The following is a 60,948-nucleotide window of genomic DNA, read 5'->3' as shown; positions in this document are numbered from 1 at the left end:
CCCGTTCCGATTCGATCACGGTGGAGTGGAGATGCACTTATTTCCCATCAAAAAGAATTTTGCGCAAAGAGAAACGTCAAACACGTCCCATTTTGTTCGCACGAAATTTACAATCCTAGCCTTTGTTTACATCAGCAGTTTTACTTCACCACCAGTCCGAATCCACACCATTCGCGTTCGCTTCTTCTAGCCTAGCAGCAGTACTACGAGTCTAGTAATTACGCTACATTTTTTCCCATAATCGCGTAATCAGTGGGGTGAAGTATAGTGCTCGCATCGACACTCTCTCTTCCTTGTCGAAAGTTCGTACGTGGTGTTAGCGCTGTAGGCCCGGGTAGTAAGAAGCTCTAGTGCTACGATTACGATCTAACTTCGGATTGGTTGCTGAATAAACAGTGTCGTTTTATAGTGCAAAAGTTCACTTGATTCGATCGTAATTGAGCTACCTGCCAGCCACAGAAGAACAATGCAGCGTAGAAGAGTTCTGGGAAAGCGACTCTATGGTGAATTTACTGCCAATGGATTCAGTGCCAAGCGGAATCGTTCCGATCAGGAAGTGCCGACGATGGAGGATGCTGCTGCTTCTTCGTCGTCCCCGGTGGTGCCGATCCCGGGCAGCGGAATTCGACGACCCAGCAAGGAGATTCTGGCGAAAGTTCCTCGCTACGGTACCCCGGTCGAGCGAAAAAATCGAGTCCGTATGGCCGGACCGTACGTGATCGGTCACGAGCTGGGTACCAGTCCGGGCGTTCCGCAGACCCAGTACCTGGCCAGAATGGAAAACACCAACGAGTTTTACTTGCTTAAGGTTAGTTCTTTTTTTGTGTCGAATGTCGATGCTGCGAATCACACCATTTTTAGCAGCAAGCAAACGCAAACATATTGCTTGTAATGGCTGCCCCTTCGAATGACGACGTTTTTTTTGTGTGTTGTTTACAGATCCTTAGTTACGACTTCGAAACCGAACTGACCAGCAAAGAAACGCAGCAGGGGAAAACGCTGCTGCATACCGAGTATACGCTGCTTTCGCTGCTGGCCGATCTCGACGGGGTCATTCACCATCACGGATTATTTTGTGTGAGTGTTTTTGTGTTAGTTAAAATAAGTGAGGAAGTGTAAATCAGTCAAGAAAGTTCTGTTGAAACCTATTATGTGGTTTGCTAAACTATTGCATCACTTGTCCTCGACTGCCTGCTGCTGCTGCGGCTGTAATGTGTAATGTGATTGTTACGGTTCCATTGTGTGATATTTAGATTGCACGTAGTCAATGCGATTCGAAACTACGCCGCAGGCGGCAATGTTATGCAAAGTTGCACCATATGACGGAACGGAAAAAAAATTTAAAATTATGAACTGTGTATTTTTAGGATTACGCTCTAGAGGAAAAGCAACTCGAGACGGCAGATCGCACCGCCCAATGGATCTACACCGGAAAGGTGAAGCGTCGATTGATTCTGGTGCTGGACTGCGTGCATGCGCACGAGTTCTGTGAGCGTTCGGCCGCGTACGTGAATCTCCAGAAGTACGTCCAGACGCACAAGTTCTCCGAACTGGAAGCATTGATGGTGTTCTACGAAATCGTCAAGGTCGTCGAGCAACTGCATGAGCGCAACGTCATCCATCGGGATCTGAAGCTGAATAACATCGTGCTGAACAGACGCACCAATAAAATTGTGATAACGAACTTCTTCCTGGCGAAACACCTGAACAGCGAGGATGACAACCTGTTCGATCAGCGAGGAAGTCCGGCCTACATTTCACCCGATGTGCTGGGCGGGAAACCGTACAAGGGTAAACCGTCCGACGTGTGGGCACTCGGGGTCATTCTGTACACCATTATCTACGGGAAATTTCCGTTTCTGGATACCACCCCTTCGGCTTTGTTCAAAAAGATTCGCCAAGCGGATTACGTGATTCCAATGTAAGTACGATTGGGTAGTAAATGGTGTGCGTTGAACTTGAACCAAATCGATTGTGCGTTGGTGATGAATGATGAAGGCCATCAAAGTGCGACGTAAAAAAGGCTGTACACGGCAATCGACAAGCAACGTGCATCTGTATTATCTACCAACTTTTCGTTTGGATGTTAATTTCTGCTCGTTTTTTTTAGTGACATCAAAACCAGTTCGCTGACGATTCAGCTGATCAAATCGATGCTAACGTTGAACCCGAGCGAACGTTTCACTGCCACCGAAGTACGCCTCGAGCTCGAACGAACCATCGCTAGCCTGCGCGGTCCGAGGATCGAAATCGATCAGATCGTTCCGGAGGTGGACGACTTCGAGCAGACGGCCGAAGAACGGAACAGCAAAAACACTCGCCAAAACGCCGATGGCAAACCGACCTATCCGAGTCACGAGTTGTCGCGGGAATCGTTCACGCGACTGCTCGAATCGGGCGTCCATCGAAGGGAGAACGAGAGTTTCCTGCGACCGCGGTCGCTAGGAACACGAGTCGGTTCGATGCGAAACAATTCGACCATCATCCGTAGTTTCACTGCCGGAAACCATCGCTTGCCCTTGTTCGGCAATGCTTCCAGAGCAACGACCTCAACTCCAACCCCTATTAGCAGAAATCGTTCAACAAGTTCAAACGAATCGTTCGTTGTCCGGTCTCCAAATAGCAGGCCCGAACTGGTACAGGTCCGCCTGGCTCCAATAAGTTCCCCAACCTATGCTCAAATGCTAGCCGATAACCAACAATTTCAACCACAATTACCGCCGAGCACACTCCAACCTCCGCAGCGATCCGTTCTAGTACAGGTGGACGCGCAAGCATTGAATCAAATCATCAACTTCCAGGATTCGGGCCGACTTCCTTATCCGCTTCTTCCGCCACATCCGCCTTCACCACCGACCGCTGCAGCAACGGCACCGGTTGTCACTGCCCAACCATCACCGGCATCATCATCAGCACCATCATCATCATCACCATCATCGTCAACATCATTCCAAAGCCCAGGTATTCAAAATCTCTTCTCAGCGATGAATGACATGTTTGCGCGGGGCCGTATGCCGCCGCCGAGCCGGGACGATTCACCGGACTTTCAGGGTGTCATCACGCTGGATATGGCCAGCAAAATCGTAACTTGGCTGCTCGCCAACTTCCGAAACCACGCGGTGATTCGGGAAATTTTCGGCAGCACTTCCGGTAATAAGGTCAACAATGTGCTCGAACTGCTGCGCCGGTTCGGCGTACAGATGGAATCCCGAAGCGGAAATGCCGTCATCAAGGTGGAGCAAACGCTCGATATCCTCATGTTTATGACCTATTTGCTGCAGGTTGCCGGAATGAATAATAATTACTTTCTGAACTCGTACTGATTGGGGCCTGGCAGCCGGTCGGTAGTGGTCGGTGTCGTTTGGCGAAGGAGTTCAGAACCAAGTCTAACAGTAAGCACGGTTCAAACGTAAATATTCGATATTCTCGAAGAGACATGAATAATGCTTAGGGCATTTTCCAGTGGAAAGAATTTACTTTGAAATAAAGAACATTAACTTATATCGTAAATGGTGAGCAACGTTCAGTATAATATCACTGTCAAAGCATTTGATTCGCGATGCTCAAATCAGCTGTTCTTGTTCTGGAATGAACATCGAACGACACAGGTGATATCGAGAGATATCAGGTTCGACCTTGCGAATAAGTGTAGTCTATCTTTATCTGAGACGGCAGCTCCGTCACGAAACTAGATACCGCCGATCTGATAAGGCAGTATACTTAAAATAATACACCTGTAACGAACAATTTGGAGAATAATATAGAGAATAACAACCGGTACAGACCTAGGCAAGGCAAACAAAAAATCACAGTGATTATTGAAAATTCTACCTAAATCAACATGTGAATGTCTGGTTTTATCAACAACTTTGGCCGTAGTTTAATTTGAAAGTGGTAAAAGCTTAAATCCAATTCGTAGAGTTTCAAAAACTCTAATAGATATGCAGGCAACTGACCGTCTGAAGGATTCGTCTGTGAACTAGTTTTTGAAGACGTGTTGTGCGAGTTCTTGCATGGTCAACAATCAAGCCGATCGCCCTTTTTTGTGAATAGGAGAAACCACTCTTTCTGTCCATAGATAGATATAGAAATGCTCCACTTGGTATGTATACATATTGGAGCAGCTAAGTTAGGATATGCAAACTTGTCTCGGAGCGAACGGAGGAATATGTAGGCGATGTATCCCGCAAATTATACCTGAAATGGTAGACCCATCGGCAGGATGTAGGTATCGCAACCCCGGTAAGGTAGTATACAGAAACTCTTACGTACCGCGAACATTGAAAATGGAAATACGGAAAGGATCAATCGGTATTGGAAATGGTAAAGAACAAGGAAACGATTGAAAACTTGGTACCTGGAATGTCCGAGCTCTCCATGAACCGGCACGAGCTGGCTTGCTTGCACGAGAGCCACATCGTCTCGGAGTGGAGATCGCTGCTACTCAGGAAGTTCGGTGACCAAATTCCGAAGAAAAGAAGTTCCGTGCACTAGACCCTATTGCCAGGCACTTCTTTCAAGTATGTACCACACATCCACTACAGTGAGGTAGAAAGGCAGAACATGGAATCGGTTTCGTAGTGCTGGAAAAGTAAAAGCAACGAGTTATCTGATGGTTAATATATGTTAAGAATTAAGGGCAAATTCTTCAACTACAGCCTAATCAAATGTGATAAATTCGATGAAGACTAAAGACGAGTTCTACTACAGGCTCGAAAGGACCTATGGAGAGTGCCCAAAACGTAACGCGAACATCATCATCGTCGTATGTAAGATTTGGGCAAGGTTGTCGAACGCGCATTGAAAGGACCCTGCGTTTCAACATCCAGCGGTTGACGGTAGCTGACGTAACAGCAAAACGCGTTAGAAAGCTTGATCAACGAATCGCTGAAAAACTGCCGAATGCCAGGGAGGGACAGATTAGAAAAACCAGCTGTGAACAACAGTCGGGGAACTCGCAAGGAGCTGTGCGAACCCAGTATCCAAAAGGTGACTAAAGTAGGACAAATACGATGGGCAGGACATGTTGGAAACATGCCAGAAAACTACCCTGCAAAGATGGTGTACAGATGGCAGCACCGTCAGCGGGATTGGGACCTTAGGTTAACAACTTACTGTACCCAAAAACAAAAAAAAGCTAATAAAAATGAAAGAAGAAATCGATCTAGATTATTGGCAACGACCTTTAGCATGAAAACACGAATCAAGTCCGCAAGGCGGCTCAACTTGCAAGGGAAGCTGGACGTCAGAAGCTTGAAATCCTGGGGCTGAGCGAGGTCCGCTGGCTGGGTTCTGGCGAACACTGGCAAACGAGATAAAAATGCTGCTCGAGAAAGAGCAGTTGGATTTCAACTGAGCTCAGGGGACCATGCGGCCCTGATGAAATGGGAACCAATAAACGAAAGAATAATTGTTACCAGATTCAGAGCACGGGTTAGAAACCTTACAGCAATCCAGTGCCATATGCGCCAACAGATGCTGCCGACCTGCAGAAGAAAGACAGTTTCTACAGCCAACTCAACAGCGTGGATGAGAAAATTCCGAAGGGAGACATTCGGAACGACTTGGGCGAATTCAACGCGAATATTGGCTCAAAGAATGCAGACCTTGAACGCGTCATGGGACGCCAAGACCTAGGAGGAGACATGAGCGAAAACGGAGAGTCATTTACAGACTTTTGTATTCCTCCATAGACCAGCACATAAGGTCACGTGGGTTTCCTGCGACGGTCGAACAGAAAACCAAATTGACGACAACTGCATCAGCTGAAAGTGAAGAAGCAGTCTTTTTGATGTATGCACCTACTGCAGCGTCGCACGTGTCCAGGACAACGGGAGGAGAAATTTGCGTTTACGATGTCCGCCGTTTGGAGAATCCCGAGATGAAAAGTGCGTTAGTCGAACAACTTGAAACCCTAGTCTCGGAGTTGCCATCTGGAGGAACCATCGAAGAGCAATGGACCGGCATCAAGAACGTCTTCATCACGTCCAGTGATGAAGCCCTCGGCAAAGTGCGAAGCGGATGGAGGGCGTGAAACTTCGGAGTATGATCGACGAACCTCTTTTCGTTATATTGCCATTGGGATGTTCATCGAAGAACTGCTTGCTTTTACTAGCCGACTACCTCACCCTTGTTGGTTTCCCTTTTTGTCCCTACACTACACATGTCAGTTTTTGGGGTGTTGCCCTTATTTACGGGATTGGCTCATTTTTTGACTCCTCACGATCTCTGTTCTCCTGATTATTGTATTTGAATAATTTTGCAGGCCGTTGCTTTTTACTTTCCACCGCTTGCCGGTATACCCTGTCAAATTAACCATTTTGTGCACTCGGGTTTTACCGCGTTTATGATCTGTTTGCAACCAATTGTATCCGCCCATCTTCGAAGGTCGAAACACCTAACCCCAAAGAGGAAGTTAGAGCGTTCCGTAGGGGAAGTTTTTTTCCATGTGTGGACTCATTACTGCGACCAGTATAGTTGATCTATTGTAATATCGCCCGGGTGTTTGCTGTATCAGAGTGGCAACTAGATACGAAAAACCAAATTCCCTGATTTTTCCAGGTTTTTCCCGGTGTTTAATAAAATTCTAGGTTTCATATTGCGATAGAAATTTTAACTGAAAATGTGTTTCGATCATTGGTATTTGAATTGTTTATCAATCTACGAGGTATTGAGAATAATTTCCCCACCTACTCTATTTCCCTAGGCGAATTCTTCAATCACTTTCTCTTATTCTGCCTACCAGCAAATTATACTCCTCCCGTAAGTTCCTTATCTGTTCTTTTTCCCGCGCAAGTTTATTCGCAAATTCAGGCGCAAGCGGAGTTTTAGTGCCCATTGCAGCTAGCTCTCGAACCCGCCGTGGCGCTTTTCCTGCCAGCCACGCGGAAATGTTCATATGTTTAATTTTTGTTCTCCGAGCCATAAGCCATGCAAAAAAGCAGTTTAATTGAGCTAATTTTTAATTTTACTTTACCACTGGTGGCTGTTCTACTTTCTGACCAACGCAGCTTATTTCACTTTGTATGGATTGATCGGGATTTACTCTTCCGGGTCCAAGCTAGAGCCAAAAATTCGTAATGTGGCAGGTAGGGTCGCTACACCCGTATTGCGGTTACAACTTCTAACATTCAACTGTATGGCAAGTTTAAGCACTGCTGTGAGTCAGTGGAATTTCTCCAACATTTTTCTCGAAAGCCAAATTTCGCTGCGGTGCCACTGGCATTTACTTCGATGTTCTGCGAATTATGTCACATGCCGCAAAATGTCCGTCCTGAAACTTCAATGTCATTCGATTCGACATTGACTAACGCCAAACGAAACGCGCAAAGTGAGTGCAAACTAAATTTGTTATATCACTTCACTTGCCTCGCAGAATAAGGCCCTTTGCAAAACACTGAGCTAATTATCGATAACCCAATCTATCGCTTGTGTACCGTACTTATTTATCTATTTCTAAGTGTTCTTGACTACTCAATGAATCGATCATTGGGGTTGTTTGAAAAATTCCCTGATTTTGTTAAAAATTCCCTGATTATTCCAGGTTTTTCCAGGTAATTTCAAATTCCCTGACAATTCCAGGTTTTCCAGGTTTTTCCAGGTAGTTGCCACCCTGTGTATGACCTGCACTGCATTTCTTTTTGCTATAATCGCTATTGAGTGAGCGATGTGCTTATTAAATGTTTATGCGTGCTTGTGTGTATTGGGTTTTACCCTTCCTTCAAATCAAAGCTTGATCTACTTTACCCACTTATTCCTCGCTGCCAGTACTATCCCATATTATAGCCGTACATGGCGAGGACTCATTCGTTCCTCTGACCAGTACACTTAACTATAGGAGGGACTTTAGCACTGTCAAGAGGCTTCTGTGGGTAAATATATAGAATTCAGTATAAAGAAAGGGTGAATGAGTGGCCTGAGAATAAACCCATGCTAAAGCCACTTGACATCGAATGGCATGATTCTACTAAGATTCTAACCCACGACCACTCACTTGTCAAAGCAGACTTGGTAACTTTGGTGATACGGAGCCCCCTAGGGGAAGTTAGAAGGCGCGCGTGCCGTATGGAAGTCGTAGAAAGTCGAACCCCACAGTGAAGAACTTTTATCGCTACACCTTCGTGATATCGCCGGAATATGAACAATCTTAGTGGGGATCGGATAACCTACCCCGGTGGAAATTAAGTTCGTACACGGACAGGGAAAAAGGGACTCATGCGAGTGCTGAGTGCAAGCACGAGGAGTAGTCTTATCCAGCCATAAGCCAGAGTGACCCGAGCGCTTGCCGGTCCGATGTTCCTCTACCTAGTCACCGCCTGCAATCCAGGTTAGGAGCGACTCATGATTATAACGAATTATGTAAGGACGCGGACGGGTCACTAGAACACAAACGCTGACGACTGGATGGAGCCAGAGTGAGATGTCGGCAAGAAAAGGACGGATGAACTTAGGAAAAGCACTCAAGCAAAGATGGCAGCTCCACCACGAGACTCGGTAGCGTGACCCCAGTAAGGCAATCTACCTAAACATACATTAGGACGAACAAGCAAGGACATTCGATTCGGAACATTCGACATGGACAAATGAGGCGAAATAAGAACATGGAATGAATGCCTAATCCCAGGAACTGCAGATCGCTGAATTTCGTGGGTGGTGGGAGGGTACTGCTCGGATGATAAATGGTTGAATAATGCGCTCCAGAACCACCATGAGGTTCCACAGCCTTTTATTCAGCAACTCCTTTCTCAACCTCCTCGTGGTACCATCCGGGATACGTTCCTTAGTGGAAATCGGACAACCGGTGGAAACTAAGGTCGTATGCGGACAGAGAACTTCTCTGAGAGAAGGGGGCACTCATGCGAAGGCTGAAGTGTAAACCCTCCGCCTGCAGGACGGGTCTTCTTGACTCCCAAGAACCAAAGTAGAGGGCCCAAAGCCCCTAAAGGAGGATAGTTTTAATAGCTGTTATCCATGGCTATTATGTAAAAACTTGAATGGATAAACCCCTAATCCAAGGTGTGACGCGACCTGTAAATTCTCTCGCCGCAACGGGGCCTGTGGAGTACCAGCGCGCCCTCCACAGTAATTTGCCCTTGCTGCATCAAGCCGGTCACTGATGCAGTGGACGATTTCTTACCGTGGATGCTCTCTCTGCCGAAAACAAAGAAACGAATGAGGTGGAGAGGAGAGTAGGCGAGGAACAGGACTTGAACGATGCGCTAGCTGAGGTTCAGTCCTTATCCTCGCCTATCCTCAACACGCCGACTCGTTGTGAGTCGACAAACGAAGATGTGGCTCCAACTCGCTACTCACGGGTCGATCTGCCTGATCTCTGACTGTGTGCTGGAGGGTGGGCTGAAACAAAAGGAGAGCCGAATAGTTATGGCCAGTGGGATGGCTGTACAATCGCTCAAACAATATAAAAATATATAACGTCGAGTATCCACCACTGGGTTACTCAAAAGTTGCTGAGTCTCAATAAGAGAGATCTCAGCTAGCTTACCGGTCTTGCGACAGGACATTGTCCGAGTAAATATCATTTACGGAATCTCTGTTTCGTACAAGATGATATTTAACCTCGGAACACTTGCTCTGCAATCGTGGAGCACAAATAGTACGCAGACCGCGGTATCTCAAAAAGGGGAGATCTGGTTGGCGTCGCCGATTAGGGTACGAGGTTCATAAACCTAGTCATTCCTGTAAAATAATAAAACGGGGCATACCACAATAGTTCAAAATACTGAACGCAGTGGTATGAGTCCCCAGCAGAAGAGGGAAGAGGGATCACCATCAATGATGAAACCCTCGGCAAAGTGCATAGCGGGCGGAGGGAGTGGATTTCGAATGAAACTTAGAGGAAGATGGACGAGTAGAGAAAGCGGCTAGGAAAGCTGCCCGTCCGCGATACGCCGAACTAAAGAAGGCTGTTAAACGAGTTTGAAAGCGGGACAAGAGAGCCTTGACTAGCTCCATAGCCGAACAAGGGGAAACCGCCGTTTTAGTGGCGCCAGGATGAATACAAAAATGCCGCGAAAGGACAAAGCTGGTCAGCTACTGACTGACCGCACAGAACAGCTTAAGCGATGAACTGAACATATTGAACAACTCTTTCGAGTTTCAGAGACCAACAAAACCAGCAGCGTATGACGCCTACAGTTCGTCGAAATAATCGCGTCACTCAGAGGCGCCATCACTAGATGAAATTGAAGCAGCCATCAAAAGTACGAAATCCATTAGAGCACCAGGGATAGACTGTATTTCAACCGAGATGTTCAAAACTGACCCATCTTTGTCAGCCCGGATGATGCATCAGCTTTTCAGCAATACTTGGGAAACCGTAATTTTTCCGGTGAACTGGATGCAGGGTATATTGGTCAAAGTCCCTGAAAAGGTGACCTAACTGAATGCGGTAACTGAGTGGGCATCACGTTGCTCTGTATTACCCCAATTTTCAATTAAAACGTTAAATTCGTACTGCTGTATGCCTGCGAAACGTGATGCGTCTCAGTGGAGACAACGTAAAAACTGCAGGTATTTTTTAACGGGTGCCTGCGATATATCATTCGTGCCTGGTGGCCTGACAACTGAATATCCAATGAAGAACTCCATCGTCGATGTCATCAACGGCCGATAGCAACAGAATTTCGTGAACGTAGGTGGAAGTGGATCGCTCACACCTTGAGGAAAGAAGCGATCGAGATCTGCAGAGAAGCACTCGACTGGAATCCACTGGGACAGCGTAGAAAAGGCAGACCCTGATGCTCATGGCGACGGAAATTAGCCGAGGACAACCAGACTGTATTAATTCCAGGATCGAGGTTGTAGACGAGAGTAAAAGCCAAGGCGGGTAACCGTCAGCAGTGGAGATCTCTTGTTTCATCCCTTTGTTCTGCCAGACCGGCGGACATGGACACATAAGTAAGTAGTTTCCTTTGTCGTAAAAGTCTACCAAAAATATTGGATGATGTGATCCGTGTTGTCAGAGCCTCGCATGCCTGGAATAAAAGAGCTCCATAGCCGTTCACTTCAGCCTCTTATCCAACAACTTCTATCCCTTCCTCTGCTTGTGGTGAGCAAACTTAGTGGGGATCGGGTAACCCACCGCGGTGAAAATTAAGGTCGCATACCGACAGGAAAAAAGGCATTCATGCGAATGCAGTCCCACGTCAAATTGCATCACGAAAAAAACGCTGTAGAAAATTACCTAGTTGACCGATTCTTTCAGACAATAAAATATAACCCATTAGTAAGCTTTAGGCATATATATTTGATTTAACTTTAATACCATAACCGTATGCTCGTAGCCTACGCTTAACTTCACTCATAAGGTTCTGTACAACGTGTGGTTGCAGCTTCTTCTGTAGGACGGAAGCTCACATTTTCTTCACGTCTTCCTTAGAATTGACCTCCTTGGGATGCTTCCGTAGTGCCTGCTTTATAATAGCCCAGTATTTTTAATGAGCCTTAGTTCTGGTGCGTTGGGGGGGGGGGGGGGGGGGAAGTAGCTGTTGCGGTCTACTGTAAACTGTTGATTCTATCGCCTGCCGTGTCTGTGATGTCGATCAATGACCAAGGTGACGTCAGCCGCAGTCCCGTTTTAATGGAACTGTTGTTTGCCGTGCTGATTGGACTTTCGAGGTGGAAAATGCCGAGTCGCTGTTGAAACTTCAAGAACCAATGTTCACTTTAGTTTGACGAAACCAATCACTGTGTAACGTCTAGTCCAAGCGAAAGCGAAAGAAACTCTCTACACAACCGACTTCCTAACTCAAACAGACAGTTCAGTAGGGACGGCGGAGGCAACCCAAGAATCAATAAGGGTTTTATTGCACTCTTATCATGATATTTATGACCAATCAAACTAAAAATGTTACTTAGAAATCTTCGCCAGACTATAAACGGAGGCTAGGAAGATTGGGTTATAAATCAATGCGTCTAAAACCAAATTTATGAATTTAATAAGGCAGTTGTGGAGTCTTGTTTTATACAGCCCGCTGTGGTTCAAAGGTTAACCAGTACATGCAATCCACAAGGGCCTCCCCAACCTAAAAAAATACTACCCCCAAAGCCATGTTTAATATTAGGCGCCAATGTTATCATCGATCCACGTGTTAAATGATAGGACTGCAAGGTACTAATTTTTCGATATTTAACTCGCCTCGTTTAACTGTTTAGTTGACCTACCCATGATCTGCCATATCTAATTTCGCATTGTTTTAGAATAAACAAGTTTAAAACTCCAGATATTTTTTGTGCTTACTGTTATATGTTAAAGCGTACATTTTGCAACCTAACATTTTTCGAGTTTTTTGTTGTTGTTACGAGAATAAATAATGCCCCACGATCCAATACTGAGTATTCTACTAACAATACTAAAATGAAATCAAAACTAACTTTAAACAATAGATTGATTAAGCGAGTCCCTTCTCCAATCATTTCGAGCCATCGACTGAGTACTTTCGCTTACCTGCAAGTCGTCATTCGAGCATTCTAAACTTCACTCCCTCACCGCCCAATGTAGTTTCAATGCACTGAAAGCCGGCCTCCCGTAGATCGTTTGTTAGCTCGGTAAATTTCGGTTCGGTTTGGTAGCTGTCCGGTAGAAACACAAGCGCACAGCCACCACCACCAGCCCCAGTCAGCTTGACGTGGAATCCTGCGGATTCGGCAAGCTGAAAAACCTTCTCCAGCGCTGGATGACTGACACCGATAGCTCGCAATAGATTGTTGTTGGTCGAGACGAGTGTACAAAGTTCTTTGAACCGATCGGTTTCGTCTTCCAGAATGGAGACTGCATCGTTGACGAGATGTCCCATAGCGTCGAAAATAGATTCCATCATTTGCGGGTGTTTTTCTTTCATCGCAAAAACGTTTGCTACCATTTTTGAGGTCGATCGGTTAACCATTGTGTCCACAATCAGCAGGCGGATGCGCTGTCTAAGCGTAACCGTTTCGTAAGGCACACCACGCGTGAACTTGATCAGATTACCGTAGGTGCATATGGTGTTGTCAACTCCCGACGGCCGCTCGTGCATTACGATCTCCGAATCGAATCCCCATTGGGAGATTTTTCCCATTATCACCGGATCGTTCTGCAACGAGAAACCGCCGACATTGGCAGCATTGAGCTCTTGTTTAACAATTTGCGACAGCACAAAGGTGCCGGCTGAAAGGCAAACACCATAACCGGCGGAACTGCCGAGTCCGGCACCGATACTAATGACCGATTTGATCGTGAATCGAAACCCAAACGGTAGAGAATTGATCCCTTCCGCTTGCAGTACACGGTTCAGCATGTAGAGAGCTGTACCGAGAGCGAAACGTTCTTTAGTGGAATCAGCTGCCGGTTGGGTGGTTACGTATTGTTGGAAGACAAACGTTTCGGTGCATTTCATTTTCTGAAGAAAATCCAACGGTGCAAGGTTTGCTCCACAATCATATTCGCTTAGGAAACGATTGAATGATTCTAACGATAGCGACGAAGTGAAGGGTATGGAAGCGAACTCGAGTATTATTTCCGGTTGTTTTAATTTCTGAAATGTTGAAAAAAATATAAATAAACTAAGTGGAGACTGAGGGGAATAGTTCGAACCGTAAATGTGAGGTAGGTTCTGAGTCCAATAGGACCGGCAATTGCTGGTTTGCCGTAGACAACGGAGTGCTCCCCGTGGAGGATAACCTTCCCCGGGGCTGATATTTCAAAGGCATCTAGTGAGGACATGACCTGGAAATGTTAGGCTGCAAAATGACACCGAACACCGGTTGAAAGTAGTTGGACGTTAGTGACCTTCCGAAGCCCACTGTTCCGGTGTGTACGTTTTCTGCGAGAATGCGTGAATGGTTTTCAGTTCTTCAGCCAGGGCAGCGTTTACGAGTCTGAAAAGCGAAAAAAATATGGAAGCATGAGTGAGTGCCTGAAATGGTTGATGAACCATGATTCTTACCGGTGTCGTTGGAGAAGCGCTTTTCCTTGAAACTGTGGTGACACGATAACAGCACTAAATTTTCCTCCACAACCATCAGATTCATCTGTTATTTCCTACAAAAAAAAAAAACAAGATACCTAAGTCACAAATGTTTGGTTAAAAAAATATCCGATGTCAAATTGAGTTGTTTTCGTACTGTTGTCCATAGAGACGGCTACTCGCAGCCTACTGCATATTGTTGGAATTCTTCAATAGAATAGATTAACATAATAAAAAGTACGAAACCTTACGAAACAATGTAATCAACGCTCTCAGTTTATTTCCGTTTTCTTTTGTCTGACTTCTTATGGCTAGTCACATTTGAATTATCGTTCGTCACGAACTGTAGATAATTGTAGTAGATAAAAAACAGTACGAAGTGTGCACAGCTGTACGCCGAGATGAGAAGCGGCCACAGAAAAGGCAAATGCCGGGGAGGTTGAACGTAAACGAAACAAATCAGAAGTATCACTTGTCCTACTGTGAAAGTGTAGAACCCGTGTAATAAAGCCGTGTTGACAAGTGATTTTTTGCCAGGACGATTTTGAAGCAATGAATTTAAGTTAAAACAATCCAACAGGAAGCTCTTTTTGGAAGACTGAAAATTATTCAGTGCAAACAGAGATACTTTAAGTACTCCAAAAGATAGAATTGTTAACGCAACATAAGCACTTAATAAACTGTCTTTGTGTAAGAGAGGTACCATGCTGAAAGTGGCCACCTGCAGAAACCAAAAACACTGAAGAGGGCATAGCTGAAACAGCAGCATCACCGGTAGGGAAACTAGCAGAATAGACTTTTCGTGAACTTGAAAACTAAGCAGAAAGAAACCAAGTGACGAATTCACTAGAGCCAGTAAAAAATTTCGCTTCGATGGTCTGAAAAGCAGAGCTAAGCTGCTTGGCAAAACAGCGCACAACGTGCAGCACAGACAAATCAAAGCCATCCGGGCGTTTTCGAAATTTCTGAAACAAAAAAAAAATGTTGCAATTAGGATCATAACCGAAAATAACATAGTTTTAAATTAACTTACTTTAATTTTATGAAAACATTAACAATGCACCAGATATTCGCAACTTTATCTTCAAAAACACCCCTCGCAATCGGAAACACTCGATGAATGACCTGAACGGTCGAATCAATCGAACCCAACCAAGGGCTCCATATGGCGGCAAATGTTAGCAGAACTACCGTGCCTAGCACGGTGAGATTTAGCACGCCTTTCTTAAAATCGAATCCTTTCGAATGTTGAAAACACCATCCCAGCAAATAGAAAAAGAACGGCAGCGCATGATACAACTCCATCTGCTTATAGTTGAGGGCGGCCACAAACAGCGCCGACCCTAGGAGGTTCCTATCCGCGAGCAATGCTGCAATCGCCAACGCAGCCAAACCGAGTGACACGTTGTTGTACTGAAAGTGTCCATTATCGATCAGGATTTGACCAGGATATAGGAGCGCCACGGCCATGCCAAGCAGATCACTGCCGGTGGTTTCACCACCGAAAATTTTACGACGAACCACATAGCAAGCCAACACGAGAGCCGGTATGTACAACAAACCATCCACTAGCAGGACGGTGTTCCTCATGAAATTTTTGTGTACCCCCGTAGTGATACCGCGCGATTCATGCAACCTCACGAAAGAAGGATCCTGTGCCATGGCCCATTTTCCGAGCAGAAAACTATGGTAAGCCGTCAGCGGGGGATAGTCCAGTCCCCAGTACAGGAGATCATTGTCGGTGCTGTTCTCGTACCACTGTCTCACTGGAAGGTTTACGGTAACTTCCTGCCAATGTCGTTGAGCTTCGAAATCGCCATACATTGGCGGTTTGCTTTCACCCGAGTAGGAATGCAACGAAATGACGGCACGCAGGAGTATCCCGGTGGCCACTAAAGTGATTAAACTGACGCTGCTTATGGCCATCGTCGAAAACTGGTGCCGGCCTGCCGGCAAAACTGTTTAAAAATGTTCCACGTAGCGCAACTGCGAGGTAACTAGTTTAATATTTCTGTTGTTTATAGGCACGGTGTTTTTTCATTGAAATTTTTGTTTGAAAATAACATTTTATTTCAATTTTTACATGGACAAAAATGTTTATTCATGAGTAAAAGGAAACAGATGGAATTCAAAAATTTGTTTTTCTATAGTTTGATATACTTTATCGAAAATGTTTAAAAATATTACTGTAATTCTTTTAGATTGAGCCACCGACTATTACATTTTGACAGTCGAAGCAGTGGCTAAAGCGCATTGTTCACCACAAACCGCATTATGTTACAGACAAAATATGTATACGTGTCCGATTAACTTACCACATGAGTAGCTTGCAGTTTCTCGGTCAACTTTTGCCTCAAATACTCCTCTGTGTATCCAGACATTTCGGAAATAGATTCAATGTAAGCACGAAGAGAAAAATGGTATTGTTAATAGTCACGTTTTTAGGATGCGCTTACCGCAGCTACTGTGTTTACCTTTATCACTGACAAACCAGAACCCGACAAAAGTGAAGCAAAAAATGTCCTGCAAACAGAGAACGAGAACAAAACGCGTTTTGTTCTCACCTCTCTCGTTTTCGTTGCGCAAAGATAATTTTTTGTCTTTCAAACCCTTGTTTTTTGTCACGCAATGAAACTCCGACAAAATTTGTTCGTGTTGCCAAACGATTTAAAAAAGCAACATTATAAAGGTGCATTTTTTTAATTTTTGAAACTTGTGAGATTGTTTTTCAATCATTTCATTGAATATATTCGATATTACCATGAACTCGCGCTGGCTGGTATGACTTCCTTAATTTTGAACATTTTCAAACTGAACCCATAATATGACGAGGTGACGATTATCCAGAGAACATAAAATTCCCTGACTTTTCCAGAATTAACCAGAAATAATTTCTCCTTAATTTCTCTTTGATTGATTGTTTTACAGTTTTTGCGTTGTCTCCGCTGAGACGCATCACGTTTCGCAGGCATACAGCAGTACGGATTTAACGTTTGAATTAAAGATTCGGGTTTTCGTACGTAGAGTGATCTGGTTTGAGCGCCAAATGTTTCGCAGACCTGCAAAGGCACCCCTGGCCTTCCTGATCCGTGTGGCTATATCAGTCTTGGTACCACCATCTGGCGTTGTTTGGCTACCAAGATATTGAAAGGCGTCTGCCTGCTCAACTTGTTGTCCCGCTTCTGTGAAGTTGGTGGAATTGTCAGTGTTCACTACCATTAACTTAGTTTTCGCTACATTGACTGTGAGACCTGCTGCCTGGGAGCTCTCGGAGAGGTCGTCTAACTTGCTCTGCATATCGTTTCGGCGTTGTGTGAGCAAGACAATGTCGTCGGCTAGGTCGCGGTCATTTAGCTGCTCTATCGTTAGAGGATTCCAAGGCAATCCTTGGTTTGGTCAAGTGTCAATTGATTGCTCCTTCTCATTCAAAACGATGAGAAACAGAAGCGGTGATAACATGCAGCCATGTCTCACGCCAGTAGTGACCAGTACCCAGGTAACCAATAAGCATTTCCAATGCAATTTAAATGTTAGCCAATAAGCATTTAAGTTGCCTTAAATGCTACTTAAATGCTATTTTGGCAAAATATGCGGCTACTTTACGGCTAGCCCTCCTATAGTGCTGGCAATGCTTATTTGCAGCTAGTTACTGACAAGAAGAATTTAAATAGAATTGTGGATGCGAATTTACAACAGTTATGCAGTCAAAATGCTGATAAACAGCAACCTGCAGTATAACACGCCAGGGATGCTAATAAACGATTGATTTACTGCTTATACTAATGCTTATTGGTTACCTGGGTAGTATAGGGTCGGACAAGACGCCGTTCGTTGTGCAAAACCTTGCACGAAAACACCTCGTTCCTAGTCTCGATGAGATGAGCCAGCTTATCTGGAACTTCTCTACGCCTAAGTGCGCCCCAGATTTTTTTTGTGGTTGAGTCGGTCAAATGCTTTTTTGAAGTCAACGAATACCAGCAGAAGAGAGTCCTGGAATTCGTTGATCTGCTCTAATATAATATAGAGCGTTATGATATGGTCTACACATGATCGACAGCACCGAATCCAGCTTGCTGTCGTCGGAGAATATCGTCAATCTTCTCCTGGATTTGGTTGAGAATTACCTTACAGAGTACGTTGAGAGTAATACAGAGTAACGTGAAGCCACGCCTGTTACCGCATTTAGCTAGGTCTTCTTTTGACGTAGGACTACGTCTTACGGCAAGTTTTGAGATAGGGTGTCATTCCAAAAAATGAAAAAATGCGGGCGTCACGAAAAATGAAAGGTTTTGAGCGCTAATAGCTCAGCGGTTTTCCGATCGATTTTCAATATTCTTACGCCAATCGATCGGAAAATCTTCTAAGAATTGACCCAAATGAAGAAAAGTATGGATTCTTGATGTTGAACTATTGAAAAATTGTAAATAATGAACCTATGTTTTAACAGAATTCTCGCTTCGTGATTGGTTGGAAGATTCTTTACGATGATCTAAACCTATACCAATTTGATATCTGTGCTTGGGAAGTAAGGCAAAACAAGTGACAAAGCTTCCTCATTTCAACAAGATTTCTTAAAACCGCGGTACAACCTAGACCATTTTGATGTCCTTGCTTGGGAAGTACGCCAGAGAGAGTGACAAAGCCCCATCGTGCCAACAGATTTCTTACGAACGCGATTAAACCTAGTCTAATCTGATGTCTGTGTTAGGGAAGAGTTCCAGAAAAAATGACACAAGTTCGTTGTCCCAACAGATCGCAAATTCTTTACTGCGTGACGATTAAACCTCGGCGAATATGATATCTGGGTTGGAAAAATGTGCTACAGCTGTAGTGTTCGGTTATAATATGACTCTGTACTGCCACAAAAGACGATCATTAAGACTGTCGCAGTGGCCTTTTAAACCAATGCCCTTCTGGCATACAAAAAAAAATATCACTCTGTATGAATACGCAGGCTTGCCGTTTCATTAGAAGTGTAGTGAAAAGATGTGCTGTTGATAAAATAGGATTGAATTGGTAAAATCCTTTCAACGTGGGAAACCATGGATAATAAAAACAATCTTTAATTTCAGTAAGGTAGCAGGAAAGTAATAGTTTGTGTTCTTGATTTTGTTCAATTGTTTCCAAATGCACATAGAAATAACTCTGAAATATTTGAGAATTGAACGTATGCAATGTTACTACTTTGATAAATGTTACATACATAGCATGTATATATGTTGCATATAGCATGTATACATGCAGAATCGAATGATTACAAGCATGAATAAATGCTGCTACTACAAAGAGACTTACGTAGTCCTGCGTCACCTATATATGCGGTCGTGTCTTGTACACAACCCGTCTGATTTTTAGGGACTTTCTGGGCTGTGCTGGGCTGACAAAGATGCGTCAGCTTTGAGCTCGTCTTTTGAGCATCTCGACTGAAATACAGTCTATCCCTGACACTCCATTGGATTTCATGCTCTTGATGGCTGCTTTACTTCATCCTTCAGGAGATGGACTGTCCTGTATATTATTTAAATCGACTAAAACTGAAATGTATGATGGGAAGTGGTTCTAGAGAAAACAACGTTCGTCTCCTTCAGACAAGGATTATTTATAGCAATGAACTGAATGTGGTTGATGAGTTCATATATAGGGGATCTCTGGTCAACGCCGGTAAGAAGATTCAACGGCGCATTCAAGCTGGAGGTCAGGCTTACTTTTCCCTCTACAAAACGCCCAAAGCTGACGATGTACAAAACGCTAATCAGATTGGTAGTCTTCTATGGGTTTGAGATTGTGACTTTGCTTACGGAAGACATACGTGCACTTGTCGTATTTGAACAAAAGGTGCTGCGGACTATTTTTGGTGGAATACAAACGAAAAGCGGACAGTGGCTCAGTCATATTAATCACAAATTGTAGGCACTACATGGAGAGATTCCCATTGTACACCTGATGAAAGACTGTGGCAGTGAAATTTGTTCTTTTCCCAACGCGCTCGATGGCTCGACCAGGTTGAAGCCGACTTACCTGTGTCCAGGCCAGGGCCTTTAATTATCACCGAATTTCAAACAAAACAGAAAATCTTTTTTCTCAGCATACATTGTTTTTTATGCCTCTGAGTTTCGTATGTACATCTCCACAGCGATTTTCATCGTAGCATACAAGTTCAATATATCGTGAAAATAGAACAGGAGAAAGTGATTTTCAAATCCACAAGGTGATATTCACTTCAGGAAAAAAAAAATTTTAAATGCAGTAAATGAAAAGAAAAATCTTATGTCCAACAGCTGAACGCAATAGATGCTAAATAACAACATAAATTTTTTTTATTGATTTTCACTGCTCAAACGTGAATATCAGTTTGTTACAATATCACAGGGCGCTGATATTATATATTCTCGTGCATGAAGTTCATGCTTGCTGTATATAGTTATTATGTACGTTTGATCAAAGCAAGCAGATTTTCAATGCAAGGTAGACTGATAATCCAGAAGTTTGGACGTTATGCTGATGAATATTAACAGCACTGGTCCAGGCGCTCAACGAATTGACGGAGCACAGTGGAGCAAAATTAATGATACAGTCTGTCCAACAGAGAACAGGTGGGCTCGGGCGAAAAGGGGCTGCGCGTATAACTACAGTAAGAAATGTCGCGTCGCGTCGCGACCTTCACTGAAACAAGAACCATGGTATTTCGCACCATTTTACAGAAAACGTAAATCATTTCGGCGTAAATCGTTTGTAAGTACCATGAAAAAACTATTCAAAGTTACAATGATTCTTGTACAAGTAACATGTTTTCAGATGATTTTGCCACCTTTCATGTAATGTCTAGTAATTTTGACTACGACTTTGTTTTGACCAGAACACTGCTTAAGTTAAACAGAAATCTTTTTTGAAAATATTGGTAACAATTACCATGATCCTTGTTTCAATGTTTGACCTAATGATCTGATGTAGTCCTATACGCCACCCATTTGTACAACCCTTAGGGCTGTATACCTTGTAGTTTTTTGAAATGACACCCAGCCAAACCTTGCCGTAAGACGTAGTCCTACGTCAAAAGAATGTTTTTTTCGTTGTACATTTCTGTTCAGGGTGGGTTCATATATCGAAAATAAAAGTTGTCGGCAAGGTTGTCGGATTCCATTATCGCATTTGCTTTTCACCTAACAACTAGAGTCAAACTGTGAGTGCACACAAATTGGAACTGTCAAAGAGAACAAAACAAAAAAGATAACATGCTTGTTGCTAGCTCTTCTGCGCTTACCACTGCTTCAGACCGATTTCGCTTCGTTCGACGTTTTGTGTCTTGAGTGTCGAACAGATTCGTCCGCCCCGCCGTCAGTAAACTTTCGTAACTTCGGGGTACATATAGAAAGCGTGTTTAGATTTCTACTCTGAGCGCCATGAAGTGCCACTACGAGGTGCTAGGAGTTGGACGTACGGCCGACGATGACGAAATCAAGAAGGCCTATCGAAAGCTGGCGCTACGCTGGCATCCCGACAAAAATCTGGACAACCCGGAAGAAGCCAACCAGCAGTTTTTGCTAGTACAGGCCGCTTACGATGTGTTGTCCGATTTACAGGAACGTGCCTGGTACGATAACCACCGCGAGCAGATTCTACGAGGTGGACACACGAATTACGAGGATAATTCGTTGGATTTGTTCCAGTACTTTACTACGGCTTGCTACAAAGGATTCGGTGATGATATGGGAGGATTTTATGCCGTTTATGGTGAGGTGTTTCATACCATCGCGTCGGAGGAAATTGAATTTCTTGATGATGAGGAAGATTTTGATGCGATACCAAAGTTTGGTAACTCCCAGAGTGATTACGAAACGGAAGTCCGACAGTTCTACGGGTATTGGGAAGGGTTTTGTACGAAGAAAAGCTACGCTTGGCTGAATCCACACAACATAAGCGAGATTCGCGATCGAAGAGTTTTGAAGGTAATTGAAAAGGAAAACAAGAAAATTCAACAGAAAGCTAGAAAGGAAAGAAATGAAGAGATACGATCGCTTGTACTGTTTGTTAAGAAGCGAGATAAGCGCGTACAAGCGTACAAGAAACTGTTGGAAGAACGGGCTGAACAGAATAGGATAAAATCCCAACAGAATCGATTAGAGCAAATCCGGAGAAAACAGAAAGAGATTGAGGAACAACAGAAAAACTCATCCAATGTGTTCAATGAGGCATACGAAGAACAATTGAGGCATGTTTTAAATGGAATAAAGAGAACTGGTTTGTTAAAAAATGATTAATTTTACATTTTGCAGGAAATTGGAAGCTTCCTATGCGGACATATCGGATCAATCGCATGACGAAGGGGATCAAACAATGCAATCCGTCGGAGACGCAATGGCCGGACTAATAGTAAGCCAAAACGAAAATGGAGAAGAAAACTTTTATGTTGACGACCTCTATTGCGTAGCGTGTGACAAAATGTTCAACAATAGGAAATCTTTCGAAAACCATGAATCTTCTAAAAAACATAAACAAAACATACAACTTCTTAGGGAACAAATGAGAAAGGAAGACGATGAGTTGGCATCCGAGATGCCAACAGAAGAAAAAAGCGATCCAGAAGTGAGCGATGAAGAAACCCAAGAAGTGGAATCCAAACGAAAGAAGCCAAAAAACAAGAAAAGGCTTCCGAAAAATGTACAAATTTCTGAAGACCACGATGAACAGCCGCATGATCTCCATTTACCAGGTGCAATGAAAGAACCTGACAGCGGCGATGATTGGTCTGATATGAAAAAAGGCAATAAAAAAGGAAAGTCCAAGGCTAAGGACAGTGGCCAAAGTAAAACCAAGGTGAGCAGCGCGGCGGCTGAGAAAGCTCCAGATGAGCAGCCAAAAGAACAGGATGAAAAAACGGAAGAAAAACCTGCTGACGATGGGCGACCATCAGAGCATAAATGCGTTACATGCAATGAGAAGTTTGGATCCAAAAATAAACTTTTTAACCACTTAAAGCAAACCGGCCACAGCGTATATATCGACAAACTAAAGGCTCAAAAAGCCGAAGTGGACAAGAGCAAAAGTGGTAAAAAGCGGAAGTAGTGATAGTATTTTAAAGTAATTTGTACATAAATCAAAGGCTGTTTGTTTTAATTTCATCCTGCGATGAAACAATATACCTAAACTACTATTCAAAAAGAGGGTTTGCACCGTAAACGTTTTAGAAAGCACCAGTAAGAAATGCTAAGTTACATACGACATTTTGTGATCCACTTATCCTAACTGTATTGTAATGTTTCAACAAGACAACACGCAAAAATTGGACTTTCCTTGTATATTATTTATTGAATTGAGAAATTACCTTTTATAAATCTTCCACTCAAGCCTTGACAAAAACCGACGGACCAGCTTGCACCGCAGCGATGTTTTCCGCTTCTCTGGGTGCGAAAAACACCTGCCGTTCGACACCATCCTTGTTGATAATACCGATACGGCAGACGCCTCCAGAGCTGCCATCATGGTACATTGCGTGATAGATTGCTTTCTTCACAAACTCCACGCATTCCTCCTTGGCCATACCCTCGCGGTAGTGCTCCTTGACGAAGCCATAGATGAACGAGCTTCCAGATCCGCCGATGGTGACGCTCTGTCGAATGTGCATTCCTCCCAGCGGAATGGAATAAACTTGTCCGCCCAGCTTTTTGTCCCAACCAGCCACGATAATACCGGCAACTAGCGAGTCCCGATAGTTATAGCAATACTGGCGGAACTCATTAGCAGCGTCTGCCACCAAAGACTGCTCTCCGGTTTGATTCCTGAAGAAAATAAAATCTTATATCTGAAAACATCTGAAGTTAAGTTTAAACATACTCATGATAGTAGAGAGAATATGCCACAATGTCAGCAATCGCTTGCGTATCAGCAGCAGATCCGGAACGGCAACAGTAAATATTATTAGTCAACTTGGTTAGCTTGTCCGTTACACGGTTCGCAACGTAGGTTCCAGTGCTGGTACGAGAATCGGCCCCAATAACGACACCACCATCAAATTCCACGGCCATAATTGTGGTCTGAAAGGAAAGCAGGGTGCCATGAGACGGCAGTTTCCGATAGTTAACCTATCATGCAAGCGGAATGAGTCCGGCGAACTTACACCAGTACTGTGGGGAGCATCTCTCCAGTCGTTAGCACAGTCCATTTTTATTTTGTCTTTAGGAGCACGTTTATTACTAAAAAGCTACTAAATTTACGCTGTTTTGAGCAGAAAACACAACTCAATACCGAAAATGTTTACAGAATCGACTGCACACGGGAAAATAATGACAAAGCGAGTTCGAATTGAAACTTGAAACCTCTGTCATAACGCACCGTAACGCATCATAACGCTTTAAGTTTGACTTTGACAGCAAATGAATGATGTACTATGTACAAGAGGAAGGGTAAGGCGAAAGATCCAAATTCTTAAGAGGATAATATTTATAAACGACTAAAATTTTAGAAAAATTAGTTATATTTTTCATTTCAGATTTTAATTCTGCAGTCTTTTCCGCTTATTTTGATATTAATTTTGAAATGATCCGACCACGGGAAGTGCCCGAAAAGCGATCATACACATACGCATTCCAGTACGGTGTGAAACAACCTCGACGGAATAGAACGCCGCTCCTGAAAAACCACGATTTTCAAACTTTATGTACTTTTTACTCAGAAACTACACAACGTATTGGAACAAACTTTTTTTTTTGTTTTGTTGGTAGGAACTGGACAGACTTTCATAACTTTTGCACTTTGTCAACAAAATACAGCTTGAGAATAACGAAAAAGAAGGAAAGATGGCCAAAATATAAAGTTCTGCTTCTTTTTTCTCTGGTTGTGTTTCGTTTACAAAGCTCAAAAGTTATAAAAATTGTTGTCAAGCTATTACCAACAAAACAAAATAAAAAGTTTGTTTTAATACGTTGTGTAGTTTCTGAGAAAAAAGTACATAAAGTTTGAAAATCGTGGTTTTTCAGGAGCGGCGTTTTATTCCGTCGAGGTTGTTCCATACCGCACTGGAATGCTTATGTGTACACTCAAAATAATTTTCACGTCGAAATTACGTGAAAAGTTATGTGATTATTTTCCATCTACTTACTTACTTAATTGGCCTAACGTCTTATGACAAGGCCTGCGCAGTATAATTTCTCCATCTGTTTCGGTCCATGGCAACTGATCTCCAATTCCGCGGGCACCCAGTGCTCGCCAGATCTCGCTCCACCTGGTCTTGCCACCTCGCTCGCTGTGCCCCTCTTCGTCTTGTTCCTACCGGATTTGATGCGAAAACCATTTTTGCAGGATAGTTGTCCGGCATTCTAGCAACATGTCCTGCCCAACGTATCCGTCCAGCTTTAACCACTTTCTGAATACTTGGTTCGCCGTAGAGACGCGCGAGCTCGTGATTCATTCTTCGCCTCCATACACCGTTCTCTTGCACTCCGCCAAAGATGGTTCTTAGCACCCGCCGTTCGAAAACTCCGAGCGCTCGTAGGTCCTCTTCTAGCAATGTCCACGTTTCGTGCCCGTAGAGGACAACCGGTCTAATTAGCGTTTTGTACAGTGTGCACTTTGTACGGGGGCTCAGATTGTTCGATCGCAAGTGTTTGTGGAGTCTGTAGTAGGCCCGACTTCCGCTGATAATACGTCTTTTAATCTCACGGCTGGTATTGTTGTCCTCTGTTGCCAGCGAGCCAAGGTATACGAACTCGTCGACTACCTCGAACTCATCCCCGTCGATTACCACGGTGCTGCCCAAGCGAGCCCTGTCGCGCTCGGTCCCGCCCGCCAGCATATACTTCGTTTTAGACGTATTTATCTGCAATCCAATCTTCTCTGCTTCGCGTTTCAGTCTGGTGTACTGATCTTCCACCGCCTCAAATGTTCTGCCGACAGCATCCACGTCGTCAGCAAAGCAGATAAATTGACTGGATTTATTGAAAATCGTGCCCCGCATTTCGATCGCCGCTCGCCTTATAACACCTTCAAGCGCAATGTTGAATAGCAGGCAGGAAAGACCATCTCCTTGTCGAAGTCCCCTGCGAGATTCGAATGGGTCCGACAATCCACCCGAGATTCTCACACAGCACTGGATCCCATCCATCGTAGCCATGATAAGTCTAGTAAGCTGACCCGGAAAGCCGTTTTCGTCCAAAATTTATTTATATTTTCCATCTAACTTTTCCCGTACTATTTACGTGAATTTAACGTAGTTTGCATTAGTATGCGTGCATTTACGTAGAAATTAGATAGATGTTATTGTATTTTCCTATTCTCCAATAATGTTCAACTGAAAGTCACGTAACTTCCTGTTGTAGAGAAATTTACGTGATTTTTCACGTGTAAAGAACGTGTGGATTATTTTGCGTGTATGATCGCTTTTCGGGTACTTCCCGTGGTCGGATCATTTCAAAATTAGTATCAAAATAAGCGGCAAAGACTGCAGCATCAACATCTGAAATAAAAAAAGAACGAAATTTTCAAAATTTTTAGTTGTTTATGTCCCCTCAAAGATCGATCTTGTCAGAAGTTTAAAAAATTGAGTGCGTTTTAAAATTTTAGTGGTAAATTGTTAATAACCCCGTTAGGTTGTTAGTTGGTAGTAGGGACTGATGTGTTAGTGCGCCAGCCGCACATATTAAAAAGGATTTTTCGGAAATTCATGAGCAATAAGAATAGGGGAGTATTGTCGTGGTTGGGCCACGTTTTGGAAATCGCCCATAACTTTCGTGCCAAAAGGAATTTTGGAAATCTAAATACATCGTTGCAAAGGTCTAAGAATAAGGTAAATTTTCGGAAAGTTTTGAACCGATTGCTTGAAAAATAAAAAAGTTATAAGCACTTACGTGAAGACAAAAAATGTTGTCATAGTCGGGCCAGGTTGTACAGGTTGGGCCACCGCAGAAAATCTAAGACATACGTATTGAAATTCTATATAAAGACATGAATAGAATGAATTTCGTGAACAACGGCTTATATAGGTACAAATACCCTATTTTAAATTGCATTTTTGCGAATTTTTGGCGATATTGCGTGCGAATATTGCATTTTGCGATCGGATTTCTATCTTATTCGTTAGGAAAACGAAATGTGAAACCGATTATGTGCATTGTCTGCATAAACAAATGATGTCATGTTGAGAATGACATTTGAACCATTTTTAATTTGCACGTCGTGCAAACCAGCGGGGTTCAAATTAAAAAGTGTTCAGATTAAAAATGGTCAAACGAACGGGGGTCCACGGTATTTATAGGTTTCTGACAACGAATATCAACTTCACCTTCCATCAGGACTTCCCAGTAAACCATTTGGTTTATTTATCTCGATTGCAACTGAGATATACGAAATCATATCTGAACGAAAAAGTTATATTTCACGCCATATAAGAACATATATGTACTTGATATGTACCAAAGTGGAGGCGATATACGTGCGAAAATTTTGGCAATTATTTGTAATTCTATTTTGCGTAGTTTTTATAACACGCAACTAAATACTCCTGAATATATGATTAAGATGTAATCAAATATTGCAATCGTCTACAGCCTGAATTCGTTAATTGGGCCACGACTGCACTCCAGCTGATTCGCTAATTAGGCCGACTGACAGTTGTTAGAAATTTCTAAACTCGCAAATTCCATACAATTTTGACATTCAAGTTGTCACATAGCCCAATTAGCGAACACCCAATTAACGAACCGCCCAATTAACGAACCGCCCAATTAACGAACCACCAATTAACGAAACTTTGCTGCTTTATAATTCACAGTCATGAATTATACAATTCCAATGTGAAATTGACATGAAAATGATTTAATGTGAACTTTCTATTACGATTTTGTGTTATCTGGGTTTTCCCTCCAAAAATACAATACTGATGCATGATGACTCCGGATTTATCGAGGGATTTATGCAAAATTCAGTTTGTTTCAACGGAAATCTGTATGAATATCGAAAAAAACCGGTAATTCTTTGTGTATTGCAAAAGCAAAGGTTAAAGTAGTTTTTACAAAGGGCTTTATGCATTCATTTGTGATCCTAGTGTTTTTTTATTTTTCGTGTCAGTCACACATATGTATTTCGTTTGAAGCAGAAATAAAACACTTGTTAAGTAATTATATCGCCCTTTGTGTAACTTTTGTGCACCTTGTTTTCAGCTTTGTGCAAATTGGTTATTTAAAAACGCGCAAAAACCTCTATTAAACTCCATTACAGCTTTGAAAGCAGCTATTAGCAAGCCCGCAGGTTGATAAAATCACCAGATTTAGATGCTTAAGAGCTGAAAAAAGGTTTTTATTTCTAAAACTAAACCATCATAGTTCAATCACACGTTGAATAAATTCAGCTATAAAAGCGTTTGATCAACCTGAAATTGGTACTGGGGTAGCTGCTTGCAAAGCTGCAATGGAGCTTAATGGAGGCTTTTGTGTGTTTTTAAATAACCAATTTGCGCATTGCTGTCAGTTCTATTTTTAGAACGAGAAATAATTTTGCAATGCTCTTTCAATCGCATGTTAATACGCATGTTTTGAGCTGTTCCACTTTAAGTTAGCTAAATTTTTTAAGCGTATAGAGCGTGCACACGACTACTAACCAAAACATGATATCCAGATCGTCATCGAGGATTTCAATTCCCAGGTCGTTAGGAGGAGGAATACAAACCGATGACTGTAGAGTTCAGCGTATACCAATGCGGCATGGATGCACAGTATCAGTGGGCGGAACATGGAAAGACACAGATAGAGAAAACCCCAACGAATATAAATCAAAAGTTCTACCAGAAATAACGCATCCCGCGAACAATAAACCATATGAGCAGGACGCACCGATTCATTTTAGGAATTTGGTCAGATTTGTGGAAAGCAATCATGCCGGTTTCGTTGAAGAACGGTCAACGATCAAAAATCTTTACGCTGTGGCACGACAGGTTTTCCAAAAAATTCAGAGTACTCACGCACCATCTGTTTACCGATTTCAAAGCAAGCTACATATGATACCATCGACCGCAAAGAACCATGGAAATAACGGTTGAGAAAAGCTTTGCAAGAAAGCTGCAAGTGCAACCCAGTATTCAGTGAAGTTGTGCGAATAGGAAGGACAGGGCGTGTTGACCGGATGGAATTAGACGAGCTTGAAACCCAGCGGTTAGCAACGGCTAGATCCAGGAGCGAAATCTGGCGATTAGTACAAGATGTCCGAGGAGCCAATAACCGAGCTTAACTGAAAATTATGCTTATCAAGCCATATTGTACGAAGGAAAACCAATTGAATAAATAATATATAAAAAGAAGACGTGCGACTATTTACTATATTAATAAACTAATATAGTATAACTCAGGAACAAACGTATTTTTTCAAGTTTTTCTTTGCAATTATTATCTACAGTAAACATTTTGGTATTAAACTTTAAAAACAATTTATTTATCGTATCAGAGTTTCGTTTGATAATTCGTCAAATTTGAAATTTACACCGATTTTAGTAAATCTGCTTTGCTTGTATCAACAATTCAGCATGGTGTAAAATCAATCAAATTGACACCATCAAACATTTATTATATCTGTTCGTTTGTGCTATTGCAATCCTTCCCATTATTGGAAACATAATTGTTAGGCTGCGCTTCTATCTATTTATTTGATGACCAACAGTCAGTTATGGAAGGAATTGTCACAGAACAAACAACTGTGACAGTAACGTGGAGAGAAAATCCTTTTTCATTCTCGTCTCACTCTCTGTTGATGTTCTCCCGGGAAAATCTCAACTATACATGTATCCTTTACCACCATCGGAATGTCACTTTTCCGACCTTACCCAAAGCAAATTTGCTGAGTTTGCTTTCATTATCTCAACTCAAGGCAGAGCTGAAACGCTGCTACCCGGTCACTGCACTTGTTGTCTCTCGCGAATTTTCCAGCGAATCCACTCACGTGCGCTAGCATATTGGCAGCAACCGACCGACCAGTGCAGGCACTGTGAATGAAAATCGCGAGAATGAAAGAGACGGAGCGCGAATTATGCTGCAAATGTTGTTGTTCTTTCCCGTTTTCTCCAACGGGGAAATTCTGGGAAAATCATGCGTTTTCACACCAACACCAGCGAGCAATAATGTGACCGAGGCGAATCACAGCCGTTTTCGCCTGCTGGTGCTACTACTCGAGCGACATTGGTGCTGTGCTGTGCGAATATACATGCTAGTGGAGCCAACAACAGCCAGAAGTTCCTCTCTTTGCTGCGGCTAGAGCTGATGGTGGCTCGTTGCTCTTAGTTGTGATGCGGGTTGCAAAGGCAATAGGCGCGTGGATAGTTCGTTCACGTTGTAGAGTGGTAAATATTTTCAGGATGTGTTTCCTTTTCCTTGCTGGGGTTTGGGGTTCTATTTCTCTGTGTGCGTTTAGATGATGGCTATTTCCGAATATTTCTAAAATATTTGCATTTTAAGACGTTGATTACGGGATTGGGTTAAAGTTTTACCTAATATTGAACCGGTGTTATATCGAGATAAGCCTTAAGTTGTGCTGTGAAAACCAGATTCAGAGTAAAGAAGCTTACACAAAGTGTGTATGTGAATATCCTGACGAGTGCGAAAATTCAATGAAGAGTGAATGGTAGAACCATGTGATTGCCCTTAAGAGCAGAGGTTTGCAGTTTTATTCGGAATGCCTGCAGGCTGGAGCTTTTGTGGGAATATTATTTTCCGGCGGTGTGTGCTGTTTTCCGTACGCACATCTCGTGAGCTCTCTTCCGGTACAGGCCAAGTTGTTGCGACGCAAGAGTGACGCAGTGAAGTGAGATTTTTTTTCGCACATCTGTGATGGCGTGTGATGGTGTGTGAGCGCAAAAACCATCGATTGTGCAGCGAGGATAGCGAAACACACGCGTTGAAATGACCTGAATGATTGGTGGGTACGTACGCGGTACGGCCAAGCGCAGGGGCTCGCTGGAGGCTTGCCAGGACCAGCTTCCCAAAACTGGAGCGATCTCTAATTGGAATGGAATTCGTTATGCTAAAATTGCGACAAAAATCGATTAATGGATTAAAAATCTCTGTGCTGCTGTGCTGCACATTCGAGTGGGTATTCAGTGCCATATCAAACAAAGCTGATACACCTAATGCTGCAATGAATGGGCTGGTTTGCATTTGCAGACTGAAGGATTTGTGGTTTCTGTGGTTCTCGTTTTATCGTCGTCGGGTGACAGAAACTAAATGCTGAACTGCTGAGTGAAACGTGCTATGAGGATTTTAAAAATGTTTTCCGAAGCCCGGTTCAGAAAAAGATGTGCCTTTTATTAGAAAAATTTATATCTATTGGTAAAAGCAATCGATAATTTCAGTAGTGATTGTTCTTGAAATTGGTTCAGGACGGATGATGACACTTTTTATTACGAGTTTTATGGTATTTTTATTTCACGGGATTGTTTCCAATTTTGTTATTTTTTTTTTTTATTCTATATTAGAGAGGTTTTCAGCCTGCGGCTGGTTCGCCTCTTTTTGTTATTTTTGTTATTGGATACTGTGGGTTATAAATAGACGAGAAGCTGAAGCAAAATAAAAAATTTCCCAAGCAACAATGTGAGTTTTATTGTACTTTTATGGCGGTTTTCATGACCAATTTTGGGCTTAAATGCCATCATAAGAGTGTAGTAAAACCCAAATTGTTACACTGTTAAGCTTAAAATTCCACAGCCTGCTGTTTAGAGTACAGAAAAAATACCTAAACGTACTCTTCTACCACTTTTGGTTTGTCGCCGTCAACGATTACCGTCCGCGAAAAACGCACGTTCGTCTCATTTGACGCTCTGTCATTCATGTATTTGGTCTTCGACGCGTATATCCCAAGCAACAATGTGGGTTTTATTGTAGTTTTATGACGGTTTTGAAGACTAATTTTGGTCTTAAATGCCATTATGAGTGTGTAATAAAACCCAAATTGTTACTTGGGATTTTAAAGTGAAACTAGTCGTCACCGATTCTGTAAATTTCAAAAGCACTTTATCTGCTCGTCTGCCGCAGAACCCTTGCCGCATCTCGATTCTATGAACTCTAACAGCCTCTCCTAGCCGAGATTCGAATATGCCTCAATGCTAACTGGGAGGCAAAATTTTAACATTTGTCTTCCATTATTTCAATCTGATTCTGATGTCTAATGTAGAACACTCAATTTCAACCAAAATAGCAATTAATTGAAAATAATTCCCCATTTCCTAAATAAACTCCTTACGATTAGGTTATGTCAGATTTTTTCTTGTTACGTAACGAACGAAATTGCGGAAGTTAAATTAGGAATGACCATAGAAGGTAGTAATGACCCAGCAGGTCTAGGTGATGCCAGATCTACGGGTTTATCCGTAGTTCTACGGATTTTGGAATTTTCTACGGACCTACGGATCAAGTGCTCAAATGTACGAATTTTCATAAACTTTGCGGAAACGATTGAAAGTATCATTTTGTGACAAAAAGTACGTGTACGCTCATGCAATGAATTGTATCCCGAAAAGCATAACTTTATTCTTTCTAAGAGAAAGAAGCGAATAGAATACTTTTTTTTTTAATGAGAAGTGTCTTAAAAATGGAAGATTTACTTTATTGCTGTTAATAAAAACTAGCATTTTTCGCTTTGACGGCAGATATTTATAGTAATACTGATATTTTCCTGGTTAAAGTGCGGCAAAATGGCTAAATATTTTCACTTTTTTCGCGCATTTTGGCAGCTCCGTAATTTGATTTCTGTAGTACGATAGAACTTTAAAATCAAGCGAATAAGGTTGTTCTTTTTAATCAAGCATATGGAATCCTTGTTCAGGATGCATTAATGTTCAATATGCTCTTTTTACGCGACAAATAAAAACTCTTGGACCTTCAGAAAGCGATGAAAAAACGACTAAAATAAATAGAAAAGACACCGAAGAGCCGGCAAAAGACAGAGGATTGTTGACGGAAATGTGAAAAGAAGCCAATGGAACTGTGATGAAAAGATGTCAAAAATACGATAAAAAACAACAACAAAAATGCAACAAAAAACCACGACAAAAAATGGGAAAGATATATTTAAAAACTGTCAAACAGTCGATAAAACATACAAAAAAGAATATGCGACATCAAAAAGAAGCCGAAAGATCAACGAAAAGACAAGAAAAATACAACAATTTTGTTGTCTTGGCAACAAGCAGGACGAGAGATGATAAAAAGATGACAATGAAAACGAAGAAAAGCCGGCAAAATAAAATACGAAAATACGATGGAAAGATGACAAAAAAAACCATGAAAAGACGATAAAAATATAACAGAGAAATGACAATGAGATGACGAATACGGAGAAAATACAATGACGAACAGACAATGCAAGGTAGTGAAAATACGATGAAAGAACCATGAAACGACAGCAAATAATCGATGAACAGGCAGTGAAAGGCCTGCTAAAAGATATGACGTAGAAGTGAAGACAAGTAGGCGAAAAGTTGAAAGACGACAAAAATACGGTTAAAAGCCACCAAAAACGTTACAAACAGCGACAAAATTGTTAGAAAAGCCATACAAAACGACGAAAAGACTGTAAATAGATGTAGCCTTTGGGTAAAGGTATTAGAGAAACAATTAAAAGTCAGCAAAACAGTGACAGGCTGTGCCAAAAAAGTTACTAATGATGATGCCATCAAGCCAAAAACGCCACAAAAAGCAATAAAAATTGACAAACAAATCACTGAATAGAGACAAAAAGGCGATCATAGAATACCAGATGTTAAAAATAACGAAAAATAACCAACAAACGTTAAAAGACAACAACAAAAAAACGAGAGGTCAACACGGTGTAGTGGTTTTTTGTGTGTGTGGATATTATCACTACGACCAGCATTTTGATCTATTGTGATCATGGTGTAGTAGTTAGCATTCACATCTCTCACGTCGAGGACTCGTGTTCAACTTCCAGTCCCACAGAAACCACGAATGACCCAAGCTGTTAAAGTGACTATAATTACATTAAAACAAACAAAAACGACAAGGAGACGACAATTACGGCGGAAAAGTTGACGGAGTACACTTAGCAAAACAAATAAACGAAAAATTAAAGACAAAATACAAAATAACCAAACAACGAAAAATGAAAGAATTCGGAAAAATAAAGGCTCCTAAAGGCGAATGACGAAAGTCAAGATTATGCATTCTTGAATAATATAGAGGAAATTTGAAATGTATCATAAACTGAATTCGATTCAAAAAAGTATTAATTTGTTTCAAATGCAATCAAGAATACCTATGCGATAAAAATGTCACTTTTTACCAAACTGATAAACACTTTATATGAAGAACAAGTGTCGATCAACCTTCCATTTAAATCAAAAGTTTGATAAAAAATTTGATTTAGTTTTATAATTTATAACCCTTTCTTCTGTGATTAAAACAAGGATGGTAAAATCACGGATTTTTCTTCAGCAAAACCTGACATCGCAAGGAAGTCAATCGAAAAATCGGGTTGCTGAAGACCAACAAAGTCGCCGGTAAGAGCTTTGCAAAAATGACCGAAAAACGCTAAAAACGACCCAGTGTATGGTTATGCTCAAGATTTGGAAGGATGAGTAGGTACGAGAGTAATGGATGGAAAGAGTGTTTTTTGAAACGATGGTTTTACAATTGAGGGACGGTAGGGGAAAGTAATGAAAATTTTTTGGGAAAGGGTGGAAAGGAAGGGTTAAGCCCCCCATAGGAGAGATTTAGCCCCCCTAGAAAAATTGACTTGACCGACCAATAAAACGGTCGCAAAAATTTCCGGGACTACAGCCCCCTAGAAATGAGCGCTAGTTCCGCCAATGCTTACCATGCTCGAGCAGAAGCTGCTACGGACGAAATTTAACGGAGTACAAACTGAAAGCGGAGAGTGGCGGAGGCGTAAGAATCACGAGTAAGAAGCACTGCTTGGAGAGATTCCCATCGTACATCTGGCGAAAGTCAGTAGGCTACGGTGGGTCGGACACGTCGTGATGATGCCGGACGACAGTAGGACGAACACGTAGTTCGAATCCTGTGGATAAACCGGTAACGGATCCTTGTCTTCCTTCATCGATAAATGAGGAATCGCTAGAGTGAAAAAAATGACTGCCCACTCTATCTTCGCTAATTTTAACAGGAAGTTCACAATACTTCTGCCTGATGAGAAGTCTAATAACTCAATAACGCTCAGCTACCGCTTACTATCGTCGTCGTTACGGCTATGCAAACAAAGAAATAATTTAATTTGATAAAATCCGAGAACGGTTTGAAACTCGCTCAGCTGTAGACAAAGCTGCAAAAAACTGCTAGATCTGCAAAGCTTAAAAAATGCATGCAACGACTGATGCCACACGTTATACCCACTAGGCATGGCCGTTGTCATCTTGAAGTTCTTAGTAGTGCGAGCCGTGCATTCGATGGTTTTTTGCGACTCGTTCAGCGAATGAGGATGAGAATCTCTAGAAGCTTCACCGATGCCTGGACGAAACAGTTGGTTAAACCCTCTTCCGCATCTCATATGAGTGGAATGTGGGAGAGAATGGTACGTAGTGTTAAAGAAGCAATGGTGTTCTTGGATGATGGACGGAAATTGACTGGTAAGATTTTGAGAACTGCTTTCGTTGAACTAAGGGAACAATCAACCCCTGGATGAAGTGGAAAATCGATGTGCATGCAGACCTTATATTTCTACCGGAAGACAAACAAAGGGCGTGGACGAAATCATACAAAATTTTTCAAAATCCTGCAAATTTTTATCAAACCACAAAGAGCTTGCTAGACCATAGCCCCTCTAAATATGACTTAAATAGGTACTACAGACTAGATTAATACTTAACTTTCTCCTACCGTATTATACTGTGACCTAGGCAAGGAGTTGGTAATAGGATTTCACATTTATTATGCACTTCAAATGTCCGACAAGCACCATATCGTACAGCTTTCGCACGCTGGGTCTGATTGGTGCTTTTTACTGAATGGGGTTCATTTTGGCTGCTTCTGTTTCCAATAGCAGCGTTTCCCAAATAGAAATTTGCCAAATAAATAACTTACAACGAAATAGTAAACGGAAATCCGCCATGGGGTTCGCGAACCAATACAGGTTTGGAATCACTGTCCTGTAGGTTGGCAGAATTAAATGACCTTTGCACGATGAATGTTTGATTTCGACCTGTCCACCTTTTTGGCCACATCCCGTACTGAAACCTTCTTCTCTTGTCCGAACGCCTACATTATTTAGTGCTTAAATGCTGGAAAAACTCAACCTCGTAGGAGCAAGCGTACGGATGCGCATGAAACGCTAAGTACCTAATATATTTATACGTTTTGCTTTTTGCCATAAACATTTTTTTGTTAATTGGGGATCAGTCGCACAATAGAATGTATTAATATTTTTTTGGAAATAACTAAATGTAAGCTGTTCAGGAATTCAAGTTTTTTTTCTTACGCAGTGGCTTCTACTGTATCATTCACCCCCGATTTTTCTGCAGGCCATATTATCATATTTTCTCTTCAGCAGTTGTCAAAAACTTAAGCATAATCATTGACAGAGTTGGTAGAGTGTACATAGAGTTGTACATTGTACATGCTCAGAAAAAAAAGACTGGTTTGAGACATTTCAAAGCGTAACACGGGGCAAATTTGGGAGGCAATGAAGCTCTTCGAGAATTTTTTTAATGGAACACATTTTTCTTGAAGGTGAATTCAGCTTTTTACACCCCAATCCCGTTCCTGTCCACAAAATTACCTTTCTAACTCGGCTGCTTTCGAACTTAGTAGGTGATAATTTGCAAATACGGTACATCCTGGCTCACGGAAATTATACCATAAAACCTCTCATCTGAAGAAACATAATTCGGTTCCACCTTCAGCCGCGCAGGAAGATTTCTGCCAGAATGGAAAACCATAAAGCTTGGATAAATAGCGCTATTTTCCGCATTATTGGCTTTTGTATTCACAGTGGGCTGATTTGAAGGAAATCCGATGGTTCACCTGCCGGAAAATCGTAGGTGAATCATACAGTAGAAGCCACTGCGTATGAAAATAACTTGAATTTCTGAACAGCTAACATTTACCTATTTCCAAAAAAATATTAATACAGCCTATTGTGCGATTGATCCCCAATTGACAACAAAATGTTTATGGCAAAAAGCAAAACATATAAACATATATTGCTTAGCGTTCCGTGCGCATCCGTATACGCTTGCTCCTCCGAGGTGGCAGCGGAGAAAATCAGAAAAGCTTCAACACTCGAATCAGGAAGGAGATGGGCTATTATATACGCCGTCGATAAGCTTTCCCTTACCGCAGAAGTTGTGTAGGTACCTACATCGTATCTGGGAAGCTCAGCAGCTGTGTCTGGCTGGCCGTGTCTGGAGGAAGCTGGGAAGAAAATTGCGATCTTTATCAGCGTATGCTAAAATTGCCAGGGAAAGGGCACATAAACATAAAGAAGCCTTTTATTTAGTGGCAGTTGGCTGCCTGGTGTGGCAGCCGCTTTCGCGTGACTTTGTGGACGCGCTGTAGGGATTTTTTTTTTCATTGAAGTTGGATGCTCGGCCCTTATCCAGAAGGGAGGAAAACGGATATAAATAAATTGCAATATTTTCTTTGGATTTTCCTTTTCATGCTGGGTGGCAAGCTGTGCAGAAGTTTTCGAGCTTTTGAGACAACTTCCTTAGTCGACCAACTTTATAGTGTGTATCATACAACATCGGGGTTTTAGAGTGAGTCTAGCTCAAGCGTTAATCGCTAATCGGAAAGAAAATAATATCGAAGAATGAATTGCAACATAACTCAACCATTAATTATCCGAAATATGACAGAGGAATTTTACGGGCCCTCATCCTCAGATCCGAAAGCCATAAAGTGCTATAAATAAAATGGTGGAAAATAAAGTCTACACTCCAGCTGGGCGAGTTTTTGCGTCAAACTAAACCCCTAGCTATGTACTTCTGTACATCCGAAAGGAAAATTGGGTTTCGTTATTTGCCATACTATATGTGGTTTTATTCGGTTTTCCGGGAAACTCTACCATCTGGTAAAAAGTAAAAATTATGCTGGTACGAAAGTACGGAATAGTTTCTACCGCTCAGCCGGGGTCCACTCAGGATGCTTGAAAGCGGAAGGTACCGCCCAGCATAGGTGATGATACTCCCTCTCTCTCCCGCGCTGTGTGTGGTTCGTACAGATGATGCCAGTGGGAAGCGGAAAAATACCAAAGCTGAAAAGCTGATACGCCCGCCGGTTCGGGATGGAAACGAACCGTGTCGGAGTGAAAATAACACAGGGCGTCCGCATCGGTTTTCCATCCGGCGGAGAAGAAAAACAGTCAGCTTGCTGATGTGCGATTTTAATGAAAGCGTTAAAATTGGTTGCGCATACATACTAATTCCTTCGTTTTGGTACCTACGGGTCAGACTGCCGACCGGCCGAAGGACTGGGAAAGAAAGGGGTGAGTATTTGTTCTCATGTATGAATTGCGAAACGGGAATGAAGGATTTTTAGCTGCAAATCACTAAGAATGAAGGTTGCGAAATGGTAAAAAATATGTAAATTGTTCGATGGTAAAGGCCACTAGCATGCCCAGACTATAATAATTTGGGGTGAGTTGTCCAGCTTGCAACCTACAGTGTAGACTCAATATTATTTCCGATTTTCCTTATCTAGTTTTAACTGTCATCTAATTTTGTACGAGTATTGCCGATTCTCTATCTTAATTTAACTTATTGTTTGACAGCTTGGCTTTATCAAGCTAATCCTAATTTTATTGTAGAATTTCTTATGATTTCATCCACGTCCTTTGATTGGCTTTTGGTATATATAAGGTGTTCACATCGCTTTTCCACTTCGTCCAGGGTTTGATTGTAAAGAAATACTTTTTGAGAGTTAGAAGCTATTTAGGAGCAACATTCGCAGGTTTGCTGCCTATACATGATACATTTATTGAAACTGTTGCGGTAGTTATATTTGCTTTTAGCTTTAGACCCACAACCTTTTAGCTATATAAATTGAACTTAGTTTTAGATCTTCCATTCCGTATCTGCTTGCAGTTGAGTACAGTCGAAAAAAAAGGTGGAAAATTTCAAACCGTATTTCTTTTAATAAAACATGGTTAAGTTAATAAGTTAAGGTTAATGGTTAAGTCGTAATTTGTTGGCGGCCATTTTATTTTCGTGTGCTCATCATGTTTTTTAAGGGCCAAACAGAATGCTGCGTCAACGCATCCGTCAGCGTCAATTTGACAGTTTTCAAATTGACGCTGACGGATGCGTTGACGCAGCATTCTGCTGCGAATGCTTTACTCTTTTCTTGTATTACGTGTGTGTTATTTTCTGTATGATATAAGTGACCGTAATAAGAATATTATAGGATTGTTAGGAATCTAATGCACATTTTTCATTCTCATTATCATAGCAGGAAATAAAACAATCAAATGCTCGTTTTGTATTGTTTTATGGTAAGTGTCAACGTAATTCTAACATTCTAATGTTTAAAGCATTACCTCAACATACCATAGCAAACTTCCCTAATAAAATACTGATTATAAAACTGTACTCCTGATTGTTATATGACTAATGTGAGACATTAATAAATTGATATAAATAAAAGTATCGTAAGTGTGCTACTTGGGTAAGTTGAATAAGTATCATGTATCTCTAAGTGAGATATGTGCATTATTCAGTTTGTCAACATTGTCGATGATTCACAAACTCTGTTTTGCGAAAATCGCCAAGAGAATACTATTTGAAAACATTTTAATGTTCTTCTCCAGACCAGATAAACCATTTTACCGTTTATTCGACATAAGCTGAGATATCGCAAAAGGAAATATGATCTTACCAACTGCGACATCTAACGGGACAGTTCCGAATTTAAACGATCATTTTCAAATTCGTCTTGTTTAAACACACATCTTTGTCAAAAACCGCAACTTTCTATCGACTCATGGTCATGAGATATCATCATAAGATTATAATTTGACAACGTGCGCCACCTAGTGAGACAGTTTCAAACTTTGTTATACATTACCAAATGTGTCTTGTTCGAACAAATAACTTGGTAGAACACAGTAACATTCTATCTCGTCACAACTCTAAGACATTAAAAAAAAAACAATATGCTCGTTATAAGCGCCATCTATCGTATTAGTTCCGAATTTTGTTGTCCACAGTCAGATTGATCTCGTCCAGATAAACAACTTTGCCAAAGACAGCAACCTTCAATCTCTTCTCAGTCCCGAGATATTAGAGATTGTAGTATCGAAATTCTAGAATCATTTATTTTGGTCGCCATTTGCGCCATCTAGCGAACCAGTTCTCAAACTTTATTTTTCGTTTCTAGATGCGTCTTAACTAGATAAACAACTTTGTCGAAAACCGCAACCTTCTATCTCATGCCAGTCCTGAGATATAGACAGTATTATTCGCCGTGTACTCAGTACACGACGCGACCGCTTACGTCACTTTTTTTAACGCGACCGCTCTAGGGTTAACGTTCGGTCCGGCACGATGCCGCCACCCGCGGTATTTGCAACAGCAAAACTCCAGCCAGCCCTCGCTATTACTCAACTCTCGCCGGCATCAATTTCGAGCGGCAACATGGTGTATATAGGAGATAACGTTAACGTTATCAATGCATCCATTCGTGCTCTACCTTCACCAGCTCTTGCGATGCTTGAGCGAAGTATGTGGAGAAGCTCTCGGTCTTACGTGCGTCCCATGCTGCTCGCGCACAACAGCCGAAACACGGCGACCGCCGAATCAGCCACCATATGCCAGCCGCTGGTGGCAACCGACGACAAGCCTGACAAGAACCAGCGCTTACGCAGATGATGTCAGCGCTGTCGTCACCAGTGTTGGCAAACTGGAAGAAATGAGAAGCTTTTTCAAGCAGTTTGAGCATGCAGCAGAGGCGCGGTTTCGTAGGAAATTATCAGGCCCAAGTTTTCACCATCCGACAGATATTGCAGAACTGTCAGGCGTACAATGTACTCGAAAACAGCAAACGATACAACTCATCGAGAGCAGCTATGACAGCTTATGCACGAACACGGTTTCAATAAGATTTATTGAAATGTTGCAACAACCCACATAATAGCGTTTTGCACAGGCATAAGTACAGGCGTTCGTTGGATTCTCGCTTCATATAGATTGCTTTATTTATTTTTTTTTTCAATGGTAATCGGTACATTCACGGGTGAGGGTTATTTTTTGCTGGACCAGCATAGGAAAATCAACCCTCACTCGGTTTGTTTACGTTTGCGACATTCGCCCTTTTGTTAATTCGATCTTCAATTGCAAACGCATCAAGGGTTTAGTATCGGACATTCGCGTTGACGGCATTAAACGATATCTTGCACACTCATAGAAATGCTAGTATGTACGTGTGGGTGAAAATTTGCCAAAATGTTTCGATCTCTTGCGCTCTTTAAGAACTTCCTATTTCGCTTCACCCCTACAGTAAACTTTTGGAGGTGGCAGCAGCTTACGTTCGTCAACGCAAATTGGTGGAACGCTTCGCTAACCAAGGACATGGTGTATTGCTATCTCTTTCTCATGTAGGAGTGAAGAGAGCAACTTTCAAATGGTCCTTGGCAAAGGGGAATTCCCAGCAAATTTTTTGGTTCCTGTCAAAATTAACATTTTGGTACCTATGCGTGGAACATCGAAAATGTATGAATTTGACAGCCACTTCTCCCCGTAGTTCGCTACTATAATATGAATGTACCGATTACCATTGAAAAAAAATAAATAAATAAAGCAATCTATATGAAGCGAGAATCCAACGAACGCCTGTACTTATGCCTGTGGAAAACGCTATTATGTGGGTTGTTGCAACATTTCAATAAATCTTATTGAAACCGTGTTCGTGCATAAGCTGTTATAGCTGCTCTCGATGAGCTGTATCGTTTGCTGTTTTCGAGTACATTGTACGCCTGACAGTTCTGCAATATCTGTCGGATGGTGAAAACTTGGGCCTGATAATTTCCTGCGAAACCGCGCCTCTGCTACTTGCTCCAACTGCTTGAAAAAGCTTCTCATTTCTTCCAGTTTGCCAACACTGGTGACGACAGCGCTGACATCATCTGCGTAAGCGCTGGTTGTTGTCAGGCTTGTCGTCGGTTGCCACCGGCGGCCGGCATGTGGTGGCTGCTTCGGCGGTCGCCGTGTCTCGGCTGTTGTGCGCGAGCAGCATGGGACGCACGTAAGACCGATAGCTTCTCCACATACTTGGCTCAAGCATCGCATCAAGAGCTGGTGAAGGTAGAGCACGAATGGATGCATTGATAACGTTAACGTTATCTCCTATATACACCATGTTGCTGCTCGAGATTGATGCCGGCGAGAGTTGAGTGATAGCGAGGGCTGGCTGGAGTTTTGCTGTTGCAAATACCGCGGGTGGCGGCATCGTGCCGGACCGAACGTTAAAACCCTAGAGCGGTCGCGTTAAAAAAAGTGACGTAAGCGGTCGCGTCGTGTACTGAGTACACGGCGAATAATACTGTCTATATCTCAGGACTGGCATGAGATAGAAGGTTGCGGTTTTCGACAAAGTTGTTTATCTAGTTACGACGCATCTAGAAACGAAAAATAAAGTTTGAGAACTGGTTCACTAGATGGCGTAAATGGCGACCAAAATAAATGATTCTAGAATTTCGATACTAGAATCTCTAATATCTCGGGACTGAGAAGAGATAGAAGGTTGCTGTCTTTGGCAAAGTTGTTTATCTGGACGAGATCAATCTGACTGCGGAACAAAATTCGGAACTAATACGATAGATGGCGCTTATAACGAGCACATTGATTTTTTTTGAATGTCTTAGAGTCGTGACGAGATAGGATGTTACTGTGTTCTACCAAGTTATTTGTTCGAACAAGACACATTTGGTAATGTATAACAAAGTTTGAAACTGTCTCACTAGGTGGCGCACGTTGTCAAATTATAATCTTATGATGATATCGCATGACCATGAGTCGATAGAAAGTTGCGGTTTTTGACTAAGTTGTGTGTCTAGACAAGGCGAATTTGAAAATGATCGGTTAAATTCGTTACTGTCCCGTTAGATGTCGCAGTTGGTAAAATCATATTTCCTTTTGTGATATCTCAGCTTATGTCGAATAAACGGTAAAATGGCTTATCTGGTCTGGAGAAGAACATTAAAATGTTTTCAAATAGTATTCTCTTGCCGATTTTCGCAAAACAGAGTTTGTGAATCATCGACAATGTTGACAAACTGAATAATGCACATATCTCACCTTACCCAAGTAGCACACTTACAATACTTTTATTTATATCAATTTATTAATGACTCACATTAGTTATATAACAATCAGGTGTACAGTTTTATAATGAGTATTTTATTAGGGAAGTTTGCTATGGTATGTTGAGGTTATGCTTTAAATATTAGAATGTTAGAATTACGTTGACACTTACCATAAAACAATACAAAACGAGCATTTGTTTGTTTTATTTCCTGCTATGATAATGAGAATGAAAAATGTGCATTAGATTCCTAACAATCTTATAATATTCTTATTACGGTCACTTATATCATACAGGAAATAACACACACGTAATACAAGAAAAGAGTAAAGCATTCGAGCCCGATGAAAAAAGCAAGCTGTATTCAAATGAGTATCAAGAGAGTGCACTTCTGTCGTGTTGTCGCGTTACCAAAACAAATAGTTTTGGTTTTATCATCACGCACGTATGTTCGAGTCTCGACTGGGCGGTGCCGCTACAGAGTTGATAGGATCTTTGCGCTAGCCCTGTGATTTTCCTGTACTCTAATAACCGACAGCGAAGTCTATCGATAAAGAAGGGTCAAGTTCTGAAGGATGTTTATACCCATGGTTTTGCTTTGCTGATAAATCTAGATTTTACCAGATTTTTTATTGCATGCCAGACAAAGTTCTAAATCTTCCAGATATTTGGTAATGTCCCGGATTTTCGCCAGATTTCTGTTTTTCCGTTCTGCAAAAGAGTCATCACTCCTAATTTCAGACAACGTTTTGTATCTGCGTTGAACAAAACTGGCAAGGCGTTTCCCGAAAAAATCCTCCCCATCGGTCAAATTCATCGCCAGATTTTGACCAGACATTTTTTCGTGTTCGCCAGATTTTTAAACCTATTAGCGACCCTGGGAAGAATAGGGACTCAAACACTCACTAAAATATTTTTGAACAATGTGATGGAAACACAGCACGGGTTTCCAGGAATCTGGCTAAACGATGTAGACGACGAAATTACTTCGTCAAAAGAATTTTGATCAGTCTGTGCTCTTCATCTTGTCTTTTGATAAAAGTTGAAGTATCATTTGCTTCTGTCAGGAAACCATAAAAATAAAAAGCTATCCCTTTCGAATGAGTTTTCGGATCACCTGCCTTAGCTTTTGTTGCACTTTTCTGCCACGTTTTCCAAAACGTAAATAAAGGGATGCAGGGGACAACAAATGCCACATGCGATTATTTACACACTTAATGCATTCAGCGAAATTTTCAAAAAGATAAAAAAAATAGCACCATTTTTTGTGTGTCCTTATTTTTAGTCTCTGGGCATATGTTTAAAAACGTGAACTAGATCTAGTCACAAAACAAATATTAGAATATACGTAATCTTTGTAACAGATTTCGATGCAAACGAAAAGATTGAAGCGAAACTCTCACTACAACTTGAAACGAACCATACATCGCCTGAAGTTTTCTGACTTGCAGAAATTTCACTCATAGAACAAGTGAAAAATTGCTTTTCATCGTGCCAAACCAGACCAGACCAGAGATTTGCTTAGCCCAATCCCATCTCAAACTGAAGCAAGGATCCGCTAGCTAACACAATACGTTTCACTTGCACCCCCATTTTGGGTTCAGCCATAATTTATGATTAAGATTGATTTCCCTTGCCATTTCACATGCAAACTTCGGATTTTAATCCGAATGGTTTTAGGGCTTCTATTGCGAAAGCTCATGGAACGCAGCACGACCGGAGCGACGAGGGAATCAACCCCAAAGGATTTGCTCTCGTTTTTTTCTTGTTCTGTTCGCCTCCTCGGTCGGTCGAAAGGTCACCTCAAGCACCCAGATTAGGTACTTGAATTCGCTTTCACTCGATTTTCGTCCGCCAGCTTTTCCGCTATTGAAAACAATTAATTATTGTCCGTCTCCGGCAGTTGCACAAAACCGGAGCAGCTATTTTTAACACCGAAGTTAGTTTCGGGGTCAGGATTCGGTTCTGATGATCCGAAATGGCTATTATGATTATTAGAATTAGGATTACTGTGTGTTCTGGTAAAGAGGAAAGGAAACTGCCAAAAACATGGAAAAGATTTTAACATATTAATTGATTATTTTGGGTTTCATTGCAGCCGAATAACTCTGAACTGTGACAAAAGACCAATGCTATTAGTAGTAATAATTAGAAATTTTCAACGCAATTTTGGGTAAAAAACTGCTGTAACCAATTCAATATCCGAATTTGCAATCTTTTATGGAAACAAACCCCTGTAATTTAAATAGGTTTTGAATGAACTGTGCTGACACGACGGTCACAATGTTCTCGAAAGCCTACCACAGATCCGGGGAGCTTATCTTTCGTGTATGTAAATTGACAATTTTACGGGGATGTCTGATGGTTGTCTATTGAGATGCTGCGAAGCTATTTACATTTTCAGTATTGAAACCCTTCTACGCTCCATTGCTTTCGCCGGCTAAGACAACCAGCAAGCACGAACATGGTTGTTTTTTCCTTCCAGTCCTTAGACGCAAAATGTATCGAAAAGGACGGGCTTTCTATTAGAGGCAATTTAGTTGCAAACATGTTTTGTGGCTGAAAGAAAGAATTGAAGCTTTTTCCGACCGCATCGATCCGCATTCGAATTTCTCATGCTCCTTCTACAGTGGCCTTGAAATTGAAAATGAGATAACTAGATACGTTCGGTCGTGTGAGCAGGAAAAAAATTCTAGGTACTGCCAGAATCTTGGAACTGTTGACCGCAAAGATGGTAAGCGATTATAATAAGTTGGCGTTTTTACATCGCTTCTTCTGCCCAACAGGTTTTCAAGGTATTAAAGAAAAAATAAACATTTGAATCACAGTATTCCCTACCGAAAATGAATTCATTCCATGTTGAATTTCTCCATTTTTGTCCCACACTTTAGTACCGAATGTGGCACCGGTAGCCATTTCGTCGCTTTTAGTGAGTCATGAAAAGCCCACTTTCTTTTATTCGTTCTTCCGGAGAGCAGTCGAGCAAGAGGCAGCCAGCTTATGCCGAAAGCAATAAAGCGCAGTCCCCACGGGCGGCCCACACCGACCGGCTTTGAGTAAATATGTACTTCGAGAGCCTTATCCCGTATTCTAGTAGGTATTCTGCCGCGACCACATGTGTTCTTTGGCACGCTGCTGCTGAATGGAGGAGCGCTACCCAGCGGCGGCGGCCGGTGGCCTCGGATGGTTATATCCGCCACCCCATATTGTGGCCCTGTTTGTTCTGTGCCATAATTAAGAACGTGGATTTACGTGAATTGGCCTCTGCTGGTCGGTTTGCTCTTCCCTGCAGTGTTTTATCATGGTACACTGATAGTTTAAAAATTTCACAAAATTGCTACGAATTGGTTCGCTGAAAATGGGAATCAGTGAGCTTTCTGGTTTGATGGAGCCGCGTGTTATTTAGTAGCACTATTAGAATAGATGAGATTCTTTATTGTAAAGATTTTCAGCCTGCGGCTGGAAAAAATAAAAATGTAATATGGATACAGAAATATGAATATTAAAAGTACATATTTGGGTTCACGGCATGTTGCATACGATGTATTCTGTGCTCACACGACAGAAAGAATATGCGCTGTAGTACTATCTGTCCAACATTCAGCTGTTCTCTGTGGTCATTCCACGTGGTATCTACATGAAGTGCAGGCTTGTATCGTTTGTTCCTTTCTCCTTGCCAGTTGTAGACTTTTATACAAATGTAGAAGTACATGCCTAGCGACGACGGCTGCATGCATGATGTTCTAAAGTGGGTCAATGCCAGGGAATTTACAGCCAAATTTGCGGTCGCTACACTTAGTCTGTTCTCGAGGCAAGATGCTGTTTTGCTGTTTTCAACAAACGATCGTTGTAAGTTCGAAACTATTGTGAAAAGACTTCTCACACTGACTGCACATTGATAGAAGGAAAGCACAATGTAGCAACAAAGTTTGCACTTACCTAAAACTTTTCCACTTGACGAAATCAGTTGTTTAGATTGTCCAGTCCAGTAAACAGGACAGTATTGACAAAAGTTAAAACGAAAACTGAAAAGTTAGCTAAGCTGCTGATCCTAATCGTTAACAATGGCAGTAAAAAATCAATGAGTTTGTCTTGTAATCCGAACATAAACCTGGCGTAATCCAAGAAATAATACCTAACAAAGGAGACTTTTGATTGTCGAACTTACACCCGATATTGATAAATTGTTAGAACACGACAAGCTGCCGTGAGTAATAATCAAACTAGGTTCAAAATATAAACAATATTAACCAGTCTATTCCAAACCCCCACCCAGGACGATTTATTATCATTGCAGGTGCCACCACACCATACTGCGCGGCACCGTGAGCCTGGTATAGATATTTTATTAGATTGCTCTCTTTCTCGTGTTGTTCTATTTTGGGTCTACCGGCATGGCAGTGGCAATACATTAGGTCACAGCCGGACCGTAACCCATTGTCGTCTTGAGCAGGTGCGTGACCCAAATATTGGTCTAGGCTGGGCGGAAATGAATCCAATAACGGCACCTCCAGTACTTTTTTTTTAGTTATAAATCGAAAGAAGTGAGTTCTTTCCATTTTTGTTCCAAAACGAAGTAATTCGAGTGTGTAACACTTAGAAGATCAAGATGAATGTAAAAGAAAGAGGTTTTTTATTTACTGTAGAAATTATATTTCAGTCATTTGCTCTTAAAATACTTAAAAACTAAATTATAAATATGTCGTAGGATATGCCGCCATATGTTCTGGATCCACATATTGGTAATAATAGTAGACAGGATAGTATTGAACAGGTTCCTGATGGACTACGTAAATAATTGGTTGGACATAAACCACTGATTGGGTCGGATTTTGGATCGGCTCGTTACTAACCGTATTACTGAGTTGGTGACGCCAATTCGATGATCGGTTATGTGTATTTCTTGCAGATTTTTTACGATCCTTTGTTTGGTACCTTCCGGATTCATCAGCGTTTTCAAGTTCATGTAACCAATAGGCATAGCCCAAAGTGTCGTCAAGTGTCGTGTCGTGTTCACAGTGATGACAATCGCTCGGAGCGGGTGACGAAGTGCGGCTCATCCTAAAGTTTTGTTTGTGACTTGTTCTCGACATTCGGCTGTTTTCCGAAACTGCAGCGTTGCACTTTTGTGTATTCATTCTGAATTAGTCAAATTGATCTTTACTGTTCGGTTGCTACGCACCTTCTGAATGTGTAACAAATTCCGCACTCTTTTATTCATTTGTAAATTGTCTATCTTCTACCTATGATCATGAATCGCAAAATGACCTACTTGTTTACCTAGGATTTATAGCTTACCTATAGGCCAGGTAAAAGAATGTGGTATCCACCCATAGAGGCTTTTGGACTTGGTTGATCGAGACCTTGACGTCCATCGCATGGGTCTTGTCAGAAGTACTAAATTTTTCAAATTCAGTCGGCCGCTGTTTGGGTTTCCGAATCAAGAAAGGGGACATTCACAAGCCACAAGTGGTCGTGGGATCGATTCTTAGTAGAATCAAGCCATGCGATGTCAAGTGACTTTAGCATAGGTTGAACATAGCACTATGGTCGAAAAAGCAAAAATTCCAGACAAAAATCAATATCTCGAAAACCATTGGCTATACATATTTCATGTATTCAGAAGATTTTGTTTAGAAAAAAAGACCTATCTTTTGGTATAATTAGCCATTAGAGTGGTCCACTTTTACTCGTTATCAAAATTTTAACTTTTTTGTTTTACGATATAGAGCAATACTTTCTACTACAAAGTTGTAAATAATTTATTTTGCAGAAATATTAGAATTAAACTTAAACCATATTTTTTGGTAACAAAGAATAGTTTAGAAGTCGTACTGTTTATTTTGTGCATAAAGGATACATTATTGTTGTGCAGTGTTGCGGTAGAAACCGCAGGGCAGGCAACGATGTCACTGTCACAAAGTGATGCCCGCGGGCAGTTCGATTTGATTTGCAACACCGCTAGCGGTGACTGCTGAAAGCGGACGGAAGTGAAAAAAGTAAACAAGGAGAAGAAGTAAATTGGTTCAGCGCGTGTTAAGATTGTCTCCAAAGGATTATTAAAAATATTATTTAATCTTGTGATATTATCTATACTACGTTGTGTTCTTACGTACGCGATAGTACTGTGAGTTTAAAAAATATTTATTCTCCTTAATTAAAACAAATATAAACACAAATTTACGTACAGGTCAGACAGTTACACGAAGATAAAAGTAAATTGATTTAGCGCGTGGAAAGTGATTTTCTTTTCTCAATTAAAGCAGTTAACGAATACTTGTTTCACCACGATTACGTTGCTAGCTAAATCTAGTTTATGTGACTTACAAATACTGTAAGTGTAATATTAAAATAATTGATTTCCTAACTAAAATAAATTAACACAGAAACTCATGCAGGTTACGAACAACGGCAAAAAATTTGCAACTGTAGGCGATTTGTAAAAGCACTCAATTAAACAGAAAGCTAGCGAGTAAGTTATTAATTAGATCTAAATTTGTTATTCTATCTACTAAATCTAATTTAAACTATGTACAGGCTACGTAAAGTACCATTTGTGCAAAGAAAACGAATCCGATCTGCAAGAGGTAACCCGGATTGCGAAACTAAATTTGTAGGTTAAAACTAAACTTATAAAATAATGTTAAATACTATAGCAAAATATATATACAATTTCAGCTTTGATCAGTCCAAAAATATTGGCTGATTCTTCAAGGAGTTAGTGACCGAAATCCTAACAAAATCAAAGAAATTTAAGCCTCAAAGGATGGATTCCGAAAATCGAGATTGCATGATGTGCAATGCTCCGAACATGATTTGCGACATGGTGCAGTGCGATAATTGTGAGCTGTGGGCCCACTACTCATGTGCTGGCGTTACGGAGGCGGTAATGGAGCAGGATTGGAACTGCATTACGTGCACAAATGCATTGCAGGTTCCAAAGACCAGAAAAGCTGCCAAGAACGGTGCCAAAAAGACGACTGGGCAGAAAGCGAAGAGTGATGCTGGATCCTCTATTGGGTCCATTTCGGAGGGCGCTGGTACGCTGGAAGATTCTCTGAAAAAATTGGAAGTGGAACAGCGTGCCAAGGAGAGGGCCTTCGAAGAAGAGATGGTTTTGCGTGAAAAACGTTTGCAGATGGAAAAAGTTCTCCATGAAAAACGTCAGCAAATGGAAAAAGCATTCCGCGAGAAACAACTGCAGCAAGAGCGCGAGCTTAAAGAGCGCCAGCTACAGGAGGAGCGTAAGATGCTGGAAAAGGAGTTGGCAGAGAAAGCCGCCTTTCAAGAACGGCGTAAGAAAATGTACGACGAGTTTCAGAAGGCAAAAGATGCCGTCGCTGAGCCGGCTGCCGAGGAAGAGAAACACGTCGAAGTTGATGCCGAAGAGGAAAAGGAATCTTCCTTTAATAGGAAAGTTAAGTTTTGGTTGAAAAGGCAGACGGTCGGGAAAAATTCTTCGCCGACCAAAGTGAAGCAGGCTAACCAGATAGCATGTTCGTTGAAGCAGGTGGTAGAAAATATTTCGTACCAACAAGAAGAGGAAGAAGAAGCGAATGAAAGTGACGAAGAAGAAGGCAGTAGCGGTGACATCCGAGAAGAAGATGAAGAAGAAAGCAGCGATGATCAAGAGGAAAACGAAAAGGATGATGAAGAGTTCCAGCTGTCTGAAAAGGAAAGGAAGTTACTCGCTCGCTTGCTAGCCGGCAAGAAACTGAAGAAGTCGTCGATGCAGAAGCTGCAGCCATCGGAGAAAAAGAAACAGCAGCACCAACAAGTGACAAATAAGCAGCGATCCCAACAGAAACACTTACCGGAGCAAGTTCGCACGGTCGTGCCGAAGCTGTCAAAGGAACAGATTGCTGCACGGCAAGCCCTCTCCAAAAACCTTCCAATGTTTAAAGGTGAACCGGAGTTGTGGCCTCTTTTTATAAGCAGCTACGAATACACCACACAGGCGTGTGGATTTTCGAACTTGGAAAATCTAAAGCGGTTGCAGGATAGTCTTCAGGGCAGCGCGCTCGAAGCTGTAAGGAGCCGTCTCGTTCTTCCGGAATCTGTTCCCGACGTTATCAACGATCTTCGACGACTCTTCGGGAAACCGGAAAAGCTACTCAAGACTCTATTGACGAAAGTCCGCGGCGCACAAGCTCCGAGAGCTGATCGGCTTAAAACGTTCATCCAGTTCGGAATAACGGTGAAACAGCTCTGCGATCACCTCGAGGCAGCTCACCTGTCGGATCATCTCAGTAATCCGATGTTGGTGAATGAACTGGTGGACAAACTTCCGGCTAATTACAAGTTGGACTGGGTCCGATACAAACGGGGAAAAATAGGAACGCCGCTACGGGTCTTCACGGACTTTATGAACAACATCGTTTCCGATGTGTCGGAAGTTTCCGAGTTTTCTGCGTTCGGTTTGTGTGAAGCTCCATTTTTCGGAAAAGGAAACCCAAGCAGAAAGGAGTTCGTAAATGTTCACAATTCTGTCTTGAGCAAAATTGAGTCTCCGGCGGAAATAAAGGTGCTCAAGCCATGCTGGGTCTGCAAGCGGACCGACCACAAGTTGCGATTCTGCGATGATTTTAAAAAGCTTAGTATCGGAGATCGATTAAAGACGGTGGAACAAAATAGGCTCTGCCCGCTGTGTTTAAACAACCACGGCAAAAGTCGCTGTAACTTTAAAGTTCGCTGTAACGTGGTTGGGTGTCAAGGCGAACATCACCCTCTGCTGCATCGTGCCGAACCAGCTGTCCAATTACTAAACGTTGAATGCCATACCCACGCACGTTTGAATCGAACCGTTATTTTTCGTATGGTACCGGTTACACTCTATTTTCGAAACTATGCGATGGACGTGCTCGCCTTTCTGGACGAAGGGTCGTCCACTACGCTTGTGGAAGAGGTTATCGTCAACGAGTTGAACGCGGAAGGTGTCAATGAGCCTCTAGTCGTTACGTGGACGGGTAACGTGAAACGCCATGAGAATCGGTCGAAGAAATTTGATCTCAAGCTTTCAGCCAGAGGATCCCGAGAAATGCTAACATTGAAGAACGTTCGTTCGGTGGCAACGTTGAAGTTGCCGAATCAGGCCCTGTCGTACGAGGAGATCACGGATCGCTACTCGCATCTGAAGGACTTGCCGGTGATGAGTTATGCGTTGGAGGAACCTCGCATAATTATCGGCTTAGATAACCTGCACGTGTTCGCCCCATTGGAAACCCGCGTAGGTGAACCTGGTCAACCGATCGCCGTGAGGTCGAAGCTAGGGTGGACCATTTACGGACCAGAAAATTGCACTGCGGTCGCTGAGAGTTTCGTCAACATTCATTCCGTTGAACCAATAATCCACGAGGACCTTCATGAGATGCGACGAACCCAGTATTTATTGGAGGACACCGGAACTTTCTGCAATGCGGAATTAGCATCGGCGAAAAATCTATGCGCTAGTGAGATTCTGCAAGCGGCGACGACGCGGATCGGCGACAGATTCGAGACAGGTGTACTGCGGCGTGAAAACGAAAGGTGGTACCCAAACAGTTATTCGATGGCGGTCGGCCGGATAAAAGCGCGTGGAAAGGTCGCCAACTTTACAAAGGAGTTTTCACCAGCGTCGAATACGGAAGGTAAAAAGCGCTACGTAGACTACTGTGATGGTAGCGCGGTCTCCATCGACGGTAAGATAAGGTTGGCGAACGAGGAGAAACGTATTTTCTCTCGAGGAGGCTTTCGGATCAGAAACAGTGTGTCCAACTCCCAGCAGCTTCTGGAAGCGATGAGCGAGCAGAAGATAACTCCTGTCGTGCACTTCAGGGACAAGAACACGCAAACCGAGCAAGTTCTGGAAATCCTGTGGAAGCCTGGAGAAGATATATTCATGTTTTCGACCGCTGGACGAGAGGAGTTCCAACCGGTTCTGCAAGGCGTTGAACGGCCAACCAAAAGGAGCATGTTGAGCTGCGTCTGGACGATGTTCGACCCGCAAGGTTTACTGTCTCCGTTTACTGTTTTCCGTCGCAAGCTAGTTCAAGATTCGTGGAGAACCGACTGCGACTGGAACGAGGATAACGACGATGAATCGTTCCAGAAGTGGATCCGTTGGACGAAAGTGATGTCGACGACTGAAGAAGTCAGAATTACTGGGAGTTACTTCGGAAATGCTGGAATCGACCAGGTCAAATACCTTCAGTATTATCGAGCGGTGGTAGGCGATACAATCTGGTGTGTGTTGGTGACTGGACGAGTTAAGGCGATTCCGCTGAAACCATCAGCTGCGAGATTTGAGCGGCAGTCGGCAGTGCCACGGGCTAGGATTGCTTCTACGGTACGAGACGGTTACTTGTTAGAGATCAAGCAGCAGTTCGTCTGGGCGGACTCGACGATTGTGCTCTCGTGGATCACGTCAGATCAACGCACGAAGCCGAGTGAGTTAGTCCACATCATTGATGGTGATGGGCAGAAATGCTGGGTGCGAGGAGTCTTCGTGGAGCCGATAGTTGCTGGAGATGAAAGAGTACGGCAAGCCTGGGTTCGTACCCACAGTGGAGTGCTGAAACGAGCGACAGCGAAGCTTGCAGTGCTAGAGATTAGTGAAGGTGACGCTGGACCGGATGTACTCACCGGACCAGGTTCACGGGCCGGGGCATGTTGCGGTAGAAACCGCAGGGCAGGCAACGATGTCACTGTCACAAAGTGATGCCCGCGGGCAGTTCGATTTGATTTGCAACACCGCTAGCGGTGACTGCTGAAAGCGGACGGAAGTGAAAAAAGTAAACAAGGAGAAGAAGTAAATTGGTTCAGCGCGTGTTAAGATTGTCTCCAAAGGATTATTAAAAATATTATTTAATCTTGTGATATTATCTATACTACGTTGTGTTCTTACGTACGCGATAGTACTGTGAGTTTAAAAAATATTTATTCTCCTTAATTAAAACAAATATAAACACAAATTTACGTACAGGTCAGACAGTTACACGAAGATAAAAGTAAATTGATTTAGCGCGTGGAAAGTGATTTTCTTTTCTCAATTAAAGCAGTTAACGAATACTTGTTTCACCACGATTACGTTGCTAGCTAAATCTAGTTTATGTGACTTACAAATACTGTAAGTGTAATATTAAAATAATTGATTTCCTAACTAAAATAAATTAACACAGAAACTCATGCAGGTTACGAACAACGGCAAAAAATTTGCAACTGTAGGCGATTTGTAAAAGCACTCAATTAAACAGAAAGCTAGCGAGTAAGTTATTAATTAGATCTAAATTTGTTATTCTATCTACTAAATCTAATTTAAACTATGTACAGGCTACGTAAAGTACCATTTGTGCAAAGAAAACGAATCCGATCTGCAAGAGGTAACCCGGATTGCGAAACTAAATTTGTAGGTTAAAACTAAACTTATAAAATAATGTTAAATACTATAGCAAAATATATATACAATTTCAGCTTTGATCAGTCCAAAAATATTGGCTGATTCTTCAAGGAGTTAGTGACCGAAATCCTAACATGCAGTATTGAAAATTCCGATTTTTCTCAAATCTACATTTATATTCATATAAAGGTCAAATCCTGGTTATCTGACCTTCAACTTACACTTCAGAACTCATTTACAATCAATTTATATGGATTGGTTTACAATTCAACTCAAAAATTTTTTTTGGAAATTACCCACATCTGTTTGTCTCACTGTTCCCAATAGGAATGTTTTATAAGAAATAGTGAAATAGTGGTGTTAGCAAACAATTCGATGGTCTTATATTTTTATCTCTCATTCCTATGAGATGCCATGTAGTAACTTTAATTTGGATTAGTTATGCGATTTGCCGTTAAAAATCACCTGAAAATATTCGCAATAAAATTTACTTTGACCCCCCTCAAAAACGACTTTTGTTGAAAAATATACTTAAATTTTTCTCAAACTGTATTATGTGATATAGATTCACAAACTTTACTTTGCAGGAAAATATCATGGATCTTGTACGTTTTGTACGAAGTGTGAGACGCCGTGGAAAACTATAATCACAGACAAACAGACGGGACACTCGCGTTAATTCCATCGTCCAATCAAAAACTACTCATTTTTCAAAAAAGCATGTTTTAAAGGATTTTCTTCTATGTGTCATGTCAGTTCGTCAGTGCTATAATATTTTGAAACGAAAACTTCTATATCACCCTTCAGACAATAGATAGCAACTATCTAGAAGTTTTAAAAAATGCATCATTTTACGCTCTAAAACTCATCCGAACGTAGCTTTCAAATTGGGTTTCAAATAAAAAAGTTAGAGCAAAAAAAAAACTGCTTTTTCCGGATCCACCCTGACTCAATCTAGAAAATTCGTTGTATAGCCATACACAGATGAGATACAAATTTGATTTCTTCAGCAAAGTTTCTGCAAAATAAATTATTTACAACTTTGTAGTAGAAAGTGTTGCTCTATATCGCAAGATAAAAAAGTTAAAATTTTTATAACGAATAAAAGTGGACCACCCTAATGACAAATTATACCAAAAGATAGGTCTTTTTTCTAAACAAAATCTTCTGAATACATGAAATATGTAGAGCCAATGGTTTTCGAGATATTGATTTTTGTCTGGAAATTTTTGCTTTTTCGACCATAGTGCATAGGTAGGTATTGAATAATATTCGGTACCGACGCCTCGGTACTTTACTTTGCAGGAAAATATCATGGATCTTGTACGTTTTGTACGAAGTGTGAGACGCCGTGGAAAACTATAATCACAGACAAACAGACGGGACACTCGCGTTAATTCCATCGTCCAATCAAAAACTACTCATTTTTCAAAAAAGCATGTTTTAAAGGATTTTCTTCTATGTGTCATGTCAGTTCGTCAGTGCTATAATATTTTGAAACGAAAACTTCTATATCACCCTTCAGACAATAGATAGCAACTATCTAGAAGTTTTAAAAAATGCATCATTTTACGCTCTAAAACTCATCCGAACGTAGCTTTCAAATTGGGTTTCAAATAAAAAAGTTAGAGCAAAAAAAAAACTGCTTTTTCCGGATCCACCCTGACTCAATCTAGAAAATTCGTTGTATAGCCATACACAGATGAGATACAAATTTGATTTCTTCAGCAAAGTTTCTGCAAAATAAATTATTTACAACTTTGTAGTAGAAAGTGTTGCTCTATATCGCAAGATAAAAAAGTTAAAATTTTTATAACGAATAAAAGTGGACCACCCTAATGACAAATTATACCAAAAGATAGGTCTTTTTTCTAAACAAAATCTTCTGAATACATGAAATATGTAGAGCCAATGGTTTTCGAGATATTGATTTTTGTCTGGAAATTTTTGCTTTTTCGACCATAGTGCATAGGTAGGTATTGAATAATATTCGGTACCGACGCCTCGGTTAGATCTCGTGCGGTTGAAGTAGCCAGACGAAAAATTCACGAAATTCTTGCAACTGCAACAATTATTTAATTTGGACATCTGTTAATCTAGCATTTTTTAGAAAATAATAATGCACAATGAAACTATTATGTTCGTCACCATGGTGATAATGGATTTTGTAATTGTAAAGGGGGCAAGTACCTTTTGCACTATATTTTTTGCCTCATTTCAAATATTTTTTTTCTCGATTTTGCAATCTAAACATTGTACTTTAAACAATTATTAACAATTTTGTTTTTATATGGAAACACCTTCCTCCCTCCCATACGGCTCCTTGAAGGACGTCATTCAGAAAAAACATGAATTGTTTTACCATGTGTAGGTACTATACGTACGCCATCCAAATTGATCATCGTTTAAACAGTAAACAAACAGTAAGAAATGAGTCATAAGAACATAGCCAAACTCTTCCATCCGCCGCGATGCACAAGCACCAGCACCGTCGATCGGCTGCACATTTTATGCTGACCACGCTGCTGGTGGTCCGGCATTTGGAATGAAAAATTCCAAAACGACATGAAAGTATATTAAATTATCTCGTGTTTGACCCATCCTTTTTTAAAAATTCGGCAAGGGTCACATTACAAGCATTACGTACATAGCGCAATTGAACAATTAAATAAAACCTTTTTCCGATACCTGCTGTCTCGGTAGTCTCGTATCTCGTTTTAACATTAATAAACATTGTAAACCACCAAGTATCGATTCCAAAATATCGTGTTGTTCTATTTTGGGTCTACCGGCATGGCAGTGGCAATACATTAGGTCACAGCCGGACCGTAACCCATTGTCGTCTTGAGCAGGTGCGTGACCCAAATATTGGTCTAGGCTGGGCGGAAATGAATCCAATAACGGCACCTCCAGTACTTTTTTTTTTGAGTTATAAATCGAAAGAAGTGAGTTCCTTCCATTTTTGTTCCAAAACGAAGTAATTCGAGTGATCACTTAGAAGATCAAGATGAATGTAAAAGAAAGAGGTTTTTTATTCACTGTAGAAATTATATTTCAGTCATTTGCTCTTAAAATACTTAAAAACTACCTTAAAATATTTTATACTGTTGGATTGTAGATTATGTCGTAGGATATGCCGCCATATGTTCTGGATCCACATATTGGTAATAATAGTAGACAGGATAGTATTGAACAGGTTCCTGATGGACTACGTAAATAATTGGTTGGACATAAACCACTGATTGGGTCGGATTTTGGGGCGGCTCGTTACTAACCGTATTACTGAGTTGGTGACGCCAATTCGATGATCGGCTATGTGTATTTCTTGCAGATTTTTTACGATCCTTTGTTTGGTACCTTCCGGATTCATCAGCGTTTTCAAGTTCATGTAACCAATAGGCATAGCCCAAAGTGTCGTTTACAGAATCTTCACCTGTCATGCTACATTTCTGACGATGATTGCGTTCACAGTGATGACAATCGCTCGGAGCGGGTGACGAAGTGCGGCTCATCCTGAAGTTTTGTTTGTGACTTGTTCTCGACATTCGGCTGTTTTCCGAAACTGCAGCGTTGCACTTTTGTGTATTCATTTTGAATTAGTCAAATTGATATTCACTGTTCGGCTGCTACGCACCTTCTGTACTGTGTAACAAATTCCGCACTCTTTTATTCAATTGTAAATTGTCTATCTTCTACCTATGATCATGAATCGCACCATGACCTACTTGTTTACCTATGATTTATAGCTTACCTATAGCCCAGGTAAAAGAATGTGGTATCCACCCATAGAGGCTTTTGGACCAGGTTGATCGAGACCTTGACGTCCATCGCATGGGTCTTGTCAGAAGTACTAAATTTTCAAATTTAGTCGGCCACTGTGTGGGTTTCCGAATCAAGAAAGGGGTCATTCACCATTGGCTATACATATTTCATGTATTCAGAAGATTTTGTTTAGAAAAAAAGACCTATCTTTTGGTATAATTAGCCATTAGAGTGGTCCACTTTTACTCGTTATCAAAATTTTAACTTTTTTGTTTTACGATATAGAGCAATACTTTCTACTACAAAGTTGTAAATAATTTATTTTGCAGAAACTTTGCTGAAGAAATCAAATTTGTATCTCATCTGTGTATGGCTATACAACGAATTTTCTAGATTAGGTAAGGGTGGATCTTGAAAAAGCAGATTTTTTGCTCTAACTTTTTTATTTGAAACCCAATTTGAAAGCTATGTTCGGATGAGTTTTAGAGTGTAAAATAATGCATTTTTTAAAACTTCTAGATAGTTGCTATCTATTGTCTGAAGGGAGATATAGAAGTTTTCGTTTCAAAATATTATAGTTTTTCACGGCGTCTCACACTTCCGTTGGCACATGTTTTCGAAAACGGAATGAATGGTCTAAAAGTACGTACCTAAATCTACAAAATTCATGTAATGACATTTTTCCACACTTCTCCTGTTCTAAGAAAAACGCATTTGAAAAGTGAGTATTTTTCCATATTCAGCCCGCTGTGGTCCAACGGTTCACCAATATCTACGATCCGCAGGGCCTGGGGAAAAGTTAGGTTCGAATTCTGTTAAAATTGACTCCCATTATAGCTCGTTTTGTTCCATGGGCCTGTAAGCGCTGCTTCAAGGGCCATCCCTTACCAGTTTTTTTTTCGTTTTGGAGACACTATAAACACGTTTGTTTCATTACTTTCTTCTACCGTCCCCTCCATCTATTGTAAAAAAACTACCGTTATGAAAAACAGTCGTTATAAAAAAAGAGTATTTCTACATTTCTAGACCGAAGTGTTGCGCTTGCCTAGTTTTGTTAAAGGTGGAATTAGTCGTCATCGATTCTGCCAATTTCAAAAGCAGTATTTTTGTTTGAAACTAAAAATCTGTTATTGTGTTCTGTTCTGTTCAATATATTCGGTATGTTGAGATTGGCAAAAAAACGCATTATTTACATTTTTGTAAACAGAATCCCGCTGTTGGGCCCAAAAACTGCTTCTGAAATTAGGCTTTCCGACGAAAAGTTAATGACTGCTAGTTTCCCGTTAGGCGTGTAGATCTATCGCGTATGTTTTCTTATTTAAAAACATTCTGATCTTTTTAGAAAAAAATAACATAAATTCGAGGTATTCTAAAATGTTTTGAAGGTTTTTGGGATTTGTTATAATTTTTTTTGATTATTTTGTATAGACAAGCATTTCCATTTTGCTTTGCCGCCTTGCAAACTAATTCTAGCGGAATAAGCTCACAGTTGCTTACTTCTACGGCTTGATAACGAGAGATTTTACGCATTCTCTCAGCACTCAACTCGGCCAAATTTTTGTATTTCGATGAGACTTGTTTAATGAGGATGCGGTATCAATCGATGAAGTAGTCGGGACATCATAATCATTGGATATTATTGCAATATTTTCAAAACTTTCTCCAGGAACTTGTAATGGCGCGTTGAAATATTCCTCATTGTACTTAAAAACGTGTGTTGTGCTTCGTTTATACTTCAAATAATTCTTCTTGAAGAAAAATGTATGTAGGGGAGAGACGTCTACAGTGAGACACTTTTTTCCAAAAATTTTAAAAATTTTTTGGTGATAGTTACCAACAAGGTCTTCAATCCATTTGAAAGGTATATCCTTCTAGTTGTCTAAAAAAAATGTTTCAGCCCGTTTGGTTAAAAGATAAAATAGTTACAAACGCAAATGTGAAGGTGTCTTTTTGGCTCACTGTTCCCCAGTAGGTGGGAAGAGTGAGACAACGAGTATTGAATACTGAGACACATATTAGAATTAAACTTAAACCATATTTTTTGGTAACAAAGAATAGTTTAGAAGTCGTACTGTTTATTTTGTGCATAAAGGATACATTATTGTTGTGCAGTATTGAAAATTCCGATTTTTCTCACATCTACATTTATATTCATATAAAGGTCAAATCCTGGTTATCTGACCTTCAACTTACACTTCAGAACTCATTTACAATCAATTTATATGGATTGGTTTACAATTCAACTCAATTTTTTTTTTGGAAATTACCCACATCTGTTTGTCTCACTGTTCCCAATAGGAATGTTTTATAAGAAATAGTGAAATAGTGGTGTTAGCAAACAATTCGATGGTCTTATATTTTTTATTTTTATCTCTCATTCCTATGAGATGCCATGTAGTAACTTTAATTTGGATTAGTTATGCGATTTGCCGTTAAAAATCACCTGAAAATATTCGCAATAAAATTTACTTTGACTCCCCTCAAAAACGACTTTTGTTGAAAAATATACTTAAATTTTTCTCAAACTGTATTATGTGATATAGATTCACAAACTTTACTTTGCAGGAAAATATCATGAATCTTGTATGTTTTATGGCGAAGCTATTCCCGA

The 60,948-nt window shown here is 41.3% G+C and overlaps 6 protein-coding genes across 6 annotated transcripts; 2 read left to right on the top strand and 4 right to left on the bottom strand.

The window, feature by feature from the left end:
* Nucleotides 1–203: 203 nt before the first annotated feature.
* Nucleotides 204–3,498, top strand: LOC128742405 (serine/threonine-protein kinase 40-like). The gene is made up of 4 exons (XM_053838755.1): nt 204–808; nt 940–1,077; nt 1,368–1,921; nt 2,111–3,498. Exons 1-4 carry the CDS (start codon nt 467–469, stop codon nt 3,321–3,323), a joined length of 2,247 nt encoding a protein of 748 aa, XP_053694730.1. The 5' UTR covers nt 204–466; the 3' UTR covers nt 3,324–3,498.
* An 8,745-nt stretch (nt 3,499–12,243) lies between these two features.
* Nucleotides 12,244–13,720, bottom strand: LOC128744766 (uncharacterized). Its single transcript, XM_053841996.1, has 2 exons — nt 13,592–13,720; nt 12,244–13,532 (listed from the first exon to the last, which is right to left on the bottom strand). Exons 1-2 carry the CDS (start codon nt 13,718–13,720, stop codon nt 12,477–12,479), a joined length of 1,185 nt encoding a protein of 394 aa, XP_053697971.1. The 3' UTR covers nt 12,244–12,476.
* Nucleotides 13,721–13,760: 40 nt separating this feature from the next.
* Nucleotides 13,761–16,418, bottom strand: LOC128744767 (bolA-like protein 2). The gene is made up of 3 exons (XM_053841997.1): nt 16,280–16,418; nt 13,944–14,038; nt 13,761–13,875 (listed from the first exon to the last, which is right to left on the bottom strand). Exons 1-3 carry the CDS (start codon nt 16,343–16,345, stop codon nt 13,779–13,781), a joined length of 258 nt encoding a protein of 85 aa, XP_053697972.1. The 5' UTR covers nt 16,346–16,418; the 3' UTR covers nt 13,761–13,778.
* LOC128744765 (probable dolichyl pyrophosphate Man9GlcNAc2 alpha-1,3-glucosyltransferase) lies at nt 14,122–15,963 on the bottom strand. The gene is made up of 2 exons (XM_053841995.1): nt 14,998–15,963; nt 14,122–14,929 (listed from the first exon to the last, which is right to left on the bottom strand). Exons 1-2 carry the CDS (start codon nt 15,888–15,890, stop codon nt 14,242–14,244), a joined length of 1,581 nt encoding a protein of 526 aa, XP_053697970.1. The 5' UTR covers nt 15,891–15,963; the 3' UTR covers nt 14,122–14,241.
* A 4,825-nt stretch (nt 16,419–21,243) lies between the features above and the next one.
* Nucleotides 21,244–23,244, top strand: LOC128741395 (dnaJ homolog subfamily C member 21). The gene is made up of 2 exons (XM_053837186.1): nt 21,244–22,173; nt 22,238–23,244. The coding sequence occupies exons 1-2, from the start codon at nt 21,365–21,367 to the stop codon at nt 23,025–23,027; spliced, it is 1,599 nt and encodes a 532-aa protein (XP_053693161.1). The 5' UTR covers nt 21,244–21,364; the 3' UTR covers nt 23,028–23,244.
* Nucleotides 23,136–24,240, bottom strand: LOC128741396 (proteasome subunit beta type-6). Its single transcript, XM_053837187.1, has 3 exons — nt 24,079–24,240; nt 23,796–23,995; nt 23,136–23,740 (listed from the first exon to the last, which is right to left on the bottom strand). Exons 1-3 carry the CDS (start codon nt 24,121–24,123, stop codon nt 23,305–23,307), a joined length of 681 nt encoding a protein of 226 aa, XP_053693162.1. The 5' UTR covers nt 24,124–24,240; the 3' UTR covers nt 23,136–23,304.
* Between the last annotated feature and the right edge of the window lie 36,708 nt (nt 24,241–60,948).

This window comes from Sabethes cyaneus, chromosome 3 (genome assembly GCF_943734655.1).
Source record: "Sabethes cyaneus chromosome 3, idSabCyanKW18_F2, whole genome shotgun sequence".
NCBI classification, from domain to species: Eukaryota; Metazoa; Arthropoda; class Insecta; order Diptera; family Culicidae; genus Sabethes; species Sabethes cyaneus.
Note: the sequence above shows the minus strand (reverse complement) of the source record. Positions and strands in the feature narration are given on the sequence as shown.

Coding starts and splice junctions, on each gene's coding strand:
- LOC128742405 (XM_053838755.1), top strand. CDS start 467: ATGCAGCGTAGAAGAGTTCTGGGAAAGCGACTCTATGGTGAATTTACT. Junction 809..939: donor ACGAGTTTTACTTGCTTAAG/GTTAGTTCTTTT, acceptor TGTTGTTTACAG/ATCCTTAGTTACGACTTCGA. Junction 1,922..2,110: donor GCGGATTACGTGATTCCAAT/GTAAGTACGATT, acceptor CGTTTTTTTTAG/TGACATCAAAACCAGTTCGC.
- LOC128744766 (XM_053841996.1), bottom strand. CDS start 13,720: ATGTCCTCACTAGATGCCTTTGAAATATCAGCCCCGGGGAAGGTTATC. Junction 13,533..13,591: donor GAACCTACCTCACATTTACG/GTTCGAACTATT, acceptor TCAACATTTCAG/AAATTAAAACAACCGGAAAT.
- LOC128744765 (XM_053841995.1), bottom strand. CDS start 15,890: ATGGCCATAAGCAGCGTCAGTTTAATCACTTTAGTGGCCACCGGGATA. Junction 14,930..14,997: donor AATGTTTTCATAAAATTAAA/GTAAGTTAATTT, acceptor TTTTTGTTTCAG/AAATTTCGAAAACGCCCGGA.
- LOC128744767 (XM_053841997.1), bottom strand. CDS start 16,345: ATGTCTGGATACACAGAGGAGTATTTGAGGCAAAAGTTGACCGAGAAA. Junction 14,039..16,279: donor AACTGCAAGCTACTCATGTG/GTAAGTTAATCG, acceptor TTTTTTTTGTAG/GAAATAACAGATGAATCTGA. Junction 13,876..13,943: donor GCGCTTCTCCAACGACACCG/GTAAGAATCATG, acceptor TTCGCTTTTCAG/ACTCGTAAACGCTGCCCTGG.
- LOC128741396 (XM_053837187.1), bottom strand. CDS start 24,123: ATGGACTGTGCTAACGACTGGAGAGATGCTCCCCACAGTACTGGT. Junction 23,996..24,078: donor ATGCTCCCCACAGTACTGGT/GTAAGTTCGCCG, acceptor CTTTCCTTTCAG/ACCACAATTATGGCCGTGGA. Junction 23,741..23,795: donor TATTCTCTCTACTATCATGA/GTATGTTTAAAC, acceptor TATTTTCTTCAG/GAATCAAACCGGAGAGCAGT.
- LOC128741395 (XM_053837186.1), top strand. CDS start 21,365: ATGAAGTGCCACTACGAGGTGCTAGGAGTTGGACGTACGGCCGACGAT. Junction 22,174..22,237: donor GCATACGAAGAACAATTGAG/GCATGTTTTAAA, acceptor TACATTTTGCAG/GAAATTGGAAGCTTCCTATG.